The 72,089-nt window shown below is 37.7% G+C and overlaps 2 protein-coding genes across 2 annotated transcripts; both read right to left on the reverse strand.

Moving 5' to 3' along the window:
- Positions 1-17,354: 17,354 nt before the first annotated feature.
- Positions 17,355-18,955, reverse strand: LOC131604228 (uncharacterized). The gene is made up of 3 exons (XM_058876686.1): positions 18,404-18,955; positions 18,100-18,286; positions 17,355-17,929 (listed from the first exon to the last, which is right to left on the reverse strand). The coding sequence occupies exons 1-3, from the start codon at positions 18,953-18,955 to the stop codon at positions 17,355-17,357; spliced, it is 1,314 nt and encodes a 437-aa protein (XP_058732669.1).
- Positions 18,956-22,216: 3,261 nt separating this feature from the next.
- Positions 22,217-32,461, reverse strand: LOC131604229 (uncharacterized). Its single transcript, XM_058876687.1, has 3 exons — positions 32,119-32,461; positions 22,868-22,941; positions 22,217-22,741 (listed from the first exon to the last, which is right to left on the reverse strand). The coding sequence occupies exons 1-3, from the start codon at positions 32,459-32,461 to the stop codon at positions 22,217-22,219; spliced, it is 942 nt and encodes a 313-aa protein (XP_058732670.1).
- Positions 32,462-72,089: the final 39,628 nt, after the last annotated feature.

Raw genomic sequence — 72,089 nt, forward strand, 5'->3', positions numbered from 1 at the left:
GTTGGTTGTAACCACCTTGATAAGGATTTTGACGATTTGATGGACCCGCTTCCGGCCTCCATCCTTGTTGATAACCTTGATTACCTATTTGTTGGTAACCTTGGTTATTGTTGTAAGGTTGTTGTTGTTGTCTCCCACCATAAACTTGATTAGGATTAGACACATAATTCACCTCTTCACCCGGTGGAGGACAAAAACCAGTTTGATGGTCACCCCTACATAATTCACAACACATCACATGTTGATTTTTAGAAGGGATCCCATTTATCTCTTTGATTTGTTGAGGGAGTTTTGACATTTGTTGAGTGAGCAATTCTACTTGTTGTGTCAATAACTTGTTTTGAGCAAGTATTGCATCACTAGTATTCAATTCAAGAACTCCCGGTTTTCTTTGCAATGCACTACGGTTGTGTTGCCCTTGATGATCATTCAAAGCCATTCTATCAATGATAGCAATCGCTTCTGCAGCAGTTTTTGACATCAACGAACCACCCGCGGTAGCATCTAAAAGAGTTTTTGGTTGAGGTTGGAGTCCATTTCTAAAGATATGGATTTGAGACAATTCATCAAACCCATGACCTTTGCATTTTCTAACCATGGACTTGAACCTCTCCCATGCTTCATTGAGAGATTCATTCGAACCTTGATAGAACACTGCAATAGAAGTTTTCGCTTCCATGAACCTATTGTGAGGAAGGAACCGATCCAAGAACTTCTCTTCAAACTCGTTCCAATTTGTCATAACATTATTTGGTTGATCAAGGTACCATTCCTTAGCTTTTCCAATTAAGGAATGAGGAAAGAGTCTCCTGAACACCTGTTCTTCTTGGTCTTCCGGAGCACCTATTGTTCCGGCTATCTCGTAGAACTTTGTTAGATGAGTAAATGGATCCTCGTGATCTGCCCCTGTGAACGGATTTTGGTATCATAATTGAAGTAACCCCGTCTTCATTTCGGAGTTTCTTCCATTGGCCTGATCACGAGCAAATTGTGCATTGAGACGAGGGCTGTTAACACATGGCCCTCTAGGTGGAGGATCAGCAGCCATTTCTTCCTCAACCAAGTTTTCAACCGGAGTTGAAGAAGAATATGCTTCTTGTTGTTGTCTTCTTTCCCTAGCTAGTTGTCTCCTCCTACGAGTTTTGCTATTCTCTCTACGAGCAGTCCTCTCAATCTCAGGATCAAAAAGGAGTTGATCTGCAGGTATACGTCCTCGCATGAACTGTAATCTGAAAAACTAACCAAGCAAATTAACAAACACACGGAAAATAAATTTAGAAACAAGATATTAATTATAAGACTCAATACAAAACAAACTATTGCAATGCTTGCAATATCTAAACAACAATCCCCGGCAACGGCGCCATTTTGTTGAAAGAGTATTGTGGTGTACTTTTCGTTTATATCGTATCCACAGGGATTATTGCAATATCACCGCCGTTCTATAGCCTATTTTGTCTTGAGTTAATGTTACTTTAGTTTTAGGTTTGCAAAAGGTCATTCAATCACTTTAGTAGCAAAGAGTAAATTAATGAAAGTTCTAAGTTAAAGAAAATGTATCAAGATTTGATTTCATCGACCTAAATTTGTATGTTTCCTTATAAATATATGCCTATGAACTTGCTAACAATCAATATAATTACGTATCGACACCTATATCGTCCGTGTCCGCAACGATATAGCTAGATTTACCGTATTGTTTAACCGACGATTTCTCCACCGTTTAAACAATACAAATAACGTTTTAAAACCGATACTTAGTAAACATCAAACTCTAAATCCATGTCTGCAACTTATAGTTTGAAAGATGATAAGTTAGGTCTAGATACAAACATTGATGTCTCAAACATTTATACTAAAGAAAAGCTTTAATAAACAAACTAAACCATCTATATTGATCATCACTTGTTCATACACATTATATTCACAAGAAATACATACAAAAGGCTAGGAAGATTACATCTTATCTTTATACAAAAGAGATTTAGCTATCCATGAGAATGGTAGCTTGCACAAGAAGGAAAGGATGAAGATCAACAAGCATCAAAGGCGACTAATCGACGATCAAGGCTTCCAATCTTCAACTCTTTGTTTGCTACAGTGTTTTATGCTCTTGGTTCTCTCTAAAATATCTCTACATACCTAAAAAGTGATTTGTCCCATAAACTAAATAAACAAAGTTTCGTAGACCGCGCTTAGCGCGGTGCAGCCCGCTAAGCGCGCTATCAAAAATTGCTTAAACCGCCATACCGCGCTAAGCGGGCTCCAGACCTCGCCTAGCGCGGAACTCTCTGCCAGAACTTCCTTCTTTTCTTCAAAACCGCGCTTAGCGGGCTCAACCTCGCTTAGCGTGCTACCTCTTTTCAGCAATCTTTGGCTTTGGTCTTGGAACATCTTCAAAGTCCTTTTTCCATGGTCCAAACTTCCAATTATCTATAAAAACTACAAAATCCAACATAGATTGCAAAGATAAGAACTATTCAACAATAATATAAATATAAGAATAAATATATACCAAATGATAATAAAATACTACTATTAACCACAAAAAGACTTGAGAGTTACCAAAAATTACCTAAGATATTTACACAAATTGGTAACTAACAATCACGAACATAAAACACTTGTTTTGCTTGAGATGCCATAATGAAGGCCTCGTCCATATAAGGTGCCTTTTCAAGGTCAACCAAGGTAAAACCAAATTCATCGGTTTCGGCACCACTGTTTTTGTCATTCCATTTACACTTAAAAACAGGCACTTAAAATTTAATGAAATCAACTTCCCAAATCTCTTCAATGATTCCAAAATAAGGCATGGATGCCATAATTGGATTTTTATCTTTTGAACTAGAAAAGTGCAGGGACTCAGCTACGACCATAACCCCATTATTTTGTACGGTGCTTTTGACATCTAATTTCTTAGAATCAATGACTTTGCTGCAAATAGAATTGAAGAATAAGGATAACCTAGTTAAGAAATCTTTAACTTTTTTAGGCAATATTCCATGAATTGCCACTGGTAGTAATTGTTGCATCAATATGTGACAATCATGAGACTTCAATCCAACTAATTTCAAATCTTTCATTGAGACATGACTTTTGACATTTGAAGAGTAGCCTCGTGGAACTTTTATGCCATGTAGACACTCGCAAAAGCTTTTTTCCTCATTTTTTTTTACAAAGTATGACATGTAGGAGGTAAATATGTTCGCTTACCTGCTGATTGTGGAGCTAAATGTTGTCTTATACCCATCTCAACCATATCCAGATGAGCATTCAAACCATCCTTTGTTTTTCCCTGAATGTTGAGAAGTGTTTCTATTACACTATCACACACATTTTTTTCAACATGCATTACATCGATACAATGTCTAACATCTAGACTAGACCAATATGAAAGATTAAAGAACACAGACTTCTTCTTCCATATGTTTTTCTCAATGGTCTGCTTTTGGTCCTTCCCAAATATAACACTGACATCTTTCATTTTGTCATAAACTTGTTTTCCAGATAAGGCTTTTGGAGCAATTTCATTTTTCGGGTGTCCATTAAATGCTTTTCTCAACCTACGATATGGGTGAAATCGTTTGAGAAATTTTCGATGCCCAATGTAAATTGACTTCCTTCCATTTTTCAGTTGTTGGTAGCAAGTGCGTTCTTCACATATGGGACATGCTTTATGCCCTTTCACGTTATAGCCTCACAAGTTCCCATATGCAGGAAAATCATTGATTGTGCAAAATAACATCGCACACAACTTGAAATAATTACAAGAATAGGAATCAAACACATCAACACCTTCCTCCCAAAGCACTTTCAAATATTCAATTAATGGACTAAGATAAACATCTATGTCATTTCCCGGTTGCTTTGGACCCGAAATCATCATGGATAACATAATGTATTTACGCTTCATGCAAATTAAATGAGGTAGATTGTAGATCATTAAGAAAACGGGCCATGAACTGTATTTACTACATCAGTTCCCATATGGATTCATGCCATATGTAGTAAGTCCAAGCCTAAGGTTTCTTGACTCATTCCCGAATTCAGGATACAAAGCATCAACTTTCTTCCTTTGTAAAGAACCAGCTGGATGAAGAATGTATCCGTCATATTTCCCCTCATCTGCATGCCATCTAACATTCTTTGCATCATTTACATTATTGAACAATCGTTTCAGCCTTGAAGAGTTTTTTAATATAATTTCATTTCTATTCAACCAAAGACTCCAAATTATAGCCAACCAAATGCATTCCTCTTTACTTATCTTTACTTTCTTTTGATGACAATAACTACTCCAAACCCAAAAAAATTCCATTAATTCATCAATCTTAATATAATTCATACCAATCCATGATGCCACATCTTTCCAAACCGCTTCGGCAATCTGACCAAAAAAAAGCGTTGGACATTCACTAACTTCATTGCAATAAATGCACAAGAGATTCGAACGAGAAAAAACGACACCTCTTTTAAAAAGCAAATGTCTAGTTGGAATCTTATTCTTGAAACATCTCCATCCAAAAGTTTTAACTTTAAAGGGAACCTCCGCCTTCCAAATAGTAGCATAAACGAAATCAGAACGATTTACCGGGTCACAAGGAACATAAAATTTGTAAATCTCACAAAAACAAGAGGAAACGGAAAAGGAACCATCTTCCGCCGGGAGCCACTTGGGCAAATCCGGCTCCGTACAGTGGAAATCCGCTTATGGCAACAGCAGAGAAAGGAGGGACAGCGTTGCTGCAATGTCTATAGCGGCCGAGAAATGCACTCCGAAGTCGCCCCAAGTCCATTCTCCAAGAATCCAACCACCCATACCGGAAATGGCTACATGGTGCAAAAGAGATGAAGAAAATAAAACCAGGAAGATATATTTAAGAATTCCCACTTCTAACCACGAAGCATGCCAAAAGGGAATAGTATGTCTAAGCCTAACGCAAAACTTTATGTTTTTCACAAAAAAATCTTCTAGTAGATGTTTTCCCAAAGACATGATATCCGACCAGCACACGGATCTCCTAACACGATTATTAGAATTCAAGTCTCCAATCAAAGCCTTCAATTCTACATCCTCATATCTCGCCTTTAAACCCCGGTACCACAATTCTATATTATTGCATGACAACCAAAAGAACAATATCGTTTTTTTTCTCAACTAGTTGAATTTGAAAAATTATTCCATGTGAACAATATTACGTACAATAGTATTTAATTTTTAATAATTTTAGTACATTTGTAAATTTAATTTTAATTTAAATAATTTACATTACATATATTAGTGAAAAAAATAATTTTAAAAAGTCTGAAATGATTTTTTATTGAAAAAATTCAAAAAAAATGTAATGGTTTAAAAGTGGTTATCTTAAAAAACAGTTACCTAATAGTTTCGTACAGTTCAGAATTAAGAACCGGTGTAGCGAATCAATTGTTTGGTTAGGTTCGATTCTAAAAAATTAAAACAGTCCAATTCAACTCTTATAATCATTTGTTATGATTCGTTTCAGTACAGTTTAAAGTGCAACCTGTAATTTAAGTCTCCCAGTTCGACCTGTAATATTTTTGTCCTGTAATATATTTTCAACCAGTAATATTTTCGACAATATATTTTCAACCATAGGTAGGACAATATATATATATATATATATATATATATATATATATATATATATATACACACTAATATAATACCATTATAATATCCAAAATTATATATATACATCATTATAGTTCCTGTTAAACAAACTTAATCATGTAAAGTATGATATATATACAGAAAGTTTCACATGTAACTAACTCATGTCAAACAAACTAAATCAGTAACATCAACAATATTATACTTCAAATATTGGCATCAGTATGAACAAAGTTAGTAACTGATAACACGAAAATGTATCATTTATTTGGCTCGATTTATATCAATTATTTCCTTATTTTATTATAATTATGTTATTTTATTGTGATATTATGCGAGTATTTGCTTTGTTTCAGGTTTTACGCTCATATTGAGACTATTTGTGAAAAGGAAAGAAATGGAGCTAAAATCACTACTATTTGTGCCTAAAAGATGGAAAAGGGGTGCTGAAGCAATAAAGGGGTAAAGAAGGCCCAATTGTGCAAACAAAGCCCAATCCACGAAGATAGAGGGAGATGCCCATCTCCAAATGGAGACCCCCGTCTCCAAACGGAGACCCCCGTCTCCAAACGGAGACCCCCGTCTCCAAAGTTGAGATGCCCATCTCCAAAGTTGGAGACCCCCGTCTCCAAAGGCCCAAAGCCCACAAATGACCACGTCACAAATGGAGACGCACGTCTCCACCTCTCAACTATTTTCTCCACTTATTTCTCACACAAGGCGCACGTCTCCAACTCTTTCCAAGTCAAAACCGTTCCTAAATTCTCGGGGAAGAAAGAGGAACACGTGAAGAAGCAGGTACCACATTTCTCATTATAAATAGAGGCTTCTACGAAGTGAAAAAGGGTTGGACCATGCTTAGTCCCAGCCACCATTTTTAGTTCAGTATTATTTCCCTTTCATTCCAGCATTTTTAATTCCAGCAATTTTAATTCCTTCTTTTATTTCTACTTTCGTTCATATTTTCTCACAACAATTTCTACACCGGAAATTGTTGTGAACCTTTAACGGATCTAACCTTACGTTAGATTTAGTTTTTATTTCCTTGTTTAATTTACGCCGAATAATTTCTGAAGAACAATCCAACCAACCTGTGGTGGAAGTTCAAGTACTGCAACATTCATATTTATTTCATTCAGGTTTATTATTTACTGCCTTTATATTATTTATTTGCATGATATATTATATGCCAATTAATATGCCTAACCAACCTGTGGTGGAAGTTCAAGTACTGCAACATTCATATTTATTTCATTCAGGTTTATTATTTACTGCCTTTATATTATTTATTTGCATGATATATTATATGCCAATTAATATGAACCGAATCTATTTATGCATGTTTAACCATATTAATATGTCTGGCTAATTTATTTAGATGTCGGTATGTAAAGTAATTTAACCGTAGGGATCCGAAATAAATTGGCTTAATTATGTTTTATTAACTATCACTTGTTTTTGGTTTGTATGTTTAATTAATTAAGTAAGTCTTAAAACCAATAGAGCGAAAGTTTGAGGGGTTAAGACGGTCAAAGGTTAAAATCAATAGAGCGAAAGTTTGAGATCTTTAACTGGATAGAAGACATAGGACATTAGTTTTAAGGATGGCGAAAGCGTATTAAAACTAATTAGAACTTATTTATTTCCAAAAAGTGTTCTTACACCCGAGCGGGATGGCGAAAGCGTACGTTAGGGATATTAGCATGTTCCGAGTCAACAGAGCGAGAGTTTGAGATTAGGAGATTTAAATAGATAACGACTTCATAAGACAAGCATTGTATTAACTATGTTGTTTTCAAAAAGCGTTTCTAAATCTGGTGGGATGGCGAAAGCGTACATTAAGAGTTAGGATCGTAGTCTGAATCAATAGAGCGAGAGTTTGAGAGGAGGACTTTTAAATAACATAGTTAGTAAAGATCTTTGATTTAATTAGAATCTGGCCAATGGAACTTCGGATCACCTAAGTTAGATGAAATACATACTGATATCCGTTTGTTATTATATTTTACCTAGATTTTAGATTTTAGTTTCCCCATTTATAAAAAACCAAATATCATTAGCCTTAGCTTTACATAGTAACTTTAGATAACAGTAGGTCGATTTATAGTCCCTGTGGATTCGATATCTTTTAAAACTACACGACACGACTGTGCACTTGCAGTTATCCCGACTAATAGACACGCAAAGTCGCGATCAAGTTTTTGGCGCTGTTGCCGGGGACTATTCAAGTCGATATCGTAACTCGCTGTTACACTATAGAGACTAAGGCATTTTTTTTCTTTCTTTTCATTTACTACTATGTATCACCCAAACCTTTTCTATAACCCCCACTCCCAGTATTTTGAGGAATCACCTGGATCCTATAAATCCGATCTCGAAATACTATTGGAGAATTTCAATGCTGCGCCACCAATTCATTCTCATCCAAATTACCTCTGCAACTCCCAATCTCAACATTTCGAGGAACCACAAGAAACTTACAATCCAAACCTCGAAACATTAATTGGAGATTACAATTCGACCCTAGCTTATCCTCAACCGAATTCTCTCTATAATCACCAATCCCAATATTTTGAGGAACCACAAGAATTTTATTCCAACCAAACCTATCCTCAACCGAATTTCCTCTACGATCACCACAATCAATATTTCGAGGAGTCGCCAGAATCCCATAAATCCGACCTCGAAGTAATAATGGAAAATTTTAATGAAACATCTATGATGGCAAGGCACTTTGTGGAAACACAAAATGCGACGCTAACCTACTTCGAGGAACTAGAAGATTCCAATAATTCTAACCTTGAAGCATTAATAGAGGATTTCAATGCAACACCAACTTATCATCAACCGAATTTCCTCTACGATCACCACACCCAACATTTTGAGGAGTCGCAAGATTACCATAAATCCAACCTCGAAACCTTAATGGAGGAATTCATTGAAGCACAAACTCTCTCTAGGGTAGAATCTATGATGACGAAGCACCTTGAGGAAACGCAGAATGCAACGCTAGATCCCTTTGAAGAACCTCAAGAATCCCATAATTTTAACTTCGAAACATCAATGGAGGATTCCAACGAGACGCTAACTCACTCTAGATTAGAAGCCATGATGGAGCACTTTGTAGAGACACAAACCGTCTAAAACCAAGAGTTTATCAAACAAAGTCTTCAAAACAATGAAACCCTTAGGCAACTGACCACTATGGTTGAGTCCCTCACGACTCACAATATGGCATTAGAAACTCAAATCTCCCAACTTGAACAAAAGTCGCTAGGACACTTACTTGAGGAGTATATGGAAACAACCATTAGTGAAGAACAAATTGAAATTCCTGAGGAGAGTGATAATCAGATTGAGGAGAGTGATTATGAGATTGAGGAGAGTGATGATGTGGTTGAGAAGAGTTCTAGTGAGAAAAGAGTGGAGATTGACAAAAATCCACCAACACAAACTAAAAGGGAGGTTGTAGAAGAGATAGAGAAGGAAACACCTATTGTTATTCCTCTTCTCTATACCCAACTGATTCCTTTCCCGCAAAGTTTCATGGAAGATAAGGTAGACTCCAAATCCATAATGTATGTGAAGATATTGGAAAATATCCACACTAATGCACCCTTATTTGAAGTCTTGCATAAAAAGAGAAATTTAGACGACCATGAAACTAAGGATATCGTTAGTGATAAGAGGGTAAGGTTAATATTTGAGGTGGTGGACAATATCACTAAGCCCGAACTTGAAAATCTGATACTTAGGATCGATCCAGAACCGCCACCACGATTTCAAAAGAATGAACCACCCCACAGAAGAAAGAAAAGAAAAGGTGAGGGATATGTGAGATGGCTTGATAAATGGCCATGGAAAACGAGGTTTACTAAAAGTTCAACCGAGGAGTCATTCTCGAGAGAACCACCTCGAATGCTTGCACTATTAAGCCGTCGAGCTATCGACGTTAAACAAAGCGATGCGTGGGAGGCAACCCACGAGTTTTCAGTTTAATGTTTTCCTTTTATCGTTTGAACTTGCAGATAATAAAGATATGGATCGCTTGTCACGTCTCGGCCATATCTAGGCGAAAAATCTATAGACGATTATCTCAAAGATGAATGGGTATCCACGCACATTCCTACGAGTGTTGCTGCTGGTGGTGACAACGTTGATGAGCATGATAGGAGAAGATATTTCCTCCGGACGCGGAGTGGATTTGGTCGTGATAGCTCGCCGGTAGCATCCATATAGGTTCTGTCTTTTCTTCTCCACCTTGGCTCGAAACATTGAGGACAATGTTTGGTTTAAGTGTGGGGGAGAAGCTTTACCGCTTTCATTTGTTGCTTTATTGTTTTCTAGTTATGTTGTCAAGTATTTATATATGATTTTCTGTTGTTATCAAATTTCCCAAAATTTGAAAAAATTTAACCTCCAACAAAAATTTGAATTTTGACGCATGGCATACACACTCTGAAAGTATAGAGGTTGTCACACTTTAGGCATTGTTAGAAAAACTTGGAGATGTTTCAACAACATCGATACCGTCCTGACACCCTAAACCCCCTCATTATGTGATATCAATTTGGATGCCCATTATGTTGAGACCTTAGGCTCAAGTTTTCAAAGTAGCTCTTAAGTAGTTTATATTAGCAGTCGGCACCATCTTAAGCACAAACTACGTAGGGAGTCGATGAATATAAGTGAATGATCCTGTTTTTAAATGATTTAATTGAAGAATAGCCTTCTAAGTTAGGTGACCCTCACCCGGTCATCTAGCCCAACGGTTGTTAAGCCAATAAGGATTTAATAATTAGCACCCATTGTTGGTTGGCCTAGAGGTCACTGGTACTGGGGTTGGTAGGGTGGACTACGGTCCGATCCCCCGCAACCGCAGTTGGGAAAGATGGGGCTTCGCCATTTAAAAAACCAGAACCCCGTGCTAAAGAAAATAAAAGGATCATAGTCGCTAACCAATTTCCCCTACTATGTGAGTGTACGGATAACGAGCTTAATGTGATTGCGCTTGAATGAAAAGAGTGAAAGGAAAAACGAGAGATATAGGTTGAGTTATAATGGCATAATTCAAATTGGTTTGTATAAGGAGGGAGTTTTTGAACATTGTGTCGTTATTCTATCCTTGGTGTTGATATCTATTACCTATCTATGTAACATTTGCCTAACATAAATATGATTAGGAGTCGTGTCATGCCCTTGTTTCGAAACTTGCCTAATCATTTTCTTTTACCGTGTGGTTGATTGCTTGAGGACAAGCAATGGTTTAAGTGTGGGGGTATTTGATAACACGAAAATGTATCATTTATTTGGCTCGATTTATATCAATTATTTCCTTATTTTATTATAATTATGTTATTTTATTGTGATATTATGCGAGTATTTGCTTTGTTTCAGGTTTTACGCTCATATTGAGACTATTTGTGAAAAGGAAAGAAATGGAGCTAAAATCACTACTATTTGTGCCTAAAAGATGGAAAAGGGGTGCTGAAGCAATAAAGGGGTAAAGAAGGCCCAATTGTGCAAACAAAGCCCAATCCACGAAGATAGAGGGAGATGCCCATCTCCAAATGGAGACCCCCGTCTCCAAATGGAGACCCCCGTCTCCAAATGGAGACCCCCGTCTCCAAACTGAGACCCCCGTCTCCAAAGTTGAGATGCCCATCTCCAAAGTTGGAGACCCCCGTCTCCAAAGGCCCAAAGCCCACAAATGACCACGTCACAAATGGAGACGCACGTCTCCACCTCTCCACTATTTTCTCCACTTATTTCTCACACAAGGCGCACGTCTCCAACTCTTTCCAAGTCAAAACCGTTCCTAAATTCTCGGGGAAGAAAGAGGAACACGTGAAGAAGCAGTTACCACATTTCTCATTATAAATAGAGGCTTCTACGAAGTGAAAAAGGGTTGGACCATGCTTAGTCCCAGCCACCATTTTTAGTTCAGTATTATTTCCCTTTCATTCCAGCATTTTTAATTCCAGCAATTTTAATTCCTTCTTTTATTTCTACTTTCGTTCATATTTTCTCACAACAATTTCTACACCGGAAATTGTTGTGAACCTTTAACGGATCTAACCTTACGTTAGATTTAGTTTTTATTTCCTTGTTTAATTTACGCCGAATAATTTCTGAAGAACAATCCAACCAACCTGTGGTGGAAGTTCAAGTACTGCAACATTCATATTTATTTCATTCAGGTTTATTATTTACTGCCTTTATATTATTTATTTGCATGATATATTATATGCCAATTAATATGCCTATTATTATGAACCGAATCTATTTATGCATGTTTAACCATATTAATATGTCTGGCTAATTTATTTAGATGTCGGTATGTAAAGTAATTTAACCGTAGGGATCCGAAATAAATTGGCTTAATTATGTTTTATTAACTACCACTTGTTTTTGGTTTGTATGTTTAATTAATTAAGTAAGTCTTAAAACCAATAGAGCGAAAGTTTGAGGGGTTAAGACGGTCAAAGGTTAAAATCAATAGAGCGAAAGTTTGAGATCTCTAACTGGATAGAAGACATAGGACATTAGTTTTAAGGATGGCGAAAGCGTATTAAAACTAATTAGAACTTATTTATTTCCAAAAAGTGTTCTTACACCCGAGCGGGATGGCGAAAGCGTACGTTAGGGATATTAGCATGTTCCGAGTCAACAGAGCGAGAGTTTGAGATTAGGAGATTTAAATAGATAACGACTTCATAAGACAAGCATTTTATTAACTATGTTGTTTTCAAAAAGCGTTTCTAAATCTGGTGGGATGGCGAAAGCGTACATTAAGAGTTAGGATCGTAGTCTGAATCAATAGAGCGAGAGTTTGAGAGGAGGACTTTTAAATAACATAGTTAGTAAAGATCTTTGATTTAATTAGAATCTGACCAATGGAACTTCGGATCACCTAAGTTAGATGAAATACATACTGATATCCGTTTGTTATTATATTTTACCTAGATTTTAGATTTTAGTTTCCCCATTTATAAAAAACCAAATATCATTAGCCTTAGCTTTACATAGTAACTTTAGATAACAGTAGGTCGATTTATAGTCCCTGTGGATTCGATATCTTTTAAAACTACACGACACGACTGTGCACTTGCAGTTATCCCGACTAATAGACACGCAAAGTCGCGATCAGTAACCATCCTAGAGTACTATAATATTATACTTCAAAAGTTTGATCGTTTCCCGGTCTGGTCCTACAAAGTATGAACTGAACAACACGGTCAATTAAATGCTCAACAACATCAAAAACAAACGTGAACCAACATCCACCAAAGAAATTCAAACACAAAGTCATTATGAAAATAATGTATTCATAAAAAACTGTTCACACAATAATGTATTCATACCTACATGAATAGTTGATGAATATAAAATTGACATAAATCCTCTTTGATTTCTTCCAAATTAAATCTCGTGTAAGAAGCAGCATAGAAGTCGTCAAAGTACTACAGAACAAAAACATAATATGAATGATTTAGTTAAATGTAATAAATTATAAGAAATTATCTTAAGTTATAAATTCATACCGTGTTTGGAATCTCTAATTGATCCGCTTGATTGATTTCTTTCATAAACCTCAAAACATAGTATCCGCAATCTGAATTGTTTCGCTGTATCGGACACTACATAGAAAAACAAATAAAATTTTATAGTTGTCTTGTTTTATCAAGTAGCATAAATATTATAAGCAAAATTGTGAAAAATAATGTGCCTACACTTTGATCCAAGTAATGTTGTTTGATTTAGTCCGGGATACCTGTGCGTCTCGTTGACTTCGGAACACTTGTATTGATCTAACAAAAATATAAAAGCATATATTTAGATCAATCTCACAAATAATTAAGTATATAAATATGCACGAATATTTAGAATGATCCCACTTACGTATCAATCATTGTTTTCATAGCCGGATAAGTGAATATTACCGGATGTATAAGTGCATATTACCGACGCCTAGTTGTTCATGCGTAAAAATCTCTTCCAAGTCATCTAGTGAAATATTTGACATGAATTCAATACCAAAGATACCTTCATCCATATTGATTTCACGGATACCACCATCCTTCAAATCGGACATATCAACAAGTGTTCCGAGCTTCGTCCGGTATTGAGGCACAAAAGCACCACCTTTTTTTGCCGCTGGCTTCGAAGGACCCTTGGGTGGTACGCTACGAACTTGCTGCGTCACTTGTTGTGACCCCCGAGCAGATGCCTAAAAATCATATAAGTTAGGTAAAATATAAAATCATGCATTTTTAGATTCAAATTATATATTAACACTTTACATGTACCTCTTTTAGTGATGCAACAGACTCCTCCTCCTGTAAATTCCCTTTACCCTTAATTGCGGGTTTTGTAGGAGCAGCCTAAAATTAAAATGTAAAAAATAATTAATAAACGGTGCAGAATTGACATTCGAAAACTAAATGATTCATAATAGTTTTCAATATACCTCATCACTAATGGTAATGAGCTCCAAGGGGCATGCAACAAATGACCCTATTGCATCTCGCAGCAATGTTGCCTCTGAGACCATGTCAGGTACCGGTAGCACCGCATCATGATCTAATACAACATCCACTGATACTTTCAGGTGTCCATCCGGGAGCGGTCTATGGTGAAGTAAATCTCCCAAAGTGTTGTGCACTTTTCCCTTGCCAACTACGCGATAATTCGGTGACGATTAAGTATAGTTGGCAAGATGAAATGCCCTAAACCAATAGTAAATATAGAGTCATTATCATTAATAAAATAGAGCAATTTGTAAGGAAAAAAATTTATAATTACCTCGGGAAATTTTCTTTGACAGTTGATACTAGCTTTATAACTAGTTTTTTTCACCGATGAAGTTTTGCATTTTTCTCTCATATACATCTCTTTATCTCTTTGCAACTCAGAGACTTGTGCTTGTAATTCCTGCAATTTTTGCAACACTTCTTCATTGGTAGGATTTCTTCTCCTAGAATGCTTGTAAAAAGAGGTTGGATTCACACCATGACCTTTACCCCTCACCCGACCAGGATACTCAGGAGCATCTAGTGCTCTACTAAGTATGCTCCTATCTTCCAGGTCCTCACCGATGGATACCGATTGTGACATGGTCTCCTATAATTCATTTACATTTCAATAATTATTAGTGGAGATAAAAAATCAATTATATATTAAAAAACATTTGATTTAATTAAAGACACAGTGTTATACTTACACATTCAGCATAAACTCTTTGAACATCGGGATCAACAACTTGATTCTTGCCCACACGAGCTTCCTTCCACAACACATGTACCGAAAGTGAGGTTTCCTCACTTTTCGTCTCCTCTAACTATGCATTGACACAAATGATAAAATCGTCAAATAAAAAACTTTTAGAAAATTAATTAAAACGCATTTCTATTTACTAAAATTTTTTCCTCTAAGCGTGCATATCCCAAACGCCCTTTTTTGTATGGATACGCGGGTTTTGATGCTCTCGCACTATTTGTGGCTTTCATTTTCCGAAAAGCTTCATCTCTTTGCTCTAAAAACTTATCCCAATCTTCTTCATCAATGAATAACTCATATTTTTTTGCCGTCCCGGTGCCTCTTCAAGAAAGTTCCCATCTTTATCCTTAAAATAGGTGTTTGTCAAAAAAGCTTTCCACCCACTATATCGTTTTCCAGCCAAACCAAGTATGTAGCGTCTACGCTCATCTGGTATGTCAAAAGAACTCTGCAAAAAAACATACGCATAGAGTGTGTTATTATAAGTAATTTAAACAAATTATCATCAAGATAATAACAACAACCATATATGATACCTTAAGCTCGTCCCAAATCATGTTTTTTTTATCGTCCAACTCTTTGCTTTTCAGATTCCATTTAGCTACAGAGACTGGAATATGCAAACGAACAAGTGTACCAGTATAGCTTGTCAACTTTGCAGAATTAGGACCAATTGGTTGGTTATCAGAATTCCATTCCAAATGGTATATTATTCCTTGGTCTCTATGTCGAATGATTCCCTTCATAATGGTGATGCCTCATGCAACTTCTTTTGATGATGTATCAGGTGGAGGATTTGTATTCGGAGCATCTCTATGTTGTGAGTTTTCTTGTGAGTTTTCTTGATTGCTAGCCATTGAACCTGTATCAAACAAACTGAAATTCTGGACTCAGACACGCGATGTCGAACAGGATGTCACGACATTACTATCTGAATATTCTTAAACAAATGAACAAGAAGTAAACGAACAAATAACAACACAAGAAAGTTGTTAACCCAGTTCGGTGCAAACACACCTACATCTGGGGGCTACCAAGCCAGGGAGGAAGTCCACTATAAGTAATATCAATTCAGAGTAATACAATTCAAGATTACACCTTTCACTTAATATCTACCCAATGCAACTTCAACCTAATATTACTTAGATCAGAGATTCCACTCACTCCCCCTCAATCACAGCAGTGATGAATAACGTTCAAAGAATATGAATAGAAGACACACTTCAAGGACACAACTTGATCTTGCTTAAAAGCTTCAATCAAGTACAATGGTACTCTTGCTTAAAAGCTTCAAGTACTTCTTACAACTCAAACAAAAACACCTAGACCAACACAATCATCATGATGATTGTTTGGCTTACAAGAAAGCTAGAACGCAAAAACTTAAAACACGAAAACCTCTTAAAGCTTCTCAATACAAAACCCTTATTTGGTCTGCCGCTACTTCATATAATATATAGCCTTCAGAAAACACAGCAGCTGGGCCTTGGATCCAAATTAGTTTTAAACCTAATTAAACTAATTTCCATAAATCAAGGAGCCTAAAATAAGGGCAAATAGCGTCGTCCTTGAACAGATCACAATCCAATATTTCCAAGTAAAGCGCATAGAATCTTAACAGATCACATAACCATAATTAGTAACAGAAAGACGTAACAACTACGAATGTCATGACATCGGCCTTGACATCAGGTAAAGGCCTGCATAAGTAAAACTTCACAACAGTAGAATGCATGTCATGACACCAGTTTTGACATGATAAAATCACAATGAGTCTTACCAAAAATTACAGCCAATCAACAACATCTACAAACTCCCCCTTTGGCAAATTTTTGGCTAAAACACGAATAGATGTAACCATAAAATATCAGAGCATACACAGCAGCCAGTAACACCAAGAAAACAGGAAAATAAATTCTGTAGTAAAACAACAGCCAGCTTGTTTAATCACCAGAAAACCAGAAAACATCTATTTAATCATCTGTTACAGAACACACCTTATCATTGTCAAGGAGAACCAGAAGACATTCAAAATACCAGAAAACAACAGAAAAACCAAAATATCCAACAACCAATATCCAACAGAAATAACCAAAAAAAATAACCAACAGCCACCAACAACCACCAACAACCAAAAAAAATAACCAACAACCATCACTCCCCCTTTTTAGCCACAAAAGGAGCCAAACACAACCAAAAGATCAGCAGGAAAGAAACACCAGAAGTAGATCTAATTGTCAGAACCATCAGTCTCTTCATCACTAGAGCCACTAACCTCTTCATCTCCAGAGCCACTATTCTCTTCAGCAGCATCACTATTCCCAGCATCTTCAGTATCTTCACCATCCTCAGCCTCTTCCTCATCACCACTATCAGCATTTTTGTCTTCATCCATATTGTCACCATCACTTCCACCAACATGATCATCCTCTAAAGACTACTCAAGACTTTGAATGAGCTTTTCAAGCTTCATCTTCCTGTTGTCCAACTCTTTACAAGTCTCTTTCAGCTCAGCAATGAGAAAGGATTTGTTCACAGACTTGCTGGGTTGTGATGTCCCAGCAGATGTCATGTCATCTGACCGTTGGAGCAGCTTATAGTGGAAAGACAAAGCACTCTCCCTCTTACATACAGAATCTTTAGCTTTCAGAATTCCAGGGTGTTGCTTGAGGATTATCCCACATATCAGGGATGGAAAAGCAATGGGAAGCTTGGTAGCAGAGGTACCAACATGTCTCATAGTTTGATCAAATATATAAGTCCCATAGTAAAATTTTGTCTTCGTTCCCACAGCATATATGAATCTTCCTAGGCCAACAGCAATGGTAGAAGTGTGATTGGTAGGCACCCAGTTTGCAGCACCAATTTTCTGCAGCAAGGCATACCTGACATTCAAAAGACTAGCAGACAATTTACTCTTTATGGGCCATTTTTTAACCTTACCACCAGTGATGACTTTGCATACTTCATTGTCAGTCACTTCAAGCTCAGGTTGAGCCTCAGCATCTCTTCCTAGATATAGGTTGATAACATTAGGGGAAAATATATACATTTTCTTCTAACATACACCTTATGAAAATCCTCAGTTCTTCCATCAGCACAATCTTGAGACAAATTCACTATAAATTCCTTCACGAGCATTTCATAGCATTTAGAAAAATGAGTAACAGTTGTAAGCAAACCTGCAGATTTGATGAGCTTCATGACCTCTTGACATTCCAGAGCATCATTTGCAAGTTCTCTTTCCAGAGCCAGCCTTCTTTGATAAACAAACTTCCACTGGATAGCATTTGAAGCATAGTGCAGATAAATATTGTCCAAACGAACATCACGGACCTTTGTGGAGGATTTTGTGACAGCAATCTTCTTCTTTGAAGGGATGTCAGGGACATCACTTAGGACATTGTCTTCGGAGTCAGAAACGCTTCTTTCTTTTCTCTTCTTCACAGCAACCTTGCTCCCAGTTTTTTAAGGCTCAGCAGAGACCTTCTTGACCTTTTCTTTGGTGGCATTCTTTAGAGGAGCAACCTTTGTTTTGGGAGGATGTTGATCATCAACCTGCTTTCCCCTTCGAGCCTTGAATCTGTTGGAAATGCTGGAGATGAGGTCATCATCAGCAATGTCAATAGGATCATCAAGATTATCCAGATCCACCACATCATTTACACTGTCAATAGGGCAAGTAGGCTTCTCTTTAGGAGAAGTAGCATTGACCTCTTCAGCTTTCTCTGTTTCAAGAATCTTAGCATCTTTATCTCCAGATGCATCAGCATTTTTAGCATCAGAACCCTCAACATTGTTGGCTTCAGATGTCTCAACATCAACATGATCTTTGCTAGCATCAACTTGATCATCTTCTCTGTTCTCAGGGGCAAGAACTTGGGCTAAAGGAACAGATATTCCTGCTACCTTGTGACCTTCATTCAAGATTCTTGTGAGGAGACCTGCGATCGCATTGTGGACATAAGCAGACCCTTCTTTATTATGAGCAGAAAACGTTTCTGGAACAGACCCACCAGTTGATTTTCGTGCATGCATCTTTCATGGTATACTGCCAACAGGATCAGTGGCTGGGACCGAGTTCAATGGCGTAACATCCAGCACAACATCCTGATCACCTACCATACTTGGTGCCCTAGATTCGGATGCAGTTTCAGAGAGAGGAGTAGTGTTCTTCGAGGGAGAAGTCTGAGACATGTTGAGAGAGAAAGGAATGATGGAGAGAGGTTTGTGAATGCAGCGAATCAGAGAGATAGCGTGAATGCCGAAAATAGGTTTTGAGGGAATGGGAACCGTTTGGAGAAAGTGTAAAAGAGGGGGAAAATACACTTTAATATGTAATGATAACAAATATTTGGAGAGAAGGATATTGTTGGCCCCACACCTAGTTAATTGCTATAATCCCTCATAAAGACAAATGCCAAGTTTACTTCTCAAATTTTCAAATTGATTAGCATCCAAAGCCTTAGTGAAAATATCAGCCAGTTGAAGGTTAGTAGCAACATGTTCCAAGGCAATTACTTTATCTTCAACAAGATCTTTATGAAGTGATGCCGAATATCAATCTGCTTGGTCCTGCTATGCTGGATAGGATTCTTTGAGATATTAATGGCACTTAGGTTGTCACAATATAATGTCATAACATCTTGTGTGACATTATATTCTGTTAACATTTGTTTCATCCAAACAAGCTGAGAACAACTACTTCCTGCTGCAATGTATTCTGCCTCTGCAGTAGATAGGGATACACAATTTTGTTTCTTACTGAACCAAGATATGAGGTTATTCCCCAAGAAGAAACATCCTCCTGAAGTACTTTTTCTGTCATCAGCACTTCCAGCCCAGTCTGCATCACAATATCCAGCGAGAATTGGTTCACACCCATGAGAGTAGAGCATGCCATACTCACAAGTACCATTCACATATTTCAGAATCCTCTTGACTTGATTTATGTGAATGATCTTGGGTTCTGCTTGATATCTGGCACACACCCCAACAGCAAAAGCAATATCAGGCCTACTGGCTGTGAGATACAGCAGGCTTCCTATCATGCTTCTATACAAGCTTTGATCAACATTTGTGCCCTTTTCATCTTTGGACAATTTTAAATGAGTAGGTGCAAAAGTTCTTTTGTGACTAGCATTCTCCAACCCAAATTTCTTGACAATGTTTTTGGCATACTTGCTCTGAGAGAGAAAAATTGAGTCTTCCATCTGTTTAACTTGCAGTCCAAGAAAGTAAGTTAATTCTCCAACTAGACTCATTTCAAATTCTGATTGCATTTGGTCAACAAAATGTTTAATCATCGTGTCTGACATCCCACCAAACACAATATCATCCACATAGATTTGTGCAATCAGGATCTTTCCTCCTTCATCTTTAACAAAGAGAGTTTTATCTATCCCTCCTTTCTTATAACCATTACTAGTAAGAAACTCAGTTAGTCTCTCATACCAAGCTCTAGGGGCTTGTTTCAACCCATAAAGAGCTTTTCTTAGTTTGTACACATGATCAGGATGGTTTGGATCAGCAAAGCCTTTAGGTTGTTCCACATAGACTTCCTCACTTAAGTAACCATTTAAGAAAGCACTCTTCACATCCATCTGGTATAGTTTGAATTTCAGAATGCAAGAAACTCCTAACAACAATCTAATTGACTCAAGTCTAGCAACAGGAGCAAAAGTTTCATCAAAGCCAATTCCTTCAACTTGAGAGTATCCTTGGGCAACCAGCCTTGCTTTGTTTCTGATTATAGTTCCCAGTTCATCTGACTTATTCTTGTAAACCCATTTAGTTCCAATGACATTTGTATTTTTAGGTCTTGGAACCAGCTCCCATACTTCATTTCTTTCAAACTGACCCAATTCTTCTTGCATAGCATTAATCCAAAACTCGTCTGTCAAGGCTTCCTTCACATTCTTGGGTTCAATTTTTGATACAAAACAAGAGTTTGAAACCTGTTCTCTTGACCTTGTAACAACTCCACTGTTGGGATCTCCTGTAATAAGTTCATTAGGATGATCTTTTTGAACTCTTATAGATGGTCCTTTGTTAGAGGGTTCGGCTTCAGTTTTTGCAATAGTGGGGCTGCAATCATCTTCTTTCTTAGATTCTTCAGCTGCGTGTTCCCAGAATGTTCCAACATCATATGTGACATCTGCTTGTTTGGGTTCATCTGCAACCACCACATTTATGGATTCCATGATTATCCTCGATATTGAGTTGAACACTCTATAGGCTCTGCTGTTTGTAGAGTAGCCAAGAAAAATCCCTTCATCACTCTTGGAATCCATCTTCCTTCAGTGATCTCTATCAGCAAGAATGTAACACTTACTACCAAACACATGGAAGTATTTGACAGTGGGTTTTCTTCCCTTCCAGATCTCATACAGAGTGGTAGATGTTCCTTTCCTTAAGGTAACTCTATTATGAACATAACAGGCAGTATTCATGGCTTCAGCCCAGAAATAAATAGGGAGTTTCTTAGCATGAATCATAGCTCTGGCTGATTCTTGAATGGTTCTGTTTTTCCTTTCAACAACCCCATTTTGCTGTGGAGTAATAGGAGATGAAAACTCATGGTGTATACCTTCAGAGGAGCAAAAATCAGCAAATTTTTGATTCTCAAATTCCTTTCCATGATCACTTCTGATTCTTACAACATCATTTTCCTTTTCTCTTTGAATTCTTTGACACAGGTCTTTGAAAACATCAAACACATCTGACTTTTCTCTAATGAAGTTTATCCAAGTGTATCTGGAGTAATCATCCACAACCACATAAGCATATTTCTTTCCTCCAAGGCTTTCCATTTGCATAGGTCCCATCAGGTCCATGTGAAGTAGTTCAAGAACCCTGGAAGTAGTCAGATGTCTAACCTTTGGATGTGACATCCTGGTTTGTTTTCCTACCTGACATTCACCACAAATTCTTCCTTCATCAATTTGTAACTTGGGAATTCCTCTCACAGCTTCCATAGAAATAATCTTTTTCATACCTCTTAGATGAAGGTGACCAAGTTTTTGATGCCACAACTTTGCTTCTTCTTCTTTAGAACATATAGTAGAATAGAGATTCATGAGAGACCCACAAGTAACAGTTATCTTTGGATCTGACTCCCCTCATTACTACATTCTTTCCTTTATCAGTGACCACACACTCAGTTTTAGTGAAGTTAACTTGGTATCCTTGGTCACAAAGTTGACTAATACTTATGAGATTAGCAATCAAGCCTTTGACCAACAAGACCCCTTCCAGATTTGGAACTCCTGAGCATTATAGTTTTCCAACCCCTTTGATTTATCCTTTAGCTCCATCACCAAAGGTTACATAGCTAGTAGAATGGTTTTTGATATCTACTAAAAGATTCTTGATTCCAGTCATGTGTCTGGAGCATCCACTGTCAAAATACCAATCTTCTTTAGCTGACACTCTAAGAGATGTATGAGCTATTAAGGCCATATTTTTAGGTGTCCACTGTTGCTTCTTGATGGGCATGATCTGCTTGGGTCTGTAGTATGGAGCTTGGTCTGGGTAACCATATAATCTGAAGCAGAAGGGCTTAATATGTCCAAATCTACCACAGTAATGGCATCTCCATCTTTGAAATTTCTTCTTCATTCTACTTTTGTCATGATGTTGAGTCACATGTTGTGACATCGGGTACACCATCTTGGATTCTGGTTTAGTATTACTGCTAGCTTGAGGATGTTTCATAGCACCAACAAATCCTATACCAGACATATCTCCTGAACTCTTTCCAATCTGTAGAATCTCTTCCAACATATCAGAACCACTATTTAACATTTTGACAGATTTTGACATCTGATCAAGTTTGGATGTTAGCAAGGTAACTTCACTGTTTAGACCAGATATAGTTTCACGAAGCCCTGTGTTATCTGCCTCCAACTGAACTATGTATTTCTTCTGCTTTTCACCTTGTTGACAGACTTCAGCACTTCTGATACATAGCTTTCTGTAGGATGCTGCTAATTCCTCAAAGGTTAACTCATCTTCGCTAGAATCTTCATCAGAGAAACAGACACCAGTAAGGGCTGTGACATGTTTGGCAGATTCTTCTTCACCATCACTCTCAGAATCTTCATCAGACCAGGAGACTGACAGTCCTTTCTTTTGTTTCTTGAGATAAGTGGGACATTCAGCTCTAATATGTCCATATCCTTCACATCCATGACACTGAATTCCTTTGCTTTGATTGTACTTTTCTTCAGGTTTAACCTTTCTGTTAGAATCATAGGATCTGTTAGTGTCAGAAGGAATGTTCTTGACATTTGGTCTTGACTTCTGATCCATTCTTCTTATAATCTTGTTAAATTGTCTTCCAAGCATGGCTATAGATTCAGTTAGATTTTCTTCTCTACCTTCCTCTTCTTCTTCTTGAGAGTTGGACACAAAAGCTAGGCTTTTATTTTTCTTTTCAGTATTGTCACTGATCCCCATCTCAAAGGTTTGAAGAGATCCAATTAGTTCTTCTACCTTCATCTTGCTGATATCCTGTGCTTCTTCTATAGCTGTGACATTCATATCAAATCTCTTAGGCAAGGATCTAAGGATCTTTCTCACCAGCTTTTTGTAACACCCGTATAATTTTAATATTAATTTAATTGGATTATTGAATTAATAATTAGAATTATTGAGGATTTTGTGAAAATAATGGTTTATGGCATTTGGGCCATATGAGTAATTAGTAAAAGAGGGAGGGTGAATTGATAATCCTTTTTACTAAATTATTATTATTTTTCATAAAACATTTGGAAATTGGGAAAGGAAGAAAGAACGTGAAAGAGAAAAGGGTTGAGAACACGAGGAACTGAAGGAGATCTGTAGAGGGAGAGACCAAAGATCAAGAACAAGTATCTGAGGTAAGGGGGGGACTCTCCATTTAATCTCTATTATCGTGTTATGAGTAGTGATGTTGATTAGGAGTATTGTTTGGTTAATTGATTCTATATTCTGAAACATTCATCTGTGTTCATCATTTGGGTTTGAACTGTAATCCCTAATAACTGATAGATTAGGATATGATGAATAGAATTGGTTAGAGAATCATATGCTATTGTTTGTGGATGAATTCGTACACTGTTAGATGCATTTTGCTGGTTTTTGGACTCAATTTCGTAGACTGGTATGAGTGGGAACGAATGGGTTTTTGGACTGTGTCGAATTCTGCAGGTTACTGGGCATTTCTGGCATTTCGCGTATGAAACAGTGCCATACGCGTATGGCATGAGGCTGATACGCGTATGGGGGACACTCCCAAGGGGCTGTACGCGTATGATACGCAGTTGCCCTGTCCCAAATACCAAGTACTGGTGTGTTGCGTATGAGAGCGTATGAGGGTGCTCATACGCGTATGGGAATAATTAAAGAGGAAAATTATTCTGGTGATACGCGTATGGCAAGGCTGATACGCGTATGGAATTTTGGAAAGAGGAAAATGGCTCTGGTGATACGCGTATGGAGAGCTGATACGCGTATGTGATGGTTTACAGGCTATTTTGTGTTCTGGTGAATTGCGTATGATACGCGTATGAGGCAAGGTGATACGCGTATGGACGCGTATGGGTCATATGATACGCGTATGGCTGCGTGTGTGTGAAATTTCTGTTTTGTGATTTTTCTGGAAAGTTCGATGATGCGTAACTTTCGATTGGTATGCCTGTTTGTGTACTGTTTGGTACTGTGTAAACCTTGTGATGTGATTCTGTGGTTTACTGATAATTGATTATATTGAATGATGTGATATATATATGAAAATGCTTGTTATTGATGGTGATGATGATGAAATGAGTATAGTTGATGCTACTCATAGATTGGTAATGATGAAAGTATGTTATATATATGTTACATGCATTCATAAACATGAGCTGAATCCTATATGATGAGAGGATTGAGCGAGGGGCAGAATTCCCATTGTGTGGAATTGTGCTGGCAGGGCCGTTTCTGAATTGATGATAGATCGGTCGGTGGATGATTCCACTGGTGATGATTGGTACCACATGCATAGTGTCAGTTTCATACATGTGCATGATTTGTTATAACATGATCGTAGATGTTATGTGTTGATTGTCTGTTTATCTGTGGATATATGAATGGTGATTGTTTGAATATGAAACGATTGGGTGAATGATATAACTATGATGTGTTATTATTTATGATGTGATAACATTGGTTAACTGTGATGAGACTCACCCTTACTTGTTGTCATTTTCAGATTGAGGATAGCGGCGCGACTTGGTGAGGATTAGCTCATAAGTCGGTTTTTAGTTATAGTGTCGGTGTCATGCTCTGGTAGATGTAACACTGGGAACACGTTTGTCTTTGAGTTGGTTATAACTCTATTTGGTTGTTGATTGAGTCAGATACATTATGAGGAATGTTGACTCTGTGTGTTTTCAATTCCGCTGTGTAAAACATGATTTATTTAATGAGTTATAAATTCAGTTGTTTTCAGTGAATGCATGACTACACTGACGTGGTGTTTTATTATTTTATGAATTGTGATACCCCTTGCATGCCTACTCTGATTTATTAATTGTTTAATTGCCGCGGGTTATTAGAGGGGTGTTACAATAGTGGTATCAGAGCATAGTCGGTCGTTGTGACCAGAGTCTTAGTGTCAGTCTTCTGTGTAAGCGACTAATACGAGCTATTTGTCGATACTTTGTTCTGATTAGGTTGTTTGTGTTAAGCAGAACAATGGCTGGAAGAGGAAGAAACGATGATGCTCTCGCTGAGGCTCTGGGCATGATTGCTGGTGTGCTTGGAGGAGGGACTGTAGGAGCAGGGATTGGTGCTGATAGGCAACTAGGGAATTTCCAGAGGAACAATCCTCCAATGTTCAATGGCACGCATGATCCAGAGGGTGCTCAGAAATGGCTCAAGGAGGTCGAGAGGATTTTCCGAGTTATTGACTGCGCTGAGAACCTTAAGGTGAGGTTTGGCACTCACATGTTATCTGAGGAAGCTGATGACTGGTGGTTGTCAACTAAAACTGAGCTGGATGCTGGTGATACATCAATTACCTGGGCTGTATTCAGGAGGGAATTTCTGAGGAGGTATTTTCCTGAGGATGTCAGGGGAAGAAAGGAAGTTGAATTTCTGGCACTGGTTCAAGGCAATATGTCAGTACCGGAATATGCTGCCAAGTTTGTGGAACTGGCAAGGTACTATGTGCACTACAATGATGATGAAGCCAGTGAGTTCTCGAAATGTGTCAAGTTTGAGAATGGTCTTCGTGATGAGATCAAGCAGGGTATCAGGTACCAGAGAATCCGGAGGTTTGTTGACCTGGTAGATTGTAGTAGGATTTTTGAGGAAGATAGTGTCAAGCTGAAGTCATCTCACTCTCGCGAGTTGGTTGACAGAAAGGGTAAGAAGCCTATGGATAGAGGTAAGCCATATGGTAGAGGTAAACCTGTTGATTGGAAGAAACCCAGTGGGGGAGATTCCAGTGCCCGTATCAGGTGTTACAATTGTGGCGAGATGGGACATCGTAGGAACGAATGCAAGGTTGATCAGAGGAAGTGTTACAAGTGTGACCAAGTGGGTCATATTGCTGCTGACTGCAAGAAAAGGATTATGACTTGTTTCAACTGTGGAGAAGAAGGTCACATCAGTCCTAATTGTCCTAAGCCAAAGAAGAACCAGTCGGGAGGAAAGGTTTTTGCTTTGACCGGGTCAGAGACTACTCCAGAAGACAGGTTGATTAAAGGTACGTGTTTCATTCATGGCACACCTTTAGTTGCAATTATTGATACTGGAGCAACTCATTCTTTTATTTCCTTGGATTGTGCTATGAAGTTGAATCTTGAGATATCTGATATAAATGGAAGTATGGTTATTGACACTCCTGCGTCGGGTTCAGTAACTACTTCGTCTGCATGCCTGAATTGTCCGGTTGACATTTTTGGTAGAGAATTCGGAATGGACTTAGTGTGCCTTCCGTTGAAAGAACTTGATGTGATCCTGGGAATGAACTGGTTGGAATTCAACCGTGTTCATATCAACTGTTTTACAAAGACGGTAATCTTTCCTGAAGAGGTTAGTAATGATAATCTGGAGATGACAGCTAGACAAGTGAATGAGGCTATCTGTGATGGTGCAACTGTGTTTATGTTGTTTGCATTGATGAATGTGAAAGAGAAAGTGGCGAGAGGCGAATTGCCTGTGGTGTGTGAGTTTCCAGAAGTCTTTCCAGAAGATGTGAATGAATTACCACCGGAAAGAGAAGTGGAGTTTTCTATTGAATTGGTTCCGGGAACTAGTCCAGTGTCGATGGCACCGTACCGTATGTCGCCGTCTGAATTAGCTGAACTGAAGAAACAGTTAGAGGAATTGCTTGAGAAGAAATTTATTCGTCCTAGTGTTTCGCCGTGGGGTGCGCCTGTGTTACTGGTGAAGAAGAAAGAGGGTTCAATGAGGTTGTGTGTAGATTACAGACAATTGAACAAGGTTACTATCAAGAATCGGTATCCATTACCGAGGATTGATGATTTGATGGATCAACTGGTTGGAGCACGTGTATTTAGTAAGATTGATCTGAGGTCTGGGTATCATCAGATACGTGTGAAAGATGACGATATTCAGAAGACTGCTTTTAGAACGAGGTATGGACATTATGAGTATTCTGTAATGCCGTTTGGGGTTACTAATGCACCTGGTGTTTTTATGGAATATATGAACAGGATCTTTCATCCTTATCTCGATAAGTTCGTGGTGGTATTTATAGATGATATTCTGATATATTCTAAGAATGAGGAAGAACACGCAGAGCATCTCAGAACTGTGTTAGAATTGTTGAAAGAGAAGCAACTTTTTGCCAAACTGTCGAAGTGTGAATTTTGGTTAGAGAAAGTCAGTTTTCTTGGGCATGTGATTTCTAAGAATGGTATTGCTGTGGATCCTACAAAGATTGAAGCTGTGTCTCAGTGGGAAGCTCCGAAGTCAGTATCAGAGATTCGTAGTTTTCTTGGTCTTGCAGGCTACTACAGAAAGTTCATTGAGGGATTTTCAAAGTTAGCATTGCCATTAACTAAACTGACCAGGAAGGGACAAGCCTTTATTTGGGATGCAAAGTGTGAAGAAGGATTCCAAGAGCTTAAGAGAAGATTGACTAGTGCTCCTATCTTGATTTTGCCAAATCCGACAGAATCATTTGTGGTTTATTGTGACGCATCGTTGATGGGTTTAGGTGGTGTATTGATGCAGAATCAACAAGTGGTCGCTTATGCGTCGAGACAACTCAAAGTGCATGAAAGGAATTATCCGACTCATGATTTGGAGTTGGCAGCTGTGGTGTTTGTTTTGAAGTTGTGGCGACACTATTTGTATGATTCGAGATTTGAGGTATTCAGTGATCATAAGAGCTTGAAGTATCTCTTTGATCAGAAAGAGCTGAATATGAGACAGAGAAGGTGGTTAGAATTTCTGAAGGATTACGATTTTGGTTTGAATTACCATCCGGGTAAGGCAAACGTTGTGGCTGATGCATTGAGTAGGAAGACTTTGCATATGTCTATGTTAATGGTGAAGGAATTGGATTTGATTGAACAATTCAGAGACTTGAGTTTAGTGTGTGAAGGTACTCCTACTAGTGTTAAATTGGGTATGCTGAAGCTGACTAGTGGTATTCTTGAAGAAATCAGAGAAGGTCAGAAGGCTGATGTTGGATTGATTGATAAGTTGACTTTGGTTAATCAAGGCAAGACTGGTGAATTCAGAGTCGACGAGAATGGTATACTAAGGTTTGGTGACAGAGTTTGTGTTCCTGATGTTGATGAACTCCGAAAGCGTATTATGGAAGAAGGACACCGTAGTGGGTTGAGTATTCATCCTGGTGCTACTAAGATGTATCATGATTTGAAAAAGTTGTTTTGGTGGCCTGGAATGAAGAAGGAGATTGCTGAATTTGTGTATTCTTGTTTGACTTGCCAGAAGTCAAAGATTGAGCATCAGAAACCATCTGGGTTTATGCAACCGATGTTTATTCCTGAGTGGAAGTGGGATAGTATATCAATGGATTTTGTTTCGGGTTTGCCGCGAACTGTCAGAAATTGTGAAGCTATCTGGGTTGTGGTAGACAAGTTGACGAAGTCTGCACATTTTATACCGGTGAGAATGGATTATCCGATGGAGAAGCTAGCTCAGTTGTATATTGAGAAGATAGTTAGTCTTCATGGTATTCCTTCGAGTATTGTGTCGGACAGAGATCCGAGGTTTACATCTAAATTCTGGGAAGGTTTGCAGAAAGCTTTGGGTACTAAGCTGAGATTGAGTTCTGCTTATCATCCGCAGACTGATGGACAGACTGAGAGGACGATTCAGTCGTTAGAGGATTTGTTACGTGCTTTTGTGTTGGAAAAAGGAGGTACTTGGGATAGTTATCTGCCTTTGATTGAGTTCACCTACAACAACAGTTTTCATTCGAGTATCGGTATGGCTCCGTTTGAGGCTTTGTATGGTAGGAGATGTAGGACGCCGTTGTGTTGGTACGAATCTGGTGAGAGTGCTGTGATTGGTCCTGAAATTGTACAACAGACTACAGAGAAGATTAGAATGATTCAAGAGAAGATGAAAGCTTCTCAGAGTCGTCAGAAGAGTTATCATGACAAGAGGAGGAAAACACTTGAGTTTCAAGAGGGAGATCATGTGTTTATGAGAGTTACTCCTATGACAGGGATTGGTCGGGCATTGAAGTCGAAGAAGTTGACTCCGCGTTTTATCGGACCATTTCAAATTTCTGAAAGAGTGGGAGAAGTGGCTTATCGTATCGCTTTACCGCCAATGCTTGCAAATTTACATGATGTATTTCATGTGTCTCAGTTGAGGAAATACATTTCAGATCCGTCCCATGTGATCCAAGTAGATGATATACAGGTGAAAGATAACTTGACGGTTGAGACTTTACCTGTGAGAATTGAGGATCGAAGGCTGAAGCAATTGCGTGGCAAGGAAATAGCTTTGGTCAGAGTAGCTTGGGGAGGACCAGCTGAAGGCAATGTTACCTGGGAGTTAGAGAGTCAGATGAAGGATTCTTATCCAGAGCTCTTTACCTAAGGTATGTTTTCGAGGACGAAAACTCTTTTAGTGGGGGAGAGTTGTAACACCCGTATAATTTTAATATTAATTTAATTGGATTATTGAATTAATAATTAGAATTATTGAGGATTTTGTGAAAATAATGGTTTATGGCATTTGGGCCATATGAGTAATTAGTAAAAGAGGGAGGGTGAATTGATAATCCTTTTTACTAAATTATTATTATTTTTCATAAAACATTTGGAAATTGGGAAAGGAAGAAAGAACGTGAAAGAGCAAAGGGTTGAGAACACGAGGAACTGAAGGAGATCTGTAGAGGGAGAGACCAAAGATCAAGAACAAGTATCTGAGGTAAGGGGGGGACTCTCCATTTAATCTCTATTATCGTGTTATGAGTAGTGATGTTGATTAGGAGTATTGTTTGGTTAATTGATTCTATATTCTGAAACATTCATCTGTGTTCATCATTTGGGTTTGAACTGTAATCCCTAATAACTGATAGATTAGGATATGATGAATAGAATTGGTTAGAGAATCATATGCTATTGTTTGTGGATGAATTCGTACACTGTTAGATGCATTTTGCTGGTTTTTGGACTCAATTTCGTAGACTGGTATGAGTGGGAACGAATGGGTTTTTGGACTGTGTCGAATTCTGCAGGTTACTGGGCATTTCTGGCATTTCGCGTATGAAACAGTGCCATACGCGTATGGCATGAGGCTGATACGCGTATGGGGGACACTCCCAAGGGGCTGTACGCGTATGATACGCAGTTGCCCTGTCCCAAATACCAAGTACTGGTGTGTTGCGTATGAGAGCGTATGAAGGTACTCATACGCGTATGGGAATAATTAAAGAGGAAAATTATTCTGGTGATACGCGTATGGCAAGGCTGATACGCGTATGGAATTTTGGAAAGAGGAAAATGGCTCTGGTGATACGCGTATGGAGAGCTGATACGCGTATGTGATGGTTTACAGGCTATTTTGTGTTCTGGTGAATTGCGTATGATACGCGTATGAGGCAAGGTGATACGCGTATGGACGCGTATGGGTCATATGATACGCGTATGGCTGCGTGTGTGTGAAATTTCTGTTTTGTGATTTTTCTGGAAAGTTCGATGATGCGTAACTTTCGATTGGTATGCCTGTTTGTGTACTGTTTGGTACTGTGTAAACCTTGTGATGTGATTCTGTGGTTTACTGATAATTGATTATATTGAATGATGTGATATATATATGAACATGCTTGTTATTGATGGTGATGATGATGAAATGAGTATAGTTGATGCTACTCATAGATTGGTAATGATGAAAGTATGTTATATATATGTTACATGCATTCATAAACATGAGCTGAATCCTATATGATGAGAGGATTGAGCGAGGGGCAGAATTCCCATTGTGTGGAATTGTGCTGGCAGGGCCGTTTCTGAATTGATGATAGATCGGTCGGTGGATGATTCCACTGGTGATGATTGGTACCACATGCATAGTGTCAGTTTCATACATGTGCATGATTTGTTATAACATGATCGTAGATGTTATGTGTTGATTGTCTGTTTATCTGTGGATATATGAATGGTGATTGTTTGAATATGAAACGATTGGGTGAATGATATAACTATGATGTGTTATTATTTATGATGTGATAACATTGGTTAACTGTGATGAGACTCACCCTTACTTGTTGTCATTTTCAGATTGAGGATAGCGGCGCGACTTGGTGAGGATTAGCTCATAAGTCGGTTTTTAGTTATAGTGTCGGTGTCATGCTCTGGTAGATGTAACACTGGGAACACGTTTGTCTTTGAGTTGGTTATAACTCTATTTGGTTGTTGATTGAGTCAGATACATTATGAGGAATGTTGACTCTGTGTGTTTTCAATTCCGCTGTGTAAAACATGATTTATTTAATGAGTTATAAATTCAGTTGTTTTCAGTGAATGCATGACTACACTGACGTGGTGTTTTATTATTTTATGAATTGTGATACCCCTTGCATGCCTACTCTGATTTATTAATTGTTTAATTGCCGCGGGTTATTAGAGGGGTGTTACACTTTTCATCAGACATTTTTTCTCCTAAAGCTCCTGAGGTATTAGCAATTTCAAGTATATTCATGTGAAACTCTTGAATACTTTCATCATCTTTCATCCTTAGATTCTCAAACTTTGTAGTTAGCAACTGAAGTCTTGACATTTTAACTTTGGAAGTGCCTTCATGAGTAGTTCTGAGGGTATCCCAAACATCTTTGGCTAGTTCACAATGGTGTACTAGTATGAATATATTCCTATCAATTCCATTGAATAGAGCATTCAAAGCTTTAGAGTTGCCAAGAGCCAGTTCCTCCTCATCTTTGCTCCAATTTTCTTCAGGTGTGAGGGATGACTTGCCATCCTTATCAATAGTGACAGGATGTTCCCATCCTTTGTTTGCAGCTCTCCATGCTTTACTATCCAAGGATTTCAGAAAGGCCACCATACGAGGTTTCCAATAATCATAATTAGATCCATCCAGAATGGGTGGTCTATTCACAAATCCACCACTTTCCTTGTCCGTAGTACCAGAAAATGTTGTCCCTAGATCTCACCCAGTAAGAAAAACAGGCAGGGTGCCTGCTCTGATGCCAATTGAAATTCTGGACTCAGACACGCGATGTCGAACAGGATGTCACGACATTACTATCTGAATATTCTTAAACAAATGAACAAGAAGTAAACGAACAAATAACAACACAAGAAAGTTGTTAACCCAGTTCGGTGCAAACACACCTACATCTGGGGGCTACCAAGCCAGGGAGGAAGATAAGTAATATCAATTCAGAGTAATACAATTCAAGATTACACCTTTCACTTAATATCTACCCAATGCAACTTCAACCTAATATTACTTAGATCAGAGATTCCACTCACTCCCCATCAATCACAGCAGTGATGAATAACGTTCAGAGAATATGAATAGAAGACACACTTCAAGGACACAACTTGATCTTGCTTAAAAGCTTCGATCAAGTACAATGGTACTCTTGCTTAAAAGCTTCGAGTACTTCTTACAACTCAAACAAAAACACCTAGACCAACACAATCATCATGATGATTGTTTGTCTTACAAGAAAGCTAAAACGCAAAAACTTAAAACACGAAAACCTCTTAAAGCTTCTCAATACAAAACCCTTATTTGGTCTGCTGCTACTTCATATAATATATAGCCTTCAGAAAACACAGCAGCTGGGCCTTGGATCCAAATTAGTTTTAAACCTAATTAAACTAATTTCCATAAATCAAGGAGCCTAAAATAAGGGCAAATAGCGTCGTCCTTGAACAGATCACAATCCAATATTTCCAAGTAAAGCGCATAGAATCTTAACAGATCACATACCCATAATTAGTAACAGAAAGACGTAACAGCTACGAATGTCATGACATCGGCCTTGACATCAGGTAAAGGCCTGCATAAGTAAAACTTCACAACAGTAGAATGCATGTCATGACACCAGTTTTGACATGATAAAATCACAATGAGTTTTACCAAAAATTACAGCCAATCAACAACATCTACAAACTCCCCCTTTGGCAAATTTTTGGCTAAAAATTTTTACCAAATTTTTTTTACTACGGGCAGAAGCAAAACCGATAAAAAAAGAGTTCCGAAATGTAAAGATAAGTGCATGAGCAGCTCCGGAATCGTCAAAATAGTATAGTTACATGTAAAGAAGTCGACAAACGGAAACATGGTTCAAAAGTTATGTACAAAACGAAAATATGCACCAAAATTGAATAAGTATTGTAACAATCGGAGTACAAATTGATAAAAACTATACAAATTGAATATATAACAATCGGTACAAATTGAATAAAGCACATTAGTCGGAATATGTATACTATTACCTTTTTCAGTAACGTCTCTTTCTTTTCTTGGAAGGATTGTGTTCTACGCGTCTCTTAACATTGCAGACGGTTGGATTGATCCAGATACCCTCATTATGATCATTTCTAGTACAAGATTCATTCTCATTTTGATCGTTTCTTGTACGAGATTCAATGCCAATACCAATATCACCTTGATCTCCAATGTTTTCATCAACTATTTTGTTAGATAAAAGCACTATAGACCATTTCGTACTTGTCGGATCATTGACATAGAACACTTGTTTAGCTTGAGAGGCTACAATGAAAGGCTCATCTTTATACCCCACTTGCAAAAATCCCGACTAATCCATTCGTATGCCATTATTATTTTCAACCCACTTGCAACCAAATACAGGAATCTGAAACTTCGCGTAATCAAACAACAAAATGCGCTCGATAACCCCAAAATATGAGAAGTTTGAAAATTTCGGATTTAAGTCATTCGCACTTGATATGTGCATTGCTTCAGCTACCAAGGTAACACCACTATTTTGCATAGTACTTTTATCATCCTGTTCTTTGGTATAAAATGTGTATCCATTAATTGTGTATGCGCTATAGGAAAACACAATTATACTTGGACCGTATGCTAAACATCTCAACCTTTCTGTTACTAAAGCAGGATCTAAACAATACTTGTGCTCTCTTACTATCCAATTCTCATTTCTATTCGGATTTAAATCTCGGAGAATAACCTTGTGCATTTCAACATACAGCTCAACCTCAATCTCATTGTGCATAACATACAAGTGCGCTTAATCCCGCTCGACCATTGATACTCTCACAACTTAATTTCCAATTAGCCTTTTTCCTTCTTGTTTTTCAACAATATGAGATTTGGGGAGTCCAATTGATTGAACATTTGACAGAAAATCAGTACAAAACTCAACCGCTTCTTCAACAATGTATCGTTCGGCAATACACCCCTCCGGTCGACTTCTAATTTCACGTACCCTTTTAATATTTTCATATAACGTTCAGCAGGGTACATCCATCTCATATAAGCTGGTCCGCACAATTATGTCTCTTTCACAAGATGAACGACTAGATGAACCATTATGTCAAAAAACGAGGGAGGAAAATACATTTCAAGATCACATAAAGTAACAACTATCTCTTTTTGCATTGTTGGTAAGATCGAGGGATCGATCACCTTACTGCAAATTGACATGAAGAAAAAACACAGCTTAGTTATTGCGCTTCTTACTTTTTCTGGCAGAATAGAACGTATACCTATTGGTAAAAAATGTTCCATTATAACATGGCAATCATACGTCTTCAAACTCTTTAACTTGAGGTCTTTCATGGACACAAGTCTTATAATATCTGAAGAGTACCCTTCTAGAACTTTAACTTCACTGAGGAACTTACACAATGTTTTCTTCTCCTTTCTAGATAGAGTGTAAATAGCAGGTGGTAGATATGTTCGTCTTCCTTTCGTCGCGGGTCCCAATTCAGTTCTCATTCCCATCTTTACCATGTCCTTCTTTATGTTAAGGCCACCCTTAGACTTTCCTTGTATATTGAGTAACGTACCTATAACGTTGTCAAATACATTTTTTCAATATGCATAACATCGAGGAAATGTCTTACGTACAACGACTTCCAATATGGAAGTTCAAAACAAATTGACTTCTTCTTCCACCCACCCTTGACAAGTGAATGTGCAAAAGACTTGCCAAGCTGAGTGCTCACATCTTTCACCTTTTCAAAAATTTGATCACCTGTCAAAAAAGGCGGGGCTGTATGTTATTCGGCCTTTCCATTGAATGCTTTTCTCCACCCACGGTAGTGATGATTAGAATTTAAGAATCTACGATGGCCGAGAAAGACATTCTTCTGACAAAGATCCAATCTTGTCGTATCAGTTTCATCTTCACAAACAGGACACGCTTTTTGACCTTTATTGTTGTACCCGGATAGATTTCCGTATGCTGGAAAATCATTAATTGTTCCAAACAACATCGCCCTCAAGTTGAAACTTTCTTTCCTATACCCATCGTAAACCTCCACACCGTTCTCGCACAAAAACTTTAAATCTTCGATTAAGGGTGCCAAGTATACGTCTATGTCATTCCCTGGTTGTTTAAGCTCAGAAATTAGCATATAGATAACATCATGTACTTACGCTTCATACATAGCCACGGAGGTAGGTTATAAATCATAAGAATCACAGGCCATGTGCTATGCGAGATACTTTGAATACCATGCGGGTTCATTCCATCAGTAGCCAATGACAAGCGAAGGTTTCTTGCTTCTTTTCCAAATTCAGGATATTCACTATTAACTTTCATCCACTGTGGTGAGTCTGCCGGATGTCGCAACTTTCCATCAATAATTCTTTCATCTGCATGCCAAGTCAAGTGTCTTGGTCGGAGACAACTTTTTCTTATATCGAGGGGCACCGCATTTAGGACACTCATTCAACGCTGCATACTCGTTTCGAAACAAAACGCAATCGTTTGGACATGCATGTATCTTATCATAGCTCATGCCAATAGAGGACAACATCTTTTTGGCTTCATAAGTTCGATTGGGAAGAACATTATCCTCTGGTAGCATATCTTACATAAGGGCTAATAACTCTGTGAAACTTTTATCTGACCATCCATTGTCCGCTTTTAAGTTGTACAACTTTAACACCGCAGACAATTTTGTGAATTTTGAACAACCATCATACAACGGTTTCTCTGCATCGCTTACCAACCTCTCGAACATTTTGAGACAATCCTCAAGATCTTCTTCAAGCGCTTCTGCAATCTCTTCGACTCGATCACAATCATATGTGTCTGTTCAATCGTCGTTTGAAGCATACTTCGTATTACACCTCGACTCAACATTTCCGTTACTTTTCTTACCATGCAAACTCCAAACAGTATAACTTCTATCAATTCCAAACCGTAGTAAATGCGATGCCAATTGATTCCCGTCAACCTTATCCCCATAACAGCAACCCATGCAAGGACACGGCATTCGAATCGGGTCTTTGGAGTGCACAACCGCAAAGTTAACGAATTCCCATACCCCTTTCTCCTACTCTTTCGACAACCAGTTTGAATTCATCCATGTCTTATCCATGTCTTAATTAAGCTAAACAAAAACGATCAAACTTTCACTCTTCACAAGTAACCCCTATAGCGATTTCAATTCACAAAGTTAGTAAGTTCATCACTTAACGATTAAAGAAATTGATATCAAGAATATTCCACATGTCGGAATAATGAGTATTACTTAATATAATCTAAAAATTACAAAGTTAGTAAGTTCATCACTTAAAAATCAGAGAATATTCCACATGTCCGAATAATGAGTATTACACTACACCAATGAGAATGACACAAAGGGACATGGCAGTTCAATTGTTAGTGTTTTGTTTTGTTTTTAGTATGGAATAAGAGAAAATAAGCCACACGCTGGTAGGGAAAAATTATGTTACAGAACTATTAGATTTAACATGCAACCTCTCTTGTCTACCACAAATATATTATAACATAAACCTCTCTTATATCTATCTATTAAAACAATATTAAAACAGTTTAGAATCTATCATTCATGTTAAAACTTCAATACATTGAAACATTAACATAGTTTAGAATCTATCACTCATGTCTTAATTAAGCTAAACAAAAACAACTAATTATTAAGGCACAAAGCGATATAATGCGTTTCTGTCAAAACGCAAAGGATACATAAAATGAATCCGAAGCAATAAAACGCAACATATTACTTTGGCGAGAGAGAACAATTAATTACCTGTATAGTAGTAAGCAACTTCTAGGCCCACATAATGTAAGATTCTTGAAAACGATCAAACTTTCACTCTTCACAAGTAACCCCTATCTAGCAAAGATATTCCTGAGAAATATAAAATAAAAAACTTAATTGAAGAGTATAAAATGACATGGATAGACAACATTTTTACATGTGTATTTATTGAGCATAAGTAGTGCATTAATGTGAGTATACATAAAAATGAGGTCATACTCCATAGCTTCAAAACCAACAAGTTCATGGTATATTCCAATTAAGTTCAAAAGTGGGCAAAACAAGAATTAACTCATGGTTTTATCATGCTATTAGTATCCGGGCAGCCACAACAACAATAGTAAATCATGGTTTTTTGTTAAGTAAGCTAAACAAAATCACAATTAATGTTCAACATCAATATGAATATCAACGCAATTCTATAATGCTCAATCTTTCAATTCTTTCAAATGGATTCTCACTCGATTTCTCTCGATTGCTTTCTCTCATCATGGATTCTCGATATGAACATCAATATGAATAACAACAATTAGTGTTCAACATCAATATGAACATCAATATGAACAACAATTAGTGTTCAACATCAATATGAACATCAATATGAATAACAACAATTTGCAAAGACCATCTCTCTCGATTGCTTTCTCTCATCATGGATTCTCACTCGCGATTTCTCTCAACAATGTTCAATCTTTCAAATGTCAAAAACAGAAATACCGCAACAATCATTCAAGAACTATAAACCCTAATCCCAGTAAATCCCTAAATAATCCAAAGTTTCATTAAATCAGAATCAGAGCATACACGTTCCACAGTGATACAATCGTAAATGAAGACAACATGAAAATGGAAGAACCTTTAAATCGGGTACCTCCTTCGTCTTCTCTTCTTTAGCGATCTCTTCTTCAGCGATTCTTCTCGAATTCTTCTTCGTCTTTATCTTCTGGACGTGGGTTGTGGAGGGTATTTTTATGGAGGTTAAGTGCTGCGGATTTAAGGATGAGGTAAGGTTTTGAGGTTAAGTTCTTCGTCTCCGTCTTCTTCGGCGATGGAGTTTTGAGGTTTTGAGGTTGAGTTTGCAGTTTCTGGGCAACGATGGTAGAGAAAGAGGATTAGGGATTATGAAACGCATTAGAATAATTTTGATGTTAAAAATTTTAATTATGAAATAGCTATGAAAGCGCTTTTGGAAAGCGCCTTAGTAACCACGGCTATACTAGCGCTTTTTAGGGTAAAAGCGCTCTTGTAACCCACCCCCTATAGCAACGCTTTTAAAAGCGCTTTCATAACCCACCTATAAGAGCGCTTTTGAGAAGCGCTTTCGTACCCATGCCTTTACTAGCGCTTTTTGAAAGCTCTTTCGTAACCCCCCTATAAGAGCGCTTTTTGAAAGCTCTTTCGTAACCCCCCCTATAAGAGCGCTTTTTTTGCGTGTTTTTTTATTTTGTTTTTAGCGAAACCTATACCAACTATTTTTCCTAAAAGCGCTTTCGTAGGGGTGCTGCTAAAAGACAAATTTGGCATAGTGTTTGAAAGATTAATATCTAGATTTGTATGTTCTGACCGAAGATAACGAAATGACGATAAGACAGGTGATTCACAGGGATAGAGATAACCAACATCGGAAAATTAAATGGAGGAGAACTCTAATGAGGATGAAAAAACCTTAGAGAAGGATATTTTAAGTAAAATCCAAACAATAGAAATTAAAGAGTAGGAGATTCTTGGACATGGTCGAGAAACTTATACTCGACCAAAGAAGCGTACAATTTACTGCTAGCCGATATGAAAGATGAAGACTTAAGACATCTCAAAATTGCATGGAAAGACTTAGTGTTGTTAAAGGCATCGACGTTAGTATGGAGAATGCTACAAAAAAATCCCAACTTTAGACAACCTAATCAAAAGAAACATTATGTAGGAATCACAAAATTTTAGTGCCTTTGGTTGTGGAAAGGAAGAAAGTTTACAACACATTTTTTTCGATTGCAAAACAACAACTGAAGTTTGGTGACAGATGTTAAAATGGTTGCATATCAGCTCTGCACTACATAATGCAGTATTGGAAAACTACTTCCAATTCTTGGAACTCATGGCTTATGGAAGAGTGAGAATTGAGCGATTTAAGGTAATTTGGTTTGCCGAAATATGGGTATTGTGGAAAGCTAGAAATGAAAAAAAAAATCGAGATAAAGATGGTTCGGTTGAGGCCAAAGTAGAGGAAGTAAAATGACACTCAGGGAAATGGCTTAAGACCAAGGAAGTAATATGGGTATTGTGGAACGAAAATATCATGTAATAGTATTATATCATGAAGAGACTGGTGGTTGATATATAGATTTATAGAGATGATCATTTTAAGTGTAGTGCTTTGGTATTATGCTTAGGTTGTTAATATTAAGCCTTAAATTTATTTTGTTTGTATCTTAGATGGAGTGGAGTTTGTAACAGACAACATGTAATTTTGGGCATTACTTATGCCTTATTCTAAGTTATTAATCTTTTGGCATTTAAAAATTTTTTCCATCAAATTGGATTTGTTTTCAAGAAACATCTGTTCCACTCAAATTTTATTTTTGGATAGGATGCTTTCATGACTCGGAACCGAACTGCACGACCATCTCCACACAAGAATTTTACAAATCTAAACTAAATCATTAGAGTTGCAAGAAGAGTTTTTGAATATGATTCCATTCATATTCAACCAAAAACAACTACTTTGATCTTGTGGAGAATTTTGTCAGTAGGTTAGACAGAAACATGACTGGCAAAATTAGCTGAAGAGGTAGAAGTAGAACTTGTCCCTGCATTCATCATATCCTTCAAATATTCAACAAGGTTAATCCCTTTTAGTTTCTATAATTCTTCTGCATTTAGAGGAGTATTTATAGTAGTAGAAGAAGCCCTACAATCCTAGATTGTCCTGAAGGACTAACTAGCTTCAACAACATTATCTGGTTGAGGGTTGTCCTTTTTTTGGCCCTTCTCCGTCTTCGGGCTCTTCTTGGGCGTTGGACATATACCCATTGAAAATATAGTATCAAATATGTGATGTCGAATGAGATGTCACGACACAATATCTGAGCACTTAACAATTGTGAATAAGTTGATAACAGCGATAATAATAGTGCAGAAAGTAAAGAATACAGCGATATGTTTACCCAGTTCGGTGACAAACACACTTACTTTGGGGGCTACCAATCTAGAGACAAAACCAATATTCGATAGTATCAATTCAGAGTTAAACTCCCCCATTTACAACTCCTCACCTAATCATTACCCTTCCTATGACTTCTACCTAAGACTCACAGGTATGAGGCCCTCCTCAAATCCCTTCCGTCACAACACCCTGTGAAAAAATAACACAAACGATAAAAAATAGAAGACAATCTTCCAAGACACACAGTCCTCAATGCTTAAAAGCGTATGAGAAAAAAACTACTCTCCTTGCTTCACAGCTTTGGAGATTAAACCAACATTCAACACCTACCGGTTTATGAATGCATACATATGGAACTTACAGCACAAATAAGGATTCTTATAACCCTAAAACATAAAATATCAGTATCACCTAAAACTAGGTTACAACCCTTCTATTTATAATTTTAACATCGACTATTGATAACACGAAATTATATTATATATTTAACTTGATTCGCATGACTTTTATTTAATTTTTCTTTGTTTATGCTTTATTATGCTGGTATTTTTTCGTGTTTCAAGTATTCAATTATAAAAAAATGGCTACAAAAGAAAATGAGAACAAAAGAAGAAGGAAAGAAAGAAGAATGAGAGAAAATGAAAGAAGAGAAGAAGAAAGTAAAGAAAAAGAAAAGAAGAAAAGAAGAAAAGAAGGAAAAAAGAAATATAAACATGGTGGGGCCCCCACCCCTTAGCACTTAAAGAAAAGAAAAATAAGTTGGGGCGACCACCCCTTCTTTAGGTGGCCTCCGCCCCTAATCCAAAAGTGGGACATTCGTCCCAAGGCCATGTGGACCTCGTCACACTCTCTCAATTCATTATATTCTCTCAACACCAAGTCATCAAGCCCGCGAACATTTCCTATAACTTCTCAACTAAACAATCAAAGTGAAGACCGAGAATTTAGCAACGTCTTGGATTATTCCTCCACCAGAAAGCCCTATAAAAAGAAAGCGTAGTATCACTTGAAGGTATTCGTCGTCAATTATTTTTTCCAGCATTATTCATAGTTATGTTTTAGGCAGAAAATTACCATTTGTAAAAGTGGTAGTTTCTCACACCGAGGAACAACCACACCATTAGTTTTAGGTTTTGTCTTTCTTTTAATCATTATGCACTTCGAGTTTCAAGCGTGTCTGCATAATCCAATTTCATTTCCATCTAATGTACGCAAATTTTATTTCAAAAATTAATTCCAGCTTTCCTTTTTGCATTATATACAGGTTTTTAGAACAAAGTTTGGTTCTAATCGTACCTTAGAGTTTTGATGATAACAATTAAATAAATTTTGTATAAGTAAATGTGGTACTCTAATTCTATGTTTCCTATTTCAGAAGAATTTCTAATTCAAGTACCATCATAACATGATCTTTGTCTAACGCTGAAACAAAGAAAGAAAGTCACGCTGAAGTTCAAGAAGTTCAAATGCATGAAGTAACTTCTGCATGCACCAACCGTTGTAGACAAATTCTTATAGAAGTTTATACTCACAGAGTTAGACAGAAGTTATGAAGAAAAGGAAAGACAAAATGCAAAGTTCTGATACAAGATAAAATATTGTTAGAGATATAATAATAAAAAGACGGCTGAAGCATTTATGAGGAATAAATATTAAGAAGCGTGGAAAGCTCATAACCAAGATAACACACAACATTTATTACAGTTTACGAGGATGCAACTGTTAAGTGCCAAAATGTAGTTATTTTGTGTTTGTAAATAGTGGCACTTATCGATACTTTTTGTTAATACCGTTCGAATAATACTCCATTTTGTGTATAAATACGTATACTTTGTGAATAGATCTATTTTCATATACTTTTATACTTTTTGATAGTTTTCTATTCATTTTGTAGGTATTGAGGCGTATTTGGAGCATGAGCAATAACGTGGCGAAGACACGACTTCAAACGCGCGATTTTGAGCTGCGGAATCAATTCATTCGGCGAATAAAGCTCAAAACCAAAGAATACTAAAACACCAATTTGGTTGATATGTTGTCATTGTTAGATAGGAAATGGAATAATCTTTCCAACGCTTAGAACCGAGCGCAAATCGGAGTTACGGTTCTCAAGATATGGCCAAAATAAGATTTCAATTTTCTGTTGAACGGGCTAAGCGGGCTTGACCGCGCTAAGCGCGGCCTGGGAGCATTTTTGAGACGTTTGGCGCTTAGCGCGGGTTTTTGGCGCTTAGCACGGTCTGGCGGTTTAAGACCAATAAAAAATAGCCCGCTTAGCGCGGTCTGCGACTTCAATTTTTTTATATATGTTGTAAAATCAGATTTTTTTTAGGTTTTTTATCACCTCTTCTTGACAAGTTGAGCTCTGATCCTTTCTTGGTAGTTTAGAGGTTTAGGAAACACCATTGGGTGTGACGTCATGTGGATTGATCATGGATCTGTCTCGATTTCATTGTACTGGTGAGATCTTTCCGGTTCATCTTCTATCTTCCCTTTGTTTCATTCCAATGGTGGGTGTTGTATGTATATTTATAATCTTATTGTATGTATTTTTGTGGATCTTGGGATCGTTTATATATTCGCTTTAGAAATCATCATTGTTGTTGTTCTTGATCTTTTTTGCTTAAATGCTTTGGATTTGTGTTATTGCAGACATGGACACCATAGATCTAGATTAGGAATGATAACTGTTAGTTTCTGGGTTGCAGACATGGATTTAGGACTAACAATCGTAGTGGGTATCGAGTCTAATGCCTCCGTGGTGTTTGTGTCGGTGGAGAAATCGCTGATGTGAATAGTATGATTGAGCTTTCGTCGGTGTTGCAGACATGGGCACCGATGTGGCATCTCGAGTGATGCCCGGTGATGTTGATGCGTATTGTGAGTGTCGAGCGATAGATCTTCAGATTTAAGTATTCGACGGGTAGAACGAAATGCAATTCCATAACTATTTCTCTTAGACTATTGAGATTGTTTATCTGCTTTTATTTACTTTTCCCGCATTTACCTTTCCGCACCCCAATCATGAAACTTAGAACGTGAGATAGTCGAACGGCAGTTTTTCTCAACCAATCTCTGTGGACACGATAATTCCCGGATAAATATTTCCAAATCTTTTGTTGCTTGCCGCTTTACCGCTTCAACAGCAACGTACAACATTTCCAAAGGCTGTAAAAAAAAAGACCAATTTGAAAATGAAAGCTAATGCTCACGCGAACTCTTACTCTGAAAGAAAATATTTCGTTCATTTTATCTTACAGAGTTCATATCCATTATACTAAAACTTTGTGAAAAATCACAATTGTGATATAGCTAAGATTAAGAAGCATTAAGTTCACTTGTTAGAAGTTATTGTTATATTGTTCCTTGAGTAACCAAGTTGTGGTTAAGATTCTCAAGAAGACGTTCGCAATTGCCTTCGTGAACCAATTGTAATCAAGTTTTTATTAGTGGACTAAGTCCTCGACGGAGAGAGACGAAATCACCTTGATGGGTGGACTGGAGTAGTTTGAGTTCAAACGAACAAGGATAAAAATAACGTATGAATTTTTATTCTCCATAGAAAACCCCTTATTCAACCCCTCCCCTTCTAAGTGTTTTCATACCCTTCAATTGTCATCAGAGCACTTGGTTCTGGGTGAAAACACTTAACAGTGTCAGTAAAAGATCCAGAAGGAAAGTACTATGAAAAATGAGAAAAACAACAATGGTTTTACGAGACCCCCTGTGTTTGATGGAGAAAATTTTGAGTACTGGAAAGATAGACTGGAAAGTTTCTTTCTAGGACAAGATGCTGACCTATGGGACGTTGTGGTAGATGGTGACACACATCCTGTAGATGCTGGTAAAAAGATTGATAGGAAAAACATGAGTGAGAAATAAAAGAAAGAATTCAAAAACCACCACAAGGCTAGAACTATCCTGCTGAATGCTATCTCACGTGCAGAATATGAAAAAATCACCAATAGAGATACTGCACATGATATGTTTAAGTCTCTCAAAATGAATCATGAAGTAAATGCTCAAGTTAAAGAGACAAAAGCTCTGGCCCTCATCCAGAAGTACGAGGCATTTAGAATGGAAGAAGATGAGTCCATTGAAACTATGTTCTCAAGATTTCAAACTCTTCACTTCTGGCTTATGAGCTTTGAACAAAGGATAAACTATAGTAGATCATGTCAAGAAGATAATCAGAAGTTTACCCAAAAGATGGGGACCAATGGTTACTGCATTCAAAGTTGCAAAGAATCAGGATGATGTATCTCTTGAAGAACTTACCAGAAGAAGAAGATGAGTTATCTCTTCTCTCCAGAAGACTCAACCAATTATGGAATCAAAGATAAAAGAAGTTCAGAAACTACAAGAGACCAAAAAATAAAGTACAATCCTCTGGACATAAGAAGCCTAGTAGAAAGAACATTGTCTGTTGTGAATGTAAAGAACCAGGACACTTTAAGAGTGACTGTCCCAAGCTGTAGAGCGAAAGGCCAAAGAAAAAATTTGAAAAGAAGAAAAGTCTGATGGCCACATGGGATAATTCAGAATCTTCTGAAGCTGAATATGACTAAGAAGATGAACATGCCCACTTAGCATTTATGGCTACCATAGGAGATGATTCTGACTCTAAATCAGAAACTGACGAGGTATTCTCTGAACTTACTAGAGATGAGCATGTAGAAAGCTTATCAAAACTTCTTGAAAACCATAGTAAACTCATAATCAAATACATGAAACTTAAAAATAGTCTTATAGTTGAAATTGAGAAACTTAAAGCAGAAAATTCTGAACTTAAAGAAAATAATCTCAAACTCACCGAGGAATTAGAAAGTATTCAAAAAATCTCTAATTCAGATACTGCTTCCAGTTCAAAAGATATTCTAAAAGAATGTGACTCTGGTTTTCAAACATTTCTTGCTAGAAGTATAGACAGAAGTAAAATGGCTTCAATGATATATGGTGTTAGCAGAAACATTAGAAAGGGAATTTGTTATGAAATACCCAAAGGGAAAGAACCATATCAAATCAAACCTGTTGATGATTTCGTTATTACATATAAACCTTTACGCACCCAATTTGTATTTTGTCAAACACATGACATAAAATACACTTCTTATTCTGAAAACCTTCATGCTATACCTGACGATGCTAGACCTTATTTGTTGAGAACTTCCTTGTTTGACTCAAGCAAGGGATGTCCTCAAACATGTCCTGACATCCGGTCAAACGTTGCCTCTTCTCCAGTTCTCAAGATTACTACTTTTTCAGTAATCAGCTCCAGCCAATATGTTAAGACACTAGTAATGATACTTGGCATAGATACAACCATCAGTAGTTGCATAGGCAGAGACAACACAACCATTAGTAGTTATGATTTAGAGAAGGATAACCATCAGTGGTTATCATGTATCATTAGTATGACAACCATCAGTAGTTGTAGTCATTAACATAAACACCAGAAGTTGTTATTTTAGGTGAAAATAGAACATATGCAGTAGTCTTACAGCAACTTGATAACCATCAGTACTTATCTTCTGCAGCAACCCACCATAATCCTTAGACATCATAAACTTGGCGTGGACAGAATGCTAGAACACTTCTTAGAGCATCCATGCAAAACAATTTCAAAGACAGACTCAAGACTCTGGGCACACACGATGCTCCACTCAACCAATGTTGCACAACACAGGACACAAACGCCATTCTTTTCTCCTCTTTTTTAGTCTAACTCGAAAAAAAGTAATAAGAAGAAAAGGAACAGACAAAAAAAAAGTTGAACTCAAAACAAAAATAAGCAAACCTTAAGAAACAAAAAGTATGTCTAAGTTTCTTCTCAAAACCAAATTACCCGAGGAAACAAAGAGTAAGTCTAAGTTTCCATAAACAAGAAAAAGACAAAAAAAAATATAAACAAAATTACCTCCACACCGGATACACTTGATTATGAATTTCTCACACATTCTAGAACAAATGTTCCTAGCTAACTTGCTACACAAGGTTCAGGCTTCCATTATCTGTAACTTAGAGTAGAAGAACCCCTTCTTATTCAGCCATTCTGCTCTTGCCTTTACTATGATAGCAATCATGTTTTGCCTGAACATGTTACTATATATAACTAAGATCAGATACAACTCCATATTACCATACTTCCCACTTCTGACACTATTGTTGAGTACCAAGATCTCCTTTTACATCCCAGACAACTAATAAACTCCATAGATAGAACTAATCTCTCGGAAGTCAGCACAGTTGTAACAACTTCTAAATTGAGATATTCAGATCATAATGGAAAAATACAGAGTCTCCCGAAAATGTATTTACCATACATGGATAAACTAACCTTCTTTCACAAGGTAAGTAAAAAATATCCTTCACACTTATGGAAATTGTTGACCCTTTCTGGTTTTAAACTTCTCTACGAGTCACACACTATCTTGGCTGAGAATACACATTTGAGATGATGCTTCAACATCAGATATGACATTAATCTCAAAAACCTGTTTATGACATATATTATGGCTTTGGATGAACATTCATAGTATTTTATGCACAACTCCTTGCAGGGGGTACAAGATCTCACCAATCGCTGCTCTCCCTTTCTGATCATATCAACTACCATCATACCACCATTATGTTATGTCAGTTGACACAATGTTCTTGACATATGAACTTGACCTTCATACTCAAGAAATCAGTTCTAAATTGAAACAGAAATAAACTGAACCCAGAAGAAGACAGCTGATTGACCACCAACATACCATCCTAAGAAATGTTTTTTTTTAAAATCTTAGATACGCACCACAAATGCCTCCTCCTCCAAGACAGGAGTAGGTTCCAAACAATTGTACTCACACCACTTTTCTTTAGCACCTAGAGCATCTGCCTGACATCTAATAGAACATCACTTCCCTTCACAAAAACTGAGACTGGTTTTGAGAATAGCACTTCCCTTAAAGCATTTATCCGAGCTTTAGCAACAACAAGATTTATAGCCTTTTTCCTAGATAGGTCAAGTATTAGGAAGACTCATTTAGAGACCAAAATAAATGGCTCTAATATTTTCTTCAACAAGCTCATTAGAATTACCTTTACAAGTGGACTTGAGAGATGAAACTCAAGTATCTTTGGTAACTTCACAAAGTTAGTTGAGATTGTCTTGCACAACCATCCTCTGTTAGAACAAGATTTGTTCTGATCAACATTCTATGTTTTGATGATAATATTATATATGAATTTTGTATAAGACTATGTGGTACCCTAATCCTTTTCATTTTCCATTTCAGGAAATATATAAAGAGTGTGCACAAATCAGCGCTCAGAAGCACTGACTCAGAAGGTTCTTGATGGTTACATCAGAACATGCTCTAGCAAGACATCAGAAGATGGTCAAGAAGAACCAGAACATGAACTGTGAAGCATCAGAAGAACATGAAGTCAGAAGCTGAAGCACTGAAGTTCTTATGGTATCACACTCAAGCTCTTCAAAGTCAGAAGACAAAAAGATGCTCTGCACCAAGCTGTTTGACTCTAATATTCAAACGTTGTTATTCAAACATGAGTCCAGAAGAAAGTACAAGATGACAGACTATTAAGTCTAATCTCTGGCTGACAAAAGGAACGTTAGAAGCTACAAAAGGCAAAGTCAGTAAAAGAAGCAAAAGCATGGCTCGAGCTAGTTGACAAAAGTGTGAAACATTAAATGCAGCGTTGCACTATTTACGCAAAACAGTAAATGCAACTCAATGATCATCTTCTCAAACACCTATATATAGAAGTTCTAATCAGAAGCAAAAACTACAACTCTTGCAAAATGATCAGTGGTTTTCACACATATATTTACCGTTGTTTTTAAGTATGTTTAAGTTATGTTATTGAGTGTTTTATTTCTTTATTCGTCATTTTATGCTTTGGTTGTATGTTTTAATGTTTTCAGGTTCATATGGAGAAATCGGAGTAAATCAGTGCAAAACTCAGTGTTTCGAAGGAATTTCAAAAACATGCTACAGGAGGCCTGACACGGGTGGCCGTGTTGCCCAACACGGGCCGTGTCAGGAAGAGGGCGCAAGAAGTTGGAAAAACAGTGGTGCAACACGGGTGCCCGTGTTGCTCAACACGGCCCGTGTTGCTAAGCCTGGGACTTGGATCTTGAAAAATAAATGACAGGGGACCAACACGGGTGCCCGTGCTGCTCAACACGGCCCGTGTTGGGTGATGACGCTGATTTCAGTGATTTTTATTATTTAGTTCAGTGGTTGGCCTGCAGGGGTATTTTTGGGATTTCCAACCAACTTAAGTGAGTCTGCACTATTTAGGAGCGTTTTCAAGATGAATTAGGGATCTTTTTTGCCACACGAAGAATTGGAGGATTGAGAGAAGAAGCCTATGCAATTGGAGAAGAACAGAGAACTCTCATGAGCGGAAGCCATTGAAGATCAAAGTTCATCATCTATAATGTAATGTCTTTAGTTGCTATCTTTGTAATTTCTTTGGATGATATGAGTAGCTAAACCCCCAATGCTAGGGGGGTGTCCCTGATTAACATTTGTGATGATTTTGAATTCCGAATTTCAATAACATATTTCTCTTTTACATTCAATTTAATGGTATAAGGTTTTTAATGCTTTCCTCGTCGGACCAACTGGATTGATTTATGACTGACAATTAGGATTGACCTCCATTGTTAGGGTTTTTATATCATTATACTATAGTAGATATCACCTAGGACTAGGGATACCCTATAGTAACCAGATTGTTCTTGATTATAATAATACTTGATTTGATCACTAATTTCGAAGGACTTTGGGATTAGGATTTCAATGTTCAAAGGTTTGCCCACTAAGGACTTAGGAGCAAATACCCTTAAGAACTGGTAATTGATAAGTTGAATTTTGTTAATGGAATAAGGGTTCAGAATTGTTACATGTTAATGCACACACCTACCCTGGCATGTTACTCATATTTGGCTAAATCAACCTTTTTAAGTTTATTTGCAATTTAATTCGTAATCATAAAAACCAAAACCCCCAAGGCTTTTTGTTTAATTGAATTCCTACTAACTCTATAATATCACGCAGTCCTTGAGATCGATATTCGGGGAATTTTCCCTTTATTACTACAGAGGCAAAATAGTACACTTGCTATTTTACCGATCAAGTTTTTGGCGCCGTTGTCGGGGACTGCCGAAAATTATAGAGTTTTTAGTTTCAATTAGAATTTTGTTGCTCTGCAACTAAAATTTTATTTTCAAAAAAAAAATAAAAAAATTTATTTTATTTTATTTTGTTCCTCATTCTAATAACTTTCTAATCTGTTTATGCGAGGTAAGGCCTCAGCAGAATTTCTTTTTGACGCGGAAATTGATAGGACTTTTCACGCAAGGCGCAGACAAGCTCGTCAAGCTAAACTGGAATCTGAGGAAGAAGTAATTACAGTTCATTCTGGTTCAGACACCGAAAGTGAAGAAGAGATCATGGGCGAGGTACCACCACCAAAGAGACTTCTCGGAGACTATGGTGCTAGAAACACACCGGGAGGAAGACTAACTATTCTTAACCAACCGGTGAATGTTCCTAATTTTCAATTGCATCCAAGCACCATCACTCAGCTCGAAAGAATGCCTTTCACTGGAAAGGTTAATGAAGATGCAAACAAGCACCTACAGAGGTTTCTGACCATGAGTACAACTTTAAAAATCGAAGGTTATACAGAAGAGGCCAAGAAGCTGAGAATGTTCCCATTCACCTTGGCAGAAGAAGCAGAAGAGTGGTTTTATTCCCTTCCAGCGGGCAGCATTACATCATGGGAAGAGATGGAAAAGGCTTTCTTAAATGAGTATTTTCCCGCCTCGTTATTTATAAGGAAGAGGTATGACATTCTGAATTTCAAGCAGAAGGAAGGTGAGCCCTTAGGATATGCCTACAAAAGATTCAAAAGAACTCTAGTGGCATGTCCCACTCACAATATGGACAAGACTGAACAGATGCAAGTATTTGTCAATGGGCTCAGAATGAAAACAAAGCAGTTAATTGATACAGCAGCTGGAGGTTCGACAAATTTCACAACAGCCTTAGGCATCATCCAAATCATTGAAGCAATAGCTGCAAATGAGCATTTGGAATTGTATGACATGTGTGCTAGCAAACCGGAAGGAATCATTGATCTCAAGCTGGAGACTTCTAAAACTCGGGTTGAAGATGCGATAGTCGCAGAAGTTGAAAAGAAATTGAAGGCTATGAATATAGGTAAACAACAGGTGGCTCAAGTTCAACAAGCTCAACCTGTCAGCTGTGAAATCTGTAATGTCCCACACCAAACGGTGTATTGTTTTGCTACTCCCAAGCAGATTGAAGAAATCAAACTCCTAAGGCAAAACAACCCGTATTCTAACACCTATAATCCAGGGTGGAAGAATCATCCAAATTTTGCTTGGAAAGATCAACAACAACAAGGTACCCAGAAGGCAGAGTGGGAAGTGGCAATTGAAAGATTAGCTGGGCAGTGTTCTCAGTTCCAAGAAGAAACAAGAAACAACCACAGAAACACTTCGGCCTCAATTAAAAATCTGGAAGTTCAAGTGGGGCAGATAGCACAACATCTCACTCTACAGGCACAAGGTACCCTTCCGAGCTCAACTGTGAAAAATCCGAAAGAACAAGAGAAGATTAATGCTGTTACTACAAGAAGTAGGAGAGTAGCAGAATCTGAAAATGAAAAAGAGGAAATAGATGACCCCATGGTAATAGAGGTGGATCTGGAAATAAGAGAGAATCCAAAAGAGCCAGAAGTTGTGGTACCACCGGTTAAACCAATTGAAGAAAAAAATAAGAAAGACGCTGAACCGGTGATAAAACTGCCCTTCCCCTCCAGAGTGACAAAGAAGGGTTCAAGAGAGAAAGACTTTGAGAAGTTTACTAAATTGTTCAAAAAGTTAGAGGTAAATCTACCATTATTTGAAGCACTTGAGCACATGCCTTTGTACAAGAAATTTATGAAGGAGGTGTTGGTGAAAAAGAGATCACTAGGAGGAGAACTAAAAATTGCAACGGAGAAGTGTGGTATAGTTTCGACAGCAAGAAAGATCCCAATAAAGAGGAAAGACCCTGGGGCGGTGGCGATACCATGCACTATCAAGAATATAGCATTTAAAAAGGTACTCCTCGATTCTGGGTCTAGTGTGAGTTTAATGCCTTTGTCCATTTTCAAAAAGCTTGAATTAGAAAAGATTAGTGAAAGTAAGACACAGTTAAGGTTCGCTGATCACACCGTCAAGAAATCCTATGGGGTAGCAGAAGATGTACTAGTGGAAGTGGATAAGTTTGTATTCCCTGTTGACTTCCATATCATGCATATTCCGGAAGACAAAGAAACTCCTATCCTTCTTGGGAGACCATTTTTGTCGACAGGCCGCTGCAACCTCGACATTGAAAAAGGGACACTAACGCTAAAATCATTTGATGAATAAGTAACCTTGAAGATGTTAGGAGTTAAGAAAAATAGGGCAGGTATGAATGAGAAAACTTCAGCTGGTATGACAGAAGGTGAAAAAGAAGACAAAAATCTTAAAAATCTCCAAGAAAAAGTCTCAAGCATAGCCTCTCGGGGGGAACCAACTTATGTAGCTGTCAAAAGTCCTAAGAAAGCTAACGGAGTCAAAAAGAATGTGGGAAGCAAATTGAAGAGAGAAGTTATCCATGCTTTTCATCTTCATGAGTTCGTGGTTGCGAAAGTGACAAGCAACAAGGTTTGGAAAAGGAAATACCCTCCATAATAAAGGGTAATGGACCGTCGAGCCATGCGACGTTAAACGAAGCTGTGGACCTCCGTTTTTTAATCCGGGCCATACCTCTGTTCTGTAGAGATACGTGAACTGACTCTTTTTTATCACTTAATGCTTTCGCATTTTTTGAAAATTCACAGAGTCGCCACCGACCTTTTATTTTATCCAATTAAGGAAAGGTTTATAAAAGACACAGAAAAAAGACCTTTAAGAAATTCTGGGTAAGGGGGTAGGTTATACAAAGGGAAGGTGTTAGCACCCTTTGTATCCATGGTTATCCATGGGCTCTTAAGTTTGCTTGGCTCACTTGTTTTTCGATCACTTTTCAATTGCTCTGAAATTGCTCATATGTGGTTTCAAATACTTTTGTAAATTGAATTTTGTAATGATCCGTGTGCGGATGTATACAAAATGCTTGTTTATCTTTCGAAATATGTTTTGAAAAGAACGTTAACTTTGTAATAATCCGTGTTTGGATGTATACAAAGTATTGTCTTTTTTGAAAGTTTTGTATGGAAAGTGACTTAAACTTGGAATTCGAATTTCAAAATTCTTTGAATATTTTAAGAGAATACAAGTGTGTTACAAGCAAGAGTTTTTGCTCTCTATTTCTGTCTCTTCTATTACTGAAGTGCTATAGCCTATTTATAAGCATTAGAGTGCTTAGAAACTAAGCCAAAAGCATTGATAAGTTTTTTGGAATCTTGACTTTTTCAACATTGGTAGCTTTGTCTTTAAGCCACCATGGCTTGATTTTCTTCTTCTCCTCTGCTGTACTTTGCTTTGGGACAGAGTTGAATGAGTCATGCTTGGAATACAAGCTATTCTTTATCCATTTCATTTTCTTTTTAATTTTAATCTTAAAATAAGATAAAATTATGCCAAAAATGGATAAAAAATAATGTGGGCTTAGTCTTGGTCGTGGGAGGCCCATATCATCATGGAAATGATGTTTGAATGCTGAAAACTTGGCCCCTTTTGGAAAAAATACATTTTTGAGCAATGTTGATTTCATGCATTTTCCCAAAATTTAGCCAACTTCAACAAGGTGTAAATCCTTCAATTTTTGTCATATGAAGGAGATCTTTCAATTTTTAGAAACCTCAAAGAGTCCTCTAACCAATGTCTTTGGTCTCATGTCAAAATGATTTTTGAAGCTCCTTGTGTGTCCTTTTGAAAAAAGTGTCTTTTTGTTGATTTTGAAAATGACCTGTAATGTCTTTGATCATATTTTTCAAATGGTGAATGCAATGACCATGGGATCAATTGCATTTGAAATATAATTAAATTTCCTTCAAAATGAGCTTTGGTTTGAATTTTTTGGATGAAGGATGAGAGAGTTATGATCAGTCAAAGTTGAGTTGACTTTTCAGGCAAAAACCCTAATTTTGAATCTTAGAGTTTTGTTGATTTTTTATCTTTCCTTGATGAATTATGATCATCCAATGATCAAATGATGAATCCTTTGACAAAATATGGACTTTGACAAAAAATTTCATTTTTGACTGTCTGTTGACTTTTTTGGTCAAACGGGTCGTCTGTTGACTGTTTGAGCTGCTGACGGTGCATCTGAGTGAATTGAAACTTGAAAATTTGTATGATGGTACTTTGAGATATATGGATGTGTATGAAATCCATTTGAGCTCTCAAAAACTTGTTGCTCCTGTAAAAACAAGAAAAACCCTGATTAGGGACTGTTTGTGTAGGAGACAGTTAAGCGTACCTGATTTTTTTGCAGTGTTGAGTCTCTGCTAATCGCGTGATATTCAGAAGACTTCTAGAACAAAAATCTTGGAATTTTGAATTGTGAAAGATTGATTTGATTGATGGTACAAAACACTGAGAATTGTATTGCCAGCAGTTTGGCTGTCAACTGACTGTCCAGGTATTGACGCAACAGTTAGAGTGAAAAATCAACAGTCAAAGTTAATTTTCTTTTTTGTTGTTTTTGTTTTATGTGAAAAACGAAAGTTTATTTACATGACTTGTTAAAAAAACATAGACATAATAAATAACTAATATTTACGGTATGCGGGCAAAATTACCGATAATAACCCTGAAAATCATTTAATGCACAGAAATAGGAATATCTGACTGGCAGAAAACACATAAAATATTATCTGAGTAATTAAGCAATATTATGACAAGTAGTACAACATTTAATACTGACAGTACAAATATTACATACTATATTGAACAGTACGATGAATAAACGGTACATTTAAGAAATAAGAAATACTGCAAATTTTAAGAATGACGATTGATAACCCATGCTATGAACAATAACATGTAGATGATTGGGAGCATAACCATTGCAGGTCCACACTCTTCAGGACTATGCAGGCAGAAGAAAGTCATGATCACCGTAGCAATGGTGATGACTGTAAGAGACAGTGTCTCTATCCACTTTGCCATTCTTGTCAGAGAAGAAGAGAAAATAGATATGAGGTAGGAATTTGAGAGATGAATTAGAATTTGATGTGAGATTTTATGGAAGAAAATGGGAGGTATTTATAGAATGGAAAGAAGGATAGAGACGTTAGGGAATAGTGTGATTCCGTACAAAAGGAAAATTTGAGTGGAAATAAGATTTGAAAGAAAGTGGAGATAGTGTTGGGAAAAAAGAGATTTGAAAAGATTTTTGAAAATAATGGAATATAGTACAAAAATTAGTGGGAAACAAAAGATAATAATAATCTACTTGTTACCAGTACAGTCTGAGTTTCCTGATTCTGCGCCTGCAAAAAGATTTAACTCTGTACCAATTGCGTCCGTACTATTTATCTGTAAATAAATAAATAGCATGTGTGAAGTAATAAACAGTATTTGGCGTTTGCGTAAGAATAAATTCAACTGCAAGCCAAATTACTGTATAAGAAAAATTCTAAAAACTAAGTATTTCATATGTCAGGATATTTGTTGAAATAAAAATCCATGATTATATGGGACTCTTAATTTTCAGATTGGAGTTTTCTTGAAAAATATGTGGGCAAATTTTGGGGTATAACAGTTGCCCCTATTCAATCTTCTTAAACCTGAAGAGATTTTCTGAAATCTGAAGGTAGAAGATGATTGAATATTTAGATGCCCTGAAAATTTGCACTTACCTTGATCAGAAGAGATGTTGGAAGTTGCATTTGAATGTCGTTTGCGAAATGTTGTTGGCAGATTGACACATTACCTGAGATGGGCTTTCAGATGCCACCTGGTAAATGTGTTGATGGTTTGTTCATCAGAATGAATTCATTGATTATATCTTGATGAAGGATTTGAAAGTCTTTGTGTTGACTGTTTCGGAACCGTCCAAGGTTACCGCTTTAAGTCTTGGAAGATGATCGTTACGGAACTTGTCCAAAGTTTTTTTTTCGCTTGAGATTTTGAAAGTTGATCATTGTGGAACCGTCTGAGGTATCACTTTAGATCTGCAATGTTAGATCGTTCTGGAACCGTCTGAGGTATCGCTTTAGATCTGCAATGTTAGATCGTTCTGGAACCGTCTGAGGTATCGCTTTTAGATCTGCAATGTTAGATCGTTTTGGAACCGTCTGAGGTATCAACTTTAGATCTGTGATGCTAGATCGTTCTGGAACTGTCTGAGGTATCGCTTTAGATCTTCAATGTTAGATCGTTCTGGAACCGTCTGAGGTATCAACTTTAGATCTGTAATGTCTGTTTTTGAGTTGGTAAGTGATCAGAATGAATCTTCGGCTTGATCATATCTGAGAGAACTGTTCATGGAATTCAGGTGAACACTGCATGTGATTGAGAACATCTTTGTTGAAGATATCCGTCTACCTGAAAAATCAAGTTAGTGATATGCAATGTTTATGATGCATGTAAATGTGAGATATTCCCGGAGAAATATGCATGTTATGTTGTGTATGAATATGCGTATGAATATGCGCATGATGCATGATGTATGATGTATGAATATGATGTATGAATATATGAATGTTAATGTGAATGTGATGCGTGTCAAGCTTCTAGTTGGAACAATAAATTCCCACTAGTCATCTGGATATAAATGTATTGTGATCTTTGATGATCTTTTGTCTTGTTTGAGTACCCTTAGCTGGGGAAAATCTTTGAGAACCTGGTACTCTGTTGAAGGATCTTTGATTATTGCTTGGGAAGGAAAGGTAGCTGGAAGTTCTGATGCCCTTTCAAATGGGAATGAGGAAGATGCATAATCCTCCGATGCACTATCTGACAAAGTCCGGGTGTGGGGATCACACCTTCTGAAGATAGTAATCTGGAACAACCCTACTGGGGGATAAGACTTCTTTTGAAGAGAAAATCTTTTTGAGGAATTTGCTGAGAAATGCGTTTCTCTTGGGGATTTTCTTCTGATGGAATGATGTCCAGATAATTGGGACATTTCCTGAATGCCATTCCTGTTTTTCCTGGTAAACATCAATCATATTCAAATGCACATGCTCATTCAAAATTATCATTGGGACGTTTACGTATTTAAAACAGAAAAAGTGAAAATGGTGATTTTTGAAAAAGCTGCATTGATTTTTGAAAAAGAGCCATGATAGGCTGGTTAGCACAGGGAGACAACAATCCTAGAAGTAGGAAACTGTCAGAAAGTTTTGGAAGATAAATAGCTATGTGAAAATGATCCAGTCAAGTTTCAATTCTGCTATTGCCAATCTGTCTTCGAGCATCTCATCCCTCACTTGTTGGAAGAAAGTGATTGGACTGATCGGTGTCTTTGAGGTGTTGAATCTTGATGGTGAGTAGGCAGCTGAACGGAACACAGTTGTATGCTTCATTCCCTAACTTTTGCCTAGGCTGCCTTTTCAGGTTTTCAGCCTACCGGGATAGTATTTGTTTAGTCTCTAATTTTTGCCTGGAACGCCCTTTCGGGTTTTCAATCCACCGAGACGCTCATTTTTTTTGCCTAAGTTGCCCTTTCAGGTTTTCAACTTAGCGAGCTGTTTTTTGCCTAAGTTGCCCTAAGTATTTTTTCAACTTAGCAACATGGCGTTGCCGGAGAATATTTTCTTGATTATGAATGGTCCCTCGTAGGTGGGAGTCCATTTGCCTCTGGGATCACTTTGTGGTAAGATGATGCGTTTGACAACCAAGCCACCAGTTTGGTATGCTTGACTTTTGACTTTTTTGTTGAAGGCTTTGATCATACGATTTTGGTATAGCTGACCATGACAAATAGCTGCGAGCCTTTTCTCATCAATCAAGTTTATCTGGTCCAATAGTGTTTGAATCCAATCGTCTTCGTCTAGATTGGCTTCTTTCATAATCCTTAGGGAAGGAATCTGAATTTCAATTGGAAGAACTGCCTCCATACCATAGACTAAGGAGAATGGAGTTGCCCCTGTTGAAGTACGCGCAGATGTGCGATAACCATGAAGAGCAAAAGGCAACATCTCATGCCAGTCTTTGTAGGTTACTGTCATTTTTTTGTATGATTTTCTTGATGTTCTTGTTGGCAGCTTCCACCGCGCCGTTCATCTTTGGTCGATATGGAGAAGAATTATGATGTCTGATCTTGAACTGTGTGCAAAGCTCAGTAATCATTCTATTGTTTAGATTTGTGTCATTGTCCGTGATAATCCGTTCAGGGATGCCGTACCGACGAATGAGATTGTATTTGATGAACCGGGCCACCACATTCTTGGTAACAGAAGCAAATGAAGCTGCTTCTACCCACTTTGTGAAGTAGTCAATAGCGACCAGGATAAAGCGATGTCCGTTGGAGGCAGTAGGTTTGATTTCTCCAATCATATCAATACCCCACATTGCAAAAGGCCAAGGAGCCGTCAGGACGCTTAATGGAACTGGAGGTACATGTACTTTGTCAGCGTATATCTGGCATTTGTGACATGTTCGGGAGTGATGATGGCAGTCTGTTTCCATGGTAGACCAGTAATAACCTGCTCTCAGGATCTTTTTAGCCATTGTATGTCCACTGGAATGAGTACCGAAGGCACCATTGTGTATTTCTTCCATGATCTGTTCTGCTTCCTTCTTGTTTACACAGCGAAGTAAAGTCGAGTCATGGTTGCGTTTGTATAGGGTTCCATTTCTTAGAAAGAATTTGGCAGCAAACCTCCTTAGAAACTTTCTGTCGTTAATGGATGCCCCTTCATGGTACTCCTGAGCTTCGAGATATCTTTTTACTTCATGGAACCATGGTTTTTCCTCGGTTCCTTCGGTATTGATCTCATTGCAATAGGATGGTTCATCTTGCCTGTAAATGGTGATCATAGGCGCCTCGTTGTCCCACCTGACTTTGAACATGGATGACATGGTAGCTAAAGCATCAGCTAGTTGATTTTCCTCGCGTGGGATGTGTTCAAAAGTGATTTCCTCGAAGTAAGGAATCAAAATCAGCACATATTCTTTGTAAGGAATTAGATTCGGGTGCTTTGTGTCCCATTCCCTTTTGACTTGGTAGATTACCAAGGCCGAGTCTCCGTAGACTTTCAGGAATTTGATTCTTAGATCGATTGCAGCTTTAAGACCCAGAATACATGCTTCGTATTCGGCTATATTGTTAGTGCAATTGAAGCATAACCTGGAAGTGAATGGTGTATGACCTCCTGTGGGGGAAATGATCACAGCTCCGATGCCATTGCCAAGTGCATTAGAAGCTCCGTCAAAAACCATAGTCCACCGGGATCCTGGCTCAGGTCCTTCTTCTGGTCCTGGTTGTTTGTAGTCATTGACTAGCATAATGTCTTCGTCTGGGAAGTCAAAGTTCAATGCTTGATAATCATCTACTGCTTGATGAGCCAGATGATCAGCTACCACACTTCCTTTGATTGCTTTTCGTGAAGTGTATTGAATGTCATATTCTCTTAAGATCATTTGCCATCTCGCTATTCTTCCAGAGAGAGCAGGTTTTTCGAACACGTATTTGATGGGATCCATCTTGGAGATTAGGAAAGTGGTGTGATTTAGCATGTACTGTCTTAGTCGGCGAGCCGCCCAAGCTAAGGCACAACAAGTTTTTTCGAGTAGTGAGTATCTTGTTTCACAATCGGCAAACTTTTTGCTAAGATAGTAGATTGCGTGCTCCTTTCGGCCGGATTCGTCATGTTGCCCTAGTACACACCCCATTGAGTCTTCTAACACAGTTAGGTACATTATCAGAGGTCTGCCTTCCACAGGTGGCAACAAGATTGGAGGTTTTTGGAGATATTCTTTGATTTTGTCAAAGGCTAACTGGCATTTGTCATTCCACCTTTCCACTTGATCTTTCTTCAACAGTTTGAAGATCGGCACACAAGTAGTAGTCATGTGGGCAATAAATCGGGCGATGTAATTTAGACGTCCCAAGAATCCTCTGACTTGTTTCTCGGTACGAGGTATAGGCATTTCTTGAATGGCTTTAACCTTGGCGGGATCAACCTCAATACCTTTGCTGCTGACAATGAAACCTAAGAGTTTGCCGGATCTTACTCCAAAGGTACACTTATTTGGGTTCAGTCGCAACTTGTATTTCTTGAGTCTGTCAAACAACTTGTGTAAATGACCCAGATGTTCTTCCTCGGTGTTGGATTTTGCAATCATGTCATCGACATACACCTCTATTTCTTGATGAATCATATCATGAAATAGCGCTACCATTGCACGTTGATAGGTTGCTCCTGCGTTTTTCAGACCAAAGGGCATTACTTTGTAACAAAAGGTTCCCCAGGGTGTTGTGAAGGTTGTTTTTTCCATGTCTTCGGGTGCCATCTTGATTTGATTGTACCCTGAGAATCCGTCCATAAAGGAGAATACCTTGCATTGTGCGGTATTGTCAACCAGTACATCGATGTGTGGTAAAGGGAAATCATCTTTGGGGCTTGCCCGGTTCAGATCTCTGTAGTCCACGCACATTCTGACTTTCCCGTCTTTTTTAGGTACAGGGACAATGTTGGCTATCCAAGGAGGATAACTTACAACTTTTAGGAATCCGGCATTGAACTGTTTTTCAACCTCGTCTTTGATCTTTTTTGACATATCAGGCCTACTCCTTCGTAGTTTCTGTTTGACTGGAGTGCTACCTTCTTTGATTGGCAGGCGATGAACTACGATGTCCGTGTCAAGGCCTGGCATATCCTCATAGGACCAGGCGAATATCTCGACGTAGTCTCGCAGTATTTGAATCAGTCTTTGCTTGACGCTGTGTTCTAAATCAGCCCCTATTTTGACTTTTTTCATTTCTTCGTTGCTGCCCAAGTTGATGACCTCAATTGGCTCCTCATGAGGCTGTATGGCCTTGTTTTCTTGTTCTAGCAGCCTTGCAAGTTCTCTTGGCACTTCACAATCTTCCTCACTTTCATCCTCAGTTTGGTAGATCGGATTTTCAAAGTCATGACGGGCAATAGCAGAATCGTTGTTGACTGGATCCAGAGTGTATGTGAATCTGCAAGTTAATTATGTGAGTATGTGTGAAGAAAAAACATAGCTATTAGAAAGCGAAGAAAGAAGGAAAAAGGATAACAAAATTTAAATATGCAAGCGTCCCATGATTTTATTGAATGCACATGATCATGATATGATAAGCCCTTATAGAAGGACCGGTGTGCTAAGGCACACGTCTTTCAAGCTCATGGTTCGATTGTTCAGGAACCATTTTTATCTTTGCACATTATACACAAAGAAAACAGGAAATGGAATTTACTCCTGGTCAAAGGAGATCACATCCTCAGCTTTCTAGTTGTTCAATCCACTGTTGTGAGCAGGGAATATCCAGCTGTTGCAGTTGCAGTTGTCTTCTTCATCTTCCACAGCATTGATTTCATTAGTGGGAAAATAAGCCGGTGTTCCTTCGGGATAAGTGATATACTCTGCTGGATACGAGAGCCCAGGATGAGATATCTCTGTTGGCTGAGCGAGATGCTCGATAAGGCCGTCCCATGCAGTCGGGATGATGTTTTGAATAGAGACTTGTGCATCCTGATGAGGAGTGTATGCTGACATAAAGCAACCCTCGTTATTTGGTATTTCCCTGGCTTCTTCGAGAGCGAAATTGTCATCGTAATGTTCATCCCATCCAGTTGGGACAATGTCTCTCATAGCAATTTGTGAGCTTGGAGGAGCGGAATATTTCACCATATAGTCATATTTGCCGCTGGGTTCTCCTAGCGTGTCCCATACTTCTTTGGGTGGATTTTGATATTGCTCAGTGACGGGACTTGTGAAAATTTTATCATTTCCAATTTGATCACCCCATCCAGTCGGGGTAAGATCTTCCATAGCATTATAGGAATTTTGAGGTGTGATATACTGATAGTTATACCCGCCGTTTGGTTCTTGAACAGCATCCCACATTCCCATGGAAATGGGTGGAATTTCATCTGGATACGGCTGAATGATATGGTTCATGAACACTCCTTCATCTTCAATAGCGTTTACTTCTTGGCTGACAAAGTGTGATATCAATCCTTCAGAACGAGGACCTTGATCATTCTTTTGATTTTCACCATCATAGCCCAGACCTAGCTTGTCAGATTTGTAGGGTATATCGGGAAGCTGTCCCCATACTGTGCAATCACCCTGTTCAATCATGGCTTTGGCATCTTTGAGAGAAGCCATAGTTGTAGTTGGAGTAGCAGGAATATGCTTGGTGGTAGAGACATTTGGAGAGACCACCTCAAATGATTGGCATGGAGTTTCGATGAATTCGTCCTCCAACTCAACATATTTGGAATTGCTTAGGTGACTAACCACATATTCCTCTTCGCCATAGACTGTGACAATCTTTCCTTTTACTGGATATTTTAACTTCTGATGCAGGGTAGAAGTTACAGCGTTTGCCCCATGTATCCAAGGGCGTCCAAGTAAACAGGAGTAGGCTGGGTGAATTTCCATTACGTAAAAGATAGAATCAAAGATCTGAGAACCCACTCTGATTGGGAGATTCACTTTTCCGTATACCGTTCTGGTTGACCCGTCAAAGGCTCTTACCACAACATCACTTGGCTGTAACCAAGGTTGTCAAACTCGCGAGTCTACTCAGACTCGTAAAGGGTCCATAGACTCGACTCGCAGACTCGACTCGCAAACTCGTACGAGTCTATGGAAAATAAAAAATGACTTTCAAAAACCTATAAGTGACACATATATGACACACTCCTAAATTTTTACACTTGTAAATACCTCATATATGACACAAATATAAATAATAGTACACAAATTAACATTAAAATTTAAATTTCATACTCTATAACAGACTTCTTAGCAAAAAAACTCAAAAATAAAACAAATAAAATAGCAGAGTATGTAGTTAAAAACTTAAAGTACTAATATATTCTTAATTGGCTACTACATAAAGCAAAAAAAAAAAAACATAAAACATATATGCTAATGGCTTCAATCATCAAAAATTCCAGTGAAATTATCACCACAATTATCATCACCATCAAACTCTACCCTAGATGAATCAACTTCTTTATCATTAACCATTGTTGAATTACCTCAAGTTCTACTTCCACCTAACTCAACATTGTCATCCCACCACAGCATAACTTTAATAACAACAACATCATCTTAAACAATATTGTTAACAATAACATCATTTTGCTCAACAATAACTGTAGTTTGCACATTATCTTCATATGGATCTTCAGTAATCCATTCATCATCTGAATGAATATCTTAAAACGAAATAACAACACTCTTTACTTTTCTTTTTTTACTTTTCAACTTCAAATTGCATATTGCATAAACCAAATTATTGATCTTTTTCATATTAGGAGAGAGAGAGAGAGAGAGAGATTGTAATTCTTGTACAAAAAAAGGTTTTTTAAAAAATAAAAATAAAATCTCTTGGGGATTTTGGACCTTTATTGGTTTAATAAAACAAAATTAAAAAAACTTATAGACTCGTAAACTCATGATAGACTCGCGAGTCTATACGAGTTTATGCGAGTCTACCCGAGTCTATTCGAGTCTATCAAAAAATGATTCTATGTGCGAGTCTACTCGTTTACGCTTCCTAGACTCGTAAACTCGTACGAGTTTACGAGTCTACCCGCGAGTTTGACAACCATGGCTGTAACACAATTCCTTCGAAGTCAAGCTTTTCTAGTACTGTTTTCGGTAACACGTTCAAAGAAGAACCGTTATCTACAAGTACATGAGATAGAGTGGTGCCATTACATTCAATGGAGATATGTAAGGCTTTGTTGTGATTTTTTCCAGCAGGAGCTAGATCCACATCAGAGAAACCGAGACCATTGCTCACGGTTAGATTGGCAACACAATTCTCAAATTGGTCGACTGGGATCTCTTGAGGCACATGCGCAGCTTTAGGAACTTCATCAGAGCTTTGGCATGGGCTTCTGAATATTTTAGCAGGGATAGCATTGAGATTTTTGAAGCAGTGTGCCCCAGTTGCTCAACAATATTGTAATCACTCTTGCAGATGATTTTCAATATTTCCTCCATTTCTTGCTTTGATGGATCCTCAGCAGTGATCTCCACCGGGGTTTGAATTTGTTCAACTTGTGGCTCTTTGCCTCGAGCGTTGACATTTTGATTAGGAACTGGGACTCGGACTGGACCAGCAGCAACATTTGGAGAAATTTCTGGTGAAAAGATTCTTCCACTTCTCGTGATCTTGCTGGTACCCACAATATTACCCACAGTTGGAGTAGGTAACTTTGCGGTCTCTTCAGTCGAGGTACTCTGCTTAACTCCGTGAACATAAACATTAGCGTCATATCCCCATGGGACAGCTTTGTCTGAGGAGTATGGAAATGGAGTTGGACTAGCAATGACTACTGATGCCACTTTGAGTGTAGCAGAAATTTTGAATGGAGCCTTGGCAGAGATTTTGAATGGTAAGCTGGAGATCACTGAGGCATCCTCTATTCTCATCCCGTTTGCAAAGACTTCGCAAAGCACGTCCATAGAAGGGAGCCTCTCAAACATAATGATACGGCGATCCATCCATTTTTGAATTCCCATCCTCAGATTTTCACATCCATTGGGCAGGCAGGAGTCGTAAAAGCAGTCGGGGTCACATCCTGGGAAGTAACCAGCTCGGATTAGCTTTCCTTTGACTTCGTAGAGTGGAGTTGATAATTCGTTCACATCATAGATGTAAACAGTGTCCAGGATAGCGTTAACAGTTTTGTCATGCTTTGGCATAGGTGCAGTGATGACATTTGGAGTTTCTGGAGGATCGAACTCAATTTCACCAGCATCTATCATATCTTGTATTTTATTTTTCAGGGCCCAGCAGTGATCTGCGTCATGTCCTGGAAAGTTTGAGTGATAGGCACATGTCGCATCAGGGCGATAATTCGGAGAGGAAGTGTTGACATTCTTTGGAGGACCTCTTAAGGTGATCAGATCTGCTTTTAGCAAGTGCTGCAATGCCTGAGAGATTGGCATGTTGATTCTGGTGAAATTTCTTCTTGGTGCATCTGGTCGATGCGTATATTTTGGCTGTTGATCTTTTTGAGGTGCAGATGCGGAGATCAGAACTGCCCCTACAGATTGATGCTGCTCACTTTTGCGACTTTTCTGAATTTGTGTTGCATTGACCTCATTTCTCCCGCTGATGGGCCTTTTTGTAGTACCAGAGGAGGAACCTATTTGAATTTTTCCATTTTGAATGCCACTTTCGACACGTTCTCCGGTCAGTATCAGGTCAGTGAAACCTGATGATGAGCTTCCCAGCAAATGGCTATAGAAAGGGCCAGTTAAAGTGCCCATGAACATGTCAACTAGTTCGCGATCAGATAAGGGTGGTTGAACCCTTCCAGCCATATCTCTCCACTTTTGTGCATATCCTTTGAAACCTTCTTTTGGTCCCATAGACATGCCCCTTAGTTGAGTACGGGTTGACGCAAGATCAGCATTGTATTGGTACTGTTTGTAAAAAGCAGCAGCTAATTCTTCCCAAGTATGAACCTTGGTATTTTCCAGCTGGTAGTACCACTCGAGTTGTGTACCCGACAGACTTTCTTGGAAAAAGTGAATCCACAATTTGTTATCAGTTGTATGAGGTTGTATCTTCCTCACATAGGATCTCAGATGTAGTTTCGGGCAAGAAACTCCATCATATTTTGCAAAGACTGGAACTTTGAATTTTGGAGGGATAACAACATCCGAGATGAGCCCTAGATCATTGAAATCTAAGCCAGGTATTTTTTGTATCTCCATAGCTTTCATACGGTCTTCCAGCTGTTGGTATTTTTCATCATCCGGTTCGTCCCCAGAATGATCATCTTCTTAATTTGACAAGAGAGAGGGTTTAGCAGAACCCTGGTTGCTTTGATTGTCTTCTTGTTCATCATCACCGACTGTTTCAGGGATCGGTGGCTTTGTGAACTTTTTGACTGGAATTTTGATCTTTCTTCTCAGGTGACTCACACCTACAGATCCTTTGGGCTTCTTTTTCTTCTTGATTATCAGGGCTTTCAGTTCTTGTTGCCCCTTTGCCAGTTCCAGAATTGCCACTTGAACTTGGGCATTCTGTGCTTCGAGATTCTTGATGCTCATTTCAGATTCCATCTCTTCTGACTGAAATAAACAGTGAGAAGATGAGAAATCCGTCATGTGAACCTGTTATGAAATGTGTATGACTGGATGCCATGTGTATGCAATGTATGAAATGTATGTGCAATGTGTATGAAATGTATATGCAATGCATGAAGTGAAATGTGTGTGCAATGTTTCACGGATCTTAGAGTTTAGATTTGTTAAAGAAGAAACAAACGTTAGTTAATCAATTTATTTCTCTTTTTTTTTTGCTTCTTTTTTCTTTGCCTCATTTGGGCTTACAAGACAGAAATAAAATAAATGATCCTTCAGGTCTCCCGTGGACGCTTTCTCTTTGCCCCCAGGAATGTGTTGATCTGCTGTTCTTCTTGAAGCTGTTCGGTGAGCTCCAATATCCTTCTCTCATAGTCTTGACAGTACGATTTGAAGCTGTCTCTTTCCTCTTTGAGTTGAACCCAAGATTTTTGCAACTCTTCTAGGTCAGTTGGCATGTCCGGGTGTAGAATAACTTGAGGTTCATATCCTTCGACCTCTGGTTCAATAGTCACAGGTAGAACAGCAGGATATGGCATGAGGAGTTTCTGAGCATGAGTGCGGACCCATCTGAGGTATGGTTCCATAGGAATAGAATTCCACTGCCCCAGAGTTTTGCTTTCTATTCTATAGACACTGCCCCATGCATGTATGAACCTTCGTCGGTGTCTATGAGAATCATTCTCGTAATCAAACACAATGCCCTGGATAATCATGTCATGAGGACCGTTGCTCCTTGCATATCTGAATTGGCGTAGAGCTAAAGAGGGATTGTAAGTGATGCCTCCTTTGATGCCAAGGAGTGGCACATTAGGGTACTCTCCACAATGATCAATGATAGTAATGTCTCTTTGAAAGAAGTTGTTCCACCGGATATCTGAATGAGACAAAGACATAATCCTGCGAGACCAATGCATTCTTTGTTCATTTCTCAACACTGATCGGGGAAGATGAAATGTAAACCACCTAGCCAGTAGTGGTATACAGCACATGAGAGTTCCTCGTTTCTTCATGGTACGAGTGTGTAGAGAATGTAGAATGTCTCCCAGCAAGGTTGGTACTGGGTTACGGATTAGGAAAAGGTTGATGATGTGTACATTTATGAACTGGTCGGGATTAGGGAATAAAACCAACCCATAGATCAAAAGTGCCATAACTTCCTCAAAAGCTGGATAACTTTTGTTTTCTAGCAGTAGTCGAGCCTTTTCCAACAAGAACTTGGCAAGCAAACCCTCAACTCCACTCTTTGTTTCCCAATTGGACTTGATTTCTGATTTCCGCAGATGTAAAGCAGCAGCAATGACTTCAGGCTTTGGAATCCTTTCTAAACCAGTGAAAGGTAATTGATTTCGAACAGGCAATCCCATTAGTTCAGAGAATTCTTCCAAAGTGGGTACCAACTGGTAATCAGGAAAGGTAAAGCAATGATGTTCAGGGTCAAAGAACTGGAACAGGACCCGTATCATGTCTTCTTCAAATTTTGAGGTAACCAAATGGAGTAGGTGACCATGCCTTTCGGTGAATTGAACATTCCTGGGGAATTCTGACACTAAGTCTTTTAGTTCAGATGGTATCGTTGAGATGTTGATTCGGATGTAATCTCGGGTGGCGGGAGCCATTACCTGCAAAAACAAAGGTAAACTCTTTGATCCTTGAAGTGTTTGGTGCAAAAATGATATGCTTATGATGCAAACATGTGGCACACAAAAACAAATCAAACAATAGCCTTAGGTTTAAAGGCTTGCATGGAGCTGATAGGTGATACCCTCCCCACTGAAGTTGAGTTGGTTAAAACCTGTCCTAGAATAGTATTCGGGTTCTATGATCCTTGGAAGTAACATCTCAATACGGCGCTCGAACGGCCGATCAAAATATTCCTCGAGGATAACTAACTTCGATCAACATCAAAGCTAGCCACTTAATAGGCCATAAGTCAAGTTCAACTAAAAAGGTTCTAAGACAAATTAGTGTTTAATGACATTTCGGAATCCTAATATACTCCTTGATCGTTTTCAAGGGACATCAGTATAAACCAAAGTATCACACTAACGATGACTACCAGATCAACCGTATCGGTACATGCCGTGCAGTTTCCTTGGTCTATTGTCATATACTTAAGGTATCTCGAGATTCGGGTTAGAATCTTTCACACAAGCAAAATACCCAAACAAACCTTTGAAAAATAGAGCAATCAAGTCAAACAATTGAAAACATCGACCTATTCTCTTAAGGTAACCCCTTTTGAAAACTTTTTGTTTTTGAAAGTAAATCCCCAGCAGAGTCGCCAGTTCTGTGGACCTCCATTTTTTAATCCGGGCCATACCTCTGTTCTGTAGAGATACGTGAACTGACTCTTTTTTATCACTTAATGCTTTCGCATTTTTTGAAAATTCACAGAGTCGCCACCGACCTTTTATTTTATCCAATTAAGGAAAGGTTTATAAAAGACACAGAAAAAAGACCTTTAAGAAATTCTGGGTAAGGGGGTAGGTTATACAAAGGGAAGGTGTTAGCACCCTTTGTATCCATGGTTATCCATGGGCTCTTAAGTTTGCTTGGCTCACTTGATTTTCGATCACTTTTCAATTGCTCTGAAATTGCTCATATGTGGTTTCAAATACTTTTGTAAATTGAATTTTGTAATGATCCGTGTGCGGATGTATACAAAATGCTTGTTTATCTTTCGAAATATGTTTTGAAAAGAACGTTAACTTTGTAATAATCCGTGTTTGGATGTATACAAAGTATTGTCTTTTTTGAAAGTTTTGTAAAAACAACGGTGTATGAGAATTTTGTTTGTTTTGATTTGAGCAAGCAAACTAGGAGGTCTACCCTGAGTTGTAAGGTCTTTATCCTATTTCCTTTAAAAATCTATCCTTTCACCGGATATAAAAGCAAGGTTCGATTTTGTACTCAAAATAGTAGAATTTTGACTTTGATTTTGACAAGAATGAGAAGGGATTACCTTAAGAGGTGCAAATGTGATTGTGTTTGTATTCAGATATTTATCTTTGAAGTTAGCGATCTAACGGTTCAATTTTATCTTTGACATACACGCAGTTTATATTTGCTGGAAATTAAAGTGCGGAAATGTAAAGTGCGGAAAGTAAATCTACGCTATTACATCGATTGTGCGGGAAATGTAAACTAGCCTATTTACATGAATTTGACATCCTATACATTTATCTAGGAATTTTAAATTGCAAGAAAAATAAAAGGCATGTTTTTGGATTTTTTATGATTGGTTTTAATTATAATTAATGCATGATTAATTAAATTAAAATGAAGAAAAAAGATGAAAATAGATTTAAACCTAAAAATTAAGTTTAAAATATGTACAAAATATTTGTCAATTAATTTTAAAACAAAACTAATTTTTTTGGAATTTTTTGGAATTGATTTAAGTTAATTAAAACATAATTATGTGAATAATTATACAAATAAGTAAAACTTAAAAAGAAAATTATTCAAAATATATACAAAATTAGTTTATAATATATAAACAATATTTTATATAAAGAACAAATTTTTTTATGAGTTTTTGATTGGTTAGAATAGTTAAAAAGCAAATATATAAATATATACTAATTAATTATGCAAAATATTAAAATTTTGAAGAAAATAAAATATTTTTATTTCAAAAAATAATATATTATTTTAGAAGTCTAAAAATATTTTTTGTGTATTTTCTGGATTTTTAAAACTATTTTTAATTAATTTAACAAAGAAATTAAAATAAAATAGAAAATAAAAAGGATACTGATCCTGTGTGGAAATCAATGAAGGAGTATGGTGTGGTGAGAGATCTGGCACGTTGGATCTGACTGGAAGTGAATCAGAGGGCTCAGATTTTGAGGAGCATGACAAAAGCATGGACAGCGCAACACAGGATCCAAGAATTTGAATAAAAGCTGGCGCGCGCATTCTGGCCAACCAGAGCCTGCCACGCCTTCATCTTCTTCCTCTCTCCGTTGCTATAGGCTCTGCAACTGTAGGTAAAGCCTTTAGTGACGGTTTTCGTCCGTAGCTACAAGACCTGCACATGTCAAAATTTCATACAAGCAATATAAATTACTTAGGAGACCATGGTTAAGCTTAAAATCGTCCCCTGAGTTCAAATATGTCATTCGTTTCTTCTAATTTTGCCTAAATCAGAGGATCCCAAATTTTAGCTTAAGAACCCTAAAATGGTATCTTCGTGTGTAAGCATCTAAAACTCAATTAAAGCTCCAGAAATGATCTACACACCACACCAAGTTCAAATATATGTCTACATCGTGCTAGATATGCTTGGGTTATGAGACACAAGTCAGTTTTAGTTTGGATGAATCGAGACCTGTAGCGTTTGATTCAAGGAGTTTCAGAGCTTGCAAATGATCTGGATATGTTCAGTGAAGTTCAAGGAACGTGTTTGAGTGTTTAGTTTGAATGGAAAGTGACTTAAACTTGGAATTCGAATTTCAAAATTCTTTGAATATTTTAAGAGATTACAAGTGTGTTACAAGCAAGAGTTTTTGCTCTCTATTTCTGTCTCTTCTATTACTGAAGTGCTATAGCCTATTTATAAGCATTAGAGTGCTTAGGAACTAAGCCAAAAGCATTGATGAGTTTTTTGGAATCTTGACTTTTTCAACATTGGTAGCTTTGTCTTTAAGCCACCATGGCTTGATTTTCTTCATCTCCTCTGTTGTACTTTGCTTTGGGACAGAGTTGAATGAGTCATGCTTGGAATACAAGCTATTCTTTATCCATTTCATTTTCTTTTTAATTTTAATCTTAAAATAAGATAAAATTATGCCAAAAATGGATAAAAAATGATGTGGGCTTAGTCTTGGTCGTGGGAGGCCCATATCATCATGGAAATGATGTTTGAATGCTGAAAACTTGGCCCCTTTTGGAAAAAATACATTTTTGAGCAATGTTGATTTCATGCATTTTCCCAAAATTTAGCCAACTTCAACAAGGTGTAAATCCTTCAATTTTTGTCATATGAAGGAGATCTTGCACTTTTTAGAAACCTCAAAGAGTCCTCTAACCAATGTCTTTGGTCTCATGTCAAAATGATTTTTGAAGCTCCTTGTGTGTCCTTTTGAAAAAAAGTGTCTTTTTGTTGATTTTGAAAATGACCTGTAATGTCTTTGATCATATTTTTCAAATGGTGAATGCAATGACCATGGGATCAATTGCATTTGAAATATAATTGAATTTCCTTCAAAATGAGCTTTGGTTTGAATTTTTTGGATGAAGGATGAGAGAGTTATGATCAGTCAAAGTTGAGTTGACTTTTCAGGCAAAAACCCTAATTTTGAATCTTAGAGTTTTGTTGATTTTTGATCTTTCCTTGATGAATTATGATCATCCAATGACCAAATGATGAATCCTTTGACAAAATATGGACTTTGACAAAAAATTTCATTTTTGACTGTCTGTTGACTTTTTTGGTCAAACGGGTCGTCTGTTGACTGTTTGAGCTGCTGACAGTGCGTCTGAGTGAATTGAAGCTTGAAAATTTGTATGATGGTACTTTGAGATATATGGATGTGTATGAAATCCATTTGAGCTCTCAAAAACTTGTTGCTCCTGTAAAAACAAGAAAAACCCTGATTAGGGACTGTTTGTGTAGGAGACAGTTAAGCGTACCTGATTTTTGTGCAGTGCTGAGTCTCTGCTAATCGCGTGATATTCAGAAGACTTCTAGAACAAAAATCTTGGAATTTTGAATTGTGAAAGATTGATTTGATTGATGGTACAAAACACTGAGAATTGTATTGCCAGCAGTTTGGCTGTCAACTGACTGTCCAGGTATTGACGCAACAGTTAGAGTGAAAAATCAACAGTCAAAGTTAATTTTCTTTTTTGTTGTTTTTGTTTTTGTTTTATGTGAAAAACGAAAGTTTATTTACATGACTTGTTAAAAAAAACATAGACATAATAAATAACTAATATTTACGGTATGCGGGCAAAATTACCGATAATAACCCTGAAAATCATTTAATG

The sequence above is a fragment of the Vicia villosa genome, linkage group LG5 (assembly GCF_029867415.1).
Source record: "Vicia villosa cultivar HV-30 ecotype Madison, WI linkage group LG5, Vvil1.0, whole genome shotgun sequence".
Classification (NCBI taxonomy): Eukaryota; Viridiplantae; Streptophyta; class Magnoliopsida; order Fabales; family Fabaceae; genus Vicia; species Vicia villosa.

Coding starts and splice junctions, on each gene's coding strand:
- LOC131604229 (XM_058876687.1), bottom strand. CDS start 32,461: ATGGTGGCCTTTCTGAAATCCTTGGATAGTAAAGCATGGAGAGCTGCA. Junction 22,942..32,118: donor AAGGATGAAAGATGATGAAA/GTATTCAAGAGT, acceptor TCTCTGATGAAG/ATTCTAGCGAAGATGAGTTA. Junction 22,742..22,867: donor TATGTATCAGAAGTGCTGAA/GTCTGTCAACAA, acceptor AAACTTGATCAG/ATGTCAAAATCTGTCAAAAT.
- LOC131604228 (XM_058876686.1), bottom strand. CDS start 18,955: ATGCATGCACGAAAATCAACTGGTGGGTCTGTTCCAGAAACGTTTTCT. Junction 18,287..18,403: donor CCAAAGAAAAGGTCAAGAAG/GTCTCTGCTGAG, acceptor ATCCCTTCAAAG/AAGAAGATTGCTGTCACAAA. Junction 17,930..18,099: donor GAAGCTCATCAAATCTGCAG/GTTTGCTTACAA, acceptor ACCTATATCTAG/GAAGAGATGCTGAGGCTCAA.